Raw genomic sequence first — 72,089 nt, forward strand, 5'->3', positions numbered from 1 at the left:
TTATAATAAACATGATTGCCTAACATATTTTACATGTAACTTCGCCATATCCTCAATATCATTTTTAGTGTAGGCACAAACAGTTTCGGATTTCTATATTTTGTTGAAACCCTTGTACATAGGTACCCAAGTTTCATATCCAAACAACGACACTGGAATTTCCATTAATTTACAAAACTTAATTTGTATCTCTTTTAATCTTCTCCTTTTTAAAGTGTTTAAAATTTGTCCATACATTTCTTGGAATTTGCCCAATTTTCTAACAATATGCTTGCAAAAGTATATATTTGTAATACCTCTCCTAAATACTGAGAATGACTTAACTTGCTCTACGATTTGATTAGCTATTAAAATTTTAGTTCTTACTGGACAGTTAACTTTAAATGTCATTACTTTCGTTTTATTGCTGTTTTCTTGTTATATGGTTTAACATTTCCTCATAGTTTATATAATTTTCTCTGTACATCATTTTAACCTTATTGAATAACTGCAATTAGGTTGAACCGTGAGTAATGTCATTAATTTCAGGGGGTTATTCTTTGAGATATTTCAAACAAAAAAGTTGAATACAATTTTGCTCGTTTTCACTTTCTTTCCGAGATAAAAATTGTTTTGTATTAAACATTTCTCAGCGTGTTGAGGGAAAATCATTGATTTAACTCCCAATATGCTCAGTCAATTCAAGAGAGCAGAGTATTATGACAATGAATGATCGAAAGAATTTTAGTTTGTCCTTTAAATGTGCATAAATTTGCTTCGAACAAATGTAAATTTTCGTTTTGAAAAGAAATTTTAAAATGTTACAGGTAAATCCAGTGATGGGGCTGCCTGAGAAGAACAGCGTAGTACACATGGCAGGATCACAAGACAATTATATTTTATCAGAGCTCGAGGGCAAACCTGTACTTGACAAAATAGATCAATATAGGAAGAACTGGAGACCACATGTGGAAAGACTGGAGAGGAATAGATTACAATTTGATTTCTAAATATCAACCAACAAGAAACGGACCCAAGGTCGTTCGCTTAGAATAATTCTAGATGAACAATGAGACTACAGCAGGTCACTGGACCTAAATCCTTGATTATTTTATGACGATGATGATGATAATGATGATAGTACATATATCCTGTTTTAAGTACGTGCAAAGCCAATAAATATTGCATACCGCTTTCGTGAAGTGGATATTCTGCAATTCTCAATACAGAAGATGAACTAACAGTAGGCCTATATGAGAGTATCCGTCACCATCATGTAAAAAGACAACCATTTATTGATTAATGTAAAATTATTGCACAATGGAAATGAGATATTTTCGATCTCGCATTTCTATGCCGTCCACACAAAGAAACGTTTGTAAATATTAAAAATAAGACATAGGGTCTCTTATTTTACTTTTACTGTGGAAGAATGGTAATGGCATGTTACGACTGCTCCAGTGATGTTTCATGAAAGACGTGGGATCAAATTGTGAAACGAACTGAATTCACATCCTAGTGGCCATTAGCGCAGCTCATGTCGTGCATTTAAATCCCGCTTTGGATGATTATCTAGTTGGATTTTTCCAAGTTCTTCCCAAATATGGACAAACCGAATATCAGTTAAGGCGAGTAATAGGTAATTCCATGCAAAATCGTCTGATTATTATTCTCGCTAAATACTGTCTCGTTTTCAATAATTTCACCGGCGTTACATAGTTGATAAAATGTCGTTAAACAACCGATTAACATATATACACTAACATACAGAAATAAGATTAAGGATGTAATCAATTAAGTCAGCACTTTTTTTCGGCATATTTTTCTTGTATTTTTCACCACGGAACCAAGAAATATTCCAATTTCGTACAGCTAATATACTGTGAGGCTTCTTCCAGTTCAACTAGCCTACATTGTCTCTCCACTACTACATATTCCAATTTGAGGCTCTCGCCGTCCTCTAATGAACATTGTGCATCCCATAACATTGTGTAGTCATCACGTAAATGCTATTGATAGAGACTGTTAACAGTGATCTAAAGCTGTTGTTGAAAATGACTATAAAGCCATTGAAATACGCGCTCCTGTAGGCCTGTATGTGGCATGTACTGTATATCTAAAATGCAGGTAGTAGGCTATTGATAATACGAAGGAGGAAAATTCGGCCGGTATAGCTCAGTTGATTAAGAACACTCAGCGCTCCAAGCTGAGGGTCCTGCGTTCGAATCCCAGAGGCGGAACGAATTTTTCTCCACTGCACTACTAGCTAATAATTCTTCTTATTAGAATTGTTGAACCTCCAATGATCAACTTCAACCCTGGCAAGTATGTTAAAACATGACTCCTGCAACAGACGTAACAAGGAAAAAGCGTAACAGGAAAGGAGAAAATACTGAAGAAATGTGGAAAATTTTCTCATACTCTGGGTACTGGTATGTAGTTTAGTAAATGCCTTTATTATAACTAATATATTATTTTGTTAACCCGAATTGAGTCAATTTATAGTAATACGGATTTAATTTTTAATTATTCTGGAAGATACATTAAGATGTGAAAAGAAATAAGGGTTAAATATTATGTTTTTAATCTCATCCGTCCTGTTGTAGCGTATACTATACATAATTATATTTTAATTTTTTTGCAGTATCTTGGATACTTTTGTATTTTTGAATAATTAAATTTGATAGAAATGAAGAGTATCACTTTTGCAACATTTCTATACCAGATTTATAAGTTATAGGCCTAATTAAAATTTTGGGGCACGAAGAGTCAAAATTGCCCCAAAATTTGATTTTTTGTGAAGACATGATTTGGGATTTTTGGAACTCCAGAATGATTATGTATATATATTTTTTTCAATTTAAAAACAAATATAAATTTGGGAGTGAAGAGGTTAATATGCTTTGTTTCTGAATTCCGTTCAGGTCTTGAATTTCCGGTGCATTAGGCAGTCTGTTTCAGTAAATTTTACATGGAGTTCCACTACCTTTTCCTCTAGAAAAAGAAACAGTGAATAGTGTTCAAAATTTGCCCACTGCTATGAAGCTCTGTACAACAATTCACACTGAAGAAGCAATATAATTCAATAAATTTGTGTGTATTTATCTTCACTGTTATGAAAAGCATATAGGCCTATTAATGCAAAGAGCATGACACAGCGCATGTCAGTTACTGTAATATTAATTTCAAACTAAACTACATTATTTATTAATGGAGAAAAATTCGTTCCGACACCGAGAATAATCGAATCCAGAATGGCGTGCTGAGTGCTCTTACCATCTGAGCTATTCCTAGACCCATCCACAGTGCCGCCGAACCCTTTTCCTTTGTATCCATTTTTCTCCATTAATAAGTATCTACGTGATTGACTACATAAAGTCATTGATTACACATTATTCAATAGAGGACGGCGAGGTCCTCATATAAGAATATTATACAAACTACATTAGTTAATATTATTTTATAAATGTAATAAAAGGAATTCGATACTTCATCTTCACATGCACCATAAATTACAACAGTCTTGTAAAATTATGGACACTGTTCTTAATTTCGTCAACGGGACGGAAGTCTCTGTGAAACATTTTACGAGTATTTTCATTTTGAGCAGCTACAAGATTCCAAGATAGACAAGTTACTGAATAATTTGTTGTTTTAGATTTTCTATTACTCTACATCCATAATTGGCTTTACTGTAAATACATTTACAGAAAAAAAAGTCATACCTCTTGAGTCGCTCATAATCCCAGAAAAGGTCCCTTACTCTCTGCATCATGGAAATGTCAAAAAATAATTTGAACAAAAGCGATCTGACAACCACATACGTTTGTGAGAGGATTTCAAATCTTAGATTTAGCGTTTTTTTGTGAAACTTTTCACCTACAAAAAAATGTGTCCAGCACTGTTCATGTGAATTCTTGTAAACTAATTAATCGATTTTAATAGCCCACCGCTGTGGAGTAACGGTTGAATATCTCTGACCGTAAAAAGAGAGGGCCTGGGTTCAAATCCTAGTTGGAAAAATTTACGTGGTTGTTTTTTTTTTTCAAGGTTCTTCTTGAAGCAGAATTTCTGGGTAACTGCATGCATTGGACCTCTGACTCATTTCGCCATCAATAATTGAAACATAATTGTCATCATTACATAGCCCGGGTAAGTTCATCGTGCAGCGTGCTGTATTCGTATAAGAGCAATAAGCTTCAGGCTGCAGTGCAAGTTCTTGGGCTCCTCCTTCATAAAAAAAAATCTATTTTAATAGCAATGGACACTTTTGAACGTGATGTTTTGTAACTCCGTACATGTTTAAGCAGAATTTAATACCAAACATATTTAATTGATGTTAAGATTAATACGGGAGAAAGGAACTGACCACCCTACCATATTATCTCCTAGGTTAGTTGCCTCATAAGTGGTGCCTTCTTGGTATCACTTGTGAGGCTCAGACTTGTCTTCGGACGGTTGATAAACAACAAGATTAATACCGTAGGCTATATAAGCGATTATAATACGCACCTTTTTTTTGACAAAATGTCATCTTGAAAACTGTGGTGAGTACTATTAAATATATTCGATGGCGCATTATATTCTCATGCAAACACCCAGACTTGAACAAATTTAAATTAACTCTCTATTTATACTAAGAGATATGTTGGGAAACAGTTGATGAAAACTGCCATTGCGGGATAGTGTTTTCTCGTCTTTTGCGCAATTTTCAGTCGTAATTTCATGTCCATTGTTGACAACAATAATTATTAATACGAATATTACTTTTGACTACAGTAATGACCAGACTTAGGATCCGAGACAACTTAAGAATAAAGTGAAGTTACAGTGCAACAGAGTATAGGTGGAGTGAGATGGCGCGTTGTGTTTTGTTTGCCTGTGCGTCAGTGTACAATCCGGTTCGTGATCAGAGGTACAGTATTCTTCCGTCCTTCCCTACGAAACAAACTCAGGCCATCACAGTCCACTTTCAATTCATAGTGAACAGTTTTTTCGAACTAGTTGCAAGTATGTACATGTTGTTCAATGTAACGCTAACGCCTTCTACGTCGCCGAGGGACATGGAAACTTGTGAGGTATGTATCCAACTTCATTTTCCACCGTCACTAGATTGTACTATTAACAGTAGAATATAACGCAGCACATTGACGTCGTTGTTTACATTCACATAATGTCTGTCTACTATGTTCAAGGAACTCTATAGTCAAGTTGTGCGTACCATGGTTGCTAAAGTATCCCGGATCCTAAGCCTAGTAATGACTTATGACACTTTCTTATTCTGAAATTTTGTGTATACAACTTTTAACAATCACACATCTTTAAATAAAACAAAAGAATTTACCAATAATTATTGCTGAAAGAGTGGTATCACGTCAGTCATTGTCATTCAATAATGTTCCGACATCAACCCTGACACTGTAAGTGAGGTTGAATGCGATGTATAGCTAGAAGTAAGGATACTTTTGTAACATCTTGATAATATGATTGCAGTCTCGAGTGGTTCTTAGCACAGGTGCGTATTATATTCCCAAAGTATTTTTTTTTTAATTTTAGTATGAAAAAATTGGGGTGCGTATTATATTCGAGTAAATGCGATACTTTAATTTTGAAAGTCAATAAAAGTAAAATTTTGCATCCCACAACTCTTCACAATTAAACGAAATTCCTACATAAAGAAAACTGAAAAAAACATAGACATCAAGTTTCAGGCAGACAATTGTTCCTTCACCGTTTTCATCCCACAGCAAGCCACAAATAACAGGATCATTTGAGGCTAGAATTCGTAAAACTGTCTTTGTTGAGATGTGTGATGACAATGGAAATGACAGTAGGCCTAATGACATAACTCGTAATGGTAACAATGATAGAAAAGATTTCAATATTGAAGAGATAGGAAACTAAAGCCCGGTCTAGACACAACAGCTTTCTAAAAATCGGTCAGTTTTACAGTCCACAAGCTCCTTCTTACTTGCAACGTTTTGCATGTGCAAGTAAAACCCCAAGAAAGCTGTTGCGTCTGGACCGGACTTAAGAATTCAAAAGTACAGACTTAGAAACAAAATTGGGCCACCTAATTTTACTAAGTTCCAGATACAACTTATTGCGCATGTGCAGTAAACAAGGGCGCCTAATGTATGCTACTTGTGAACAGTTTTGCGAAGCTTGTTGCCTATATAGAGAAGGACTGCTACCAAGACTCGGCCCATTTCATAATTCCGTATCTGTACGAACTGGAATTACTGGGAAGTATTTTCGATAGTACCTTCTTGAAAGATTTCACAAGCACCTTATACTTGCACATTATACGGAGTAAGGTAAATTGGGTCCCCTGAAATACGAGTACAACATACATTAATATCTGTAAATCTAGTGAATAACCAGGACAATATAAGCTACACCACACCAATAGATGGCACGAGTATCATAACGCTCACATTTCAAAGTCGAAATCTTGAGGAGATGGGCAAAAAGTATTCCGGTAAGACATGGCAATTTCCCACTTCCAAATTGTGATTGCGTCTGACTGCAATATTGCTTTCTCGGAGAAACGAGGAAACACTGTGACCAGAATGACCCTGTGTTGAGGAATTCATTGCAACCGAACCGGAAGCCATGCGCATGCGTCGTGATGACACGTCCCGTCCGCTCTCCGCAACACGTCCGCGCATAATGAGGAATAACACAAACCGACTGCCACACCCTCTAGCGAATTAATTTGGAAAACTACTACTGCTGCGTGAAATAGCTGGGACGTGATGGCTGCAGTTTTTGTTCCCATGTCTTTCTTTTCTTTTGTGTGTCATACATACAGGGTGAGACCCGAAAGTGCATTATGTAGAGAGAACATACTTGTACATGATTTCAGACTTCTACGCTATTCAAACTAATGCAAGCTTTTGAGTGCTTGCAGTGTGTCACAGATGTAGAGAAATCCAACGTTTGGGAGCTATGTATCTGCTGTGTCATCTAATAAGTCAATAGTAGCACAGTAACATTTTTTTTTTCAAATCTTTGGGAGAATAATTATTTTCTTTAAATGAGGATTTTAATGTGATACGTTCATGCATTTGATATTCAAGAATCAGGTCACACTATCTGTTAATACGGTGACATCATTACAGTAAGCCTTGGATGACTGAAATTGTAATGTTTAATACAAAGTAATGTTCGATTGCATCCAGCCGTGATAAACAAAGGGGAAACGAATGTGACGTCATAATTAATTTATTACTGTATTATTCGTACATAAACGCGAGGAGTAATACATATAAATAGTTAATTTAAGGAGGAACATTCAGCTTAATTATGAAAATTACGTAAACCCACTTTTTTCATTTTCTCAAATTTCTCTTATTGAACTAAGATGAAAATTTATGAGGCTATTATTCACATCTGCATTTACAAGAACCAGTATTTGGATTTAAATGAAATCCATAGGCTATTTTAAGTTTTCCAAATTTTGACAATGTTTCTTTTGTACAACTAATCACCGTTCCCTTTTAGCCCCCATAATTTTTTTAATACTTTTAATCTCTATTATCTGGCCTATTTCAGAATGTTGAGGCAACAACGTGAATCAATGACATTAAATTATTTGCAGTGTAAGCAGTATCATTTTTTTTTATTTTTCCTGAAGATTTTCACTCAAAAATATTTAAAAATATGTTTTCTATTAAAAATAAGACAAATGTATTAATTCACATTGTACAACATGACATATCCAATAACCATGCAAAATTTCATGCAATTACCTTCATTAGTTTTTGAGTTATGAGGGAAATAGTATGAAATTTTTAGGTTTCGAAGAAAGAGCGATAAACTTACCACTGTACACTCCTGGTGCATATTTTTGGTCATAACTCGGAAACTAATAGATATATTTAGAAAATCCTTTTACAGACAAAAAGGGGAAATTCTATACTACACATTTTGGACAAATTAAAAACATTTTTTTTTATGTTCCCCCTTAATATAGTCATTTCTAAAGTACTTAATTGTGGTGTAATTCACAAATGAATCCAATTCTCTGCAATGACATATTATTAAATCCATTACAATTATTTCAAACAACTCATTGGCGTCATATGATGTGTGAATCGTTTCACTTATCAGTAATTGCTTGTTGTCTCGATATTAGGTCTCGTGAAATGAGGAAGCAAGCAATTAGGAAGTAATTAACGAGAAGGCTTCGCCTTGTTAAATAGATGTGAGGAATATGTAGACAGACATGAAAAGAAATAGACCTATAAAAATTTTATTCCACAGAGCCTCTTGGAAGCAGAATCGTCATTGGCTATCTTCAAGAATTATAGCTGATTGCCCTTTTGAGAATCGAAAATGTAGGTTTATGAGATGAAAGAGAAAAATAAAGGAAATAAATAAAAAAGAAAGAAGAAAGAAAAAATGTTAGGAAGGCTACATGGGTAAACACCAAGAATGCAAACTGAAAAGAAAGGTAGAAGTTCTTTTCTTTATAAAATGTTTCCAGTTTATCTTTTTCGAACTTCTCAACCCGACATTAGTCAAACACACCGTAAAATTCAATTACTTTTAATAAGTACGACAGCAATTCATCCGTATTAACATACGACTGATAAGCGAAATATCTCTGATTAAGGCTCTGGCTGATATGTACATTATTATCAGGCAGTACATCTCACTTGACGATATGTGTCAGAGGAAGAAGAATTGTTTGCATACTCGTACATCTGAAGTCTGATTAATGTAACATGTTACTAGTCAGCGATGTATGCAATGGAAGGGGAAAGGAACTGGCCACGCTACCCCATTATCTTCTGGCTTAGTTTCCTCATGAGTGATGTTATATTGGTGTCACTTGTGAGGTTCAAACCAGTCTTCGGACAGTTGACTAAACAACAACAAACAATAATACTAAGTGTAAGAACATTGGTGTGTTGAGTGTGACTCCTACCCGAGATATGAGCCCCAGGTGTACACTTTGGTCTCCATGTACACATAACGTTAAAATAAACAACGAGCATAAAAACTGCCTCTGGTAGTAAGTCGAAAGAAAAGTTCAAACATCCTGTACCTACTCAAGTGAAGGGAAGGGTACAAATTACATGTTGTGTAGAACACATCCGCGTACAAACCATGCCCAACTGAGAGGGGAGAATGGGAAGAAACAACAAGAGAGCCGATATCATTTCATTTGAATTGCTTAAAGACGACTTATCAACTGCAGCGGTTATGTAGCGGGTATATGAAGTGGAAGTCTATGCCAGCGCTGTGCCCCGGACATGACGACAACATCTATGGGCGTTCATGGTGCCCTCAATTAAAAAGTAAATTATAATTTCATTGTACAAATTCATGGTAAGGGAAAAAAACTATTAATCGTTTCTGGTTCTTACGTTTTAATGAACTCTTGTTCGTAGGACTAAATGTTTGCTGACACCGAACTCGGCTCAAGAAGTAGTCTGTTTCATTAAAATTTTAAAATAGCTTGTTCCGAATAATACACATTTAAAAAATGTAATGTTGGTTTTTAAAAATACAGTTGAACGAGCTTTCCCGGAATATCTTTTTGGAACAATATTAAATTTATTAAAATAATAAAACAATAAGACATCAAGACACATGATTCCTTAGTAGCTATCGAAAATAAGAGAAAAGTGAAATGTTGTTGTTGCTAAAGTAGTTCGTTGATCAGTACATTGCGAGAGATCGATTAGTACTCTTTCTTAATAAGTACTTTTGAATGAATTGGTTATAAATTACCTAATGACAATAACTTACAATTTCATTCTTATTACTAAGTAGGGCGACGGATATTGCTTTGTAGAATAAAAGCACAAAGCTATCTGCTTGCTTTGTAACGTGAGAGTTTGTTTATAAGATCTTTGGACGATAACTTAGCACATTTCATAAATTTATCTATAGTGGTTATCCTATAAACTTCGAAATAAGAAAACAACAAATGAAAGAACTTACATCAAAAGTGTCATTGTTCAAAATCCGTTCATAAATGAAACAATGCTATTAATACATCTTACAAAATCTGTAATGTAGGCCTATTAGTTACGAAAATAAATTAAATAGAGGAGAGATCACTCAAGAAATTAAAATCTCTTTTCGATGGCTGAAATGAAAACTTCTGATTGAGGCTCTGGCTGATATGTACACTGACATTCAAAGATATCTGACTCTACTAATCGACAGTGATCGATAATTTGTTGGTGTAAGTGTGGATTCTTTAGTTATTACTTTTACGAATAGATGGCGAACATAATAGTCATTGTTGCCAATCCTACATAAATATACCCATATTATAGAATTTAATATTCTTCCGCCTCTGCTGATTGTAAAACAACACTGATATTGTCAATTATGAGAATAATTTATGCTTCATCTACATCATCATTTTCCCCAACGAGTTAGAAAGAGAATATAGAGCGGCCGTTACGCCACCATGTTTGAAGAAAATTGAACGACCGTCCGCCTTTAGCTTAAGCGCCCAAAACAAACTGGGCGTGGCGATAAGTAAAGTTGAAATCGTTAAGCTGTCAAAATTTCGTTTGCATAAATCAGTTAAACTGAAGTGGAAAAACCTAGTATTTCGTCAAATACGTGCTAGTAACTTAATCTAAAATAAAGAACTTATGTACGCTAAATTTAAAACACTTGACCTATTCCTAGAAGGAAAGCTTAAAAGAATAACCTAAGCAAAATTGTCATGTATGTATGACAAGAAATCCTAGCAAATATACTGAGGAAAATGTTAATATTCCTAGGTTCTTTTAAATGCGACCTGCAACATTGCCTATAAATTGAACGAGTATGATTCGGATGATTTTATTAAATTGTTTTCCCAGTCTCTACAGGTTGCAAAACTATTTATTATACCATAAGATATAGAATGAAAGTAGGTCCTAACTGTAGTAAACGAAACTTTACCTCCAAGCTTGTAACTTAGGTAAAACATGACCAAACACGCTTTCAGTTTTTTTTTTTTTGTTACAGTAGTGTATAATTATCAAAATGTGAACGTGAGGCCAACAGCCGGCTGGACTGTATGAGCCCTTCAAGGGCTGTGGCAACACAGATTATTATTATTATCATTATTATTATTATTATTATTATTATTATTATTATTATTATTATTAGTGTATAATTGATCACCACGTGCAATAATGGGGTAAATAGTTACGAAATACATTCATACTTACCCCATTATTGCACGTGGGTGCTCAATTATGTTTTCATGTCCTTCCAGTCAAAATACTAACAAAAATACGGTCTACTCCAGAGTTCTGCGCTATTTTCGATGCGAGTGTCGAAATACAATTTTAATATTTTATTGCTATTAGTTTTTCACTGGGTTTGAAACGGAATTATAGTGGTTTTATCCGTATTTCATTTAACTTCATTACTAGTGAACCATTTATTTGCTTTATCGTTTGTCTTCGAAATAGGCTTACTTTTTATGAGCTATAGCTCATCGTCTTCTTCTATAAGCAGTAAGGACACAAGGAGCCGAAATAAACCATGCCAGTGTCAAAATACAATTTTAATATTTTATTGCTATTAGTTTTTCACTGGGTCTGAAACGGAATTGTAGTGGTTTTATCCATATTTAGTTTAAGTTCATTACTAGTGAACCATTTATTTGGTTTATCCTTTGTCTTCGAAATAGACCTACTTTTTATAAGCTATAGCACATCGTCTTCTTCTATAAGCAGTAAGGAAGGACGCAAGAAGTGTCGTGAACACAAAAAGCTATGCTCGGAGGGACACAATTTGTCTCGTTTCATATTTATTAACCACTGTTTCAACTGTTACTTTTTTTTTTTCAAAGGGAATCTGCAAGAAAAGAAAAATACTGTACACACCGCATGGTATGCAAGGCTTTGTTATAAATTTATTCCTAAAAAATGCTGATAATTAACAAAACTATGAACTTAACTTCATAAAATTCACCTGAAATAAGATATATCAGTTGTATTTTTCCTTTTGACATTGCAGTTTGATATGCAGCACACACAACAGGCATTTTTTTTTTCGTAGCTCTTACCTCCGTATACACAACATTGTAAGCAGACGAATTTTTACAACGGTAGACGCTTATTACATGTCTGCCGTGTTTTGCGGTGGCGCCGCAAAGAGCGCTGTACAGGACAACTTGGCCGCTCTATATTCTCTAACTCGTTATATATATATATATATATATATATATTGGTCGACCAGCAAACTTGCTATACAGACCACTGTTAAATTATGGAATATCACATACAGAATATCATGCTGAGGTTGGCTCTAAAGGCTCCTCTAAGTAATTTAAATTAGTTAATTAATCATTTTTGTGAATTATGAGAATAAAAATATGATAATGATTTTCTGTGTTAAATTTATGAAGAGTTGTCAGTATTGCTAAGAAATATGTCTTGAGGAAGTTCCCTTTTAAGTCTAGATGGCTGTCAAGATCTTGCTCCAATGTTGCTCGTATGTCACAGCTCCAGGAACGTCAGGAATTTTGTTGAAGAAGGATTTTGATATTGAATGGATGTACTGTTCTAGTGGAAGAATTCCCAATTCTTGATGCAGTTGTTGATTTCTTACAAACCAGGGGACATTTGTTGCTGTTCGCAGGAACTTGTTCTGGAGAACTTGTAGGCGATGCATGTGAGTCTTATTTGCTGTCCCCCACACTGGCGCTGCATAAGTTAAAAGAGGTCGTACAAGCGAGGTGTAGAGTAGCATTGAACAATCCAATCCAATTTGTGAAGGTCTATTAACCAAGGGGTATAATTTTCGAATTCTGGAAGAGGTTAGTGTAAAAATGCAAGTTATATGGGCATTCCATATAAGTTTCGTGTCTAATAATAGTCCAAAATATTTTACAGCTTCTTGACTAGACAGCCATGTAACTTGTTCGTTTAGAAGAATCAAAGGTGGTGGATTATGAATAGGCCTTAAAGAGAAGATTTTAGCTTCTGTCTTGGTAATGTTGAGTAGTAATCTCCAGTCAGAGAACCATTTAGACAGCTTCTGTAAAGATGTATGAAGAGTGCTGATTGCAGTATTTAGGTTACTATGAGAATAAAAGAGAACTGTATCATCAGCATACATAGCTATGTGTGACGGTTGTAAACATGGAATGTCATATGTGAAGAGATTGAAGAGAAGTGGTGACAGTATGGATCCTTGTGGTACTACGGCTAAAATTGGACGAAGCGTTGATTTAATGTCATCTATACGTACTGAGAACTGACGCTCAGTTAAAAAACTTTTCACGATGCGTGTGAGATAGTCAGGAAAGCCAATTCTATATAATTTTAGCATTAACCCATCATGCCAAATAGTATCAAATGCTTGGGCAATATCCAGAAACACAGCGGCAGTATACTGTTTTTCTTCAAAGTCTTTTATAATGAATTCAGTGACTCTTTGCAATTGGTGTGTTGTAGAATGTTTCGGACGAAAGCCAAACTGAAAATCTGGTATTATCTTGCTTTGGAACGTAAATTTACAAATTCGATGATGAATAACCTTTACAAACAATTTCGATAGCGTGGGCAGTAAGCTAATGGGTCGATAACTAGATGGCAAGTGCTTAGGTTTGTTAGGCTCATGAAAAACAATGATTTCAGCAAGCTTCCAGGCTCTAGGAAAGTACCCAATTAAAAGGGCAACATTGGAAATTATCGTCAAATAAGTGAGAGCTTTGTTGGTAAGCTTCTTTAGTACAATGTTGGGTATAAGATCATGACCTGGAGATTCTAACTCGTTGATTTTCTCCAACACATTTTTATATCGCACCAATAATGATGCCATCTATTGAGAACTAGCGGAACTATTTCAAAGTCTGTCAATTTGTTTTATATCTTTGGTTCTGACTTATCCCGTAGTTAGAAACTTCGCTTATCCAATAACAAAATCGTAGGTCAAATATCTTTGAACTTTAGTGTACATCTGTTAGCAGTAGAGACTGGAATCTTAGCTACTATTCTTTCAAATTAAGTGAATATAATACGGAATGTGTGCAATGAACCAAATGACTTGAGTCGTGGTGCGCGATGCTGTACGATATATACATTGTGAACAGTCTACTTCCGCATCAAGGACAACCATGGTACACACATAAAAGAGTGATTTCGATAGTAGGGCAGTGTTGTGTACTACAAAAGAATAAACATAGTCTTTGCTGTGAACTTTTAAATTAAAATGTTACTGTATCAGAGGCAATAGTCTTAACATATTTAAGCACATATTACAATAATATTTTACGTAAAATTTTAACTTACAATGTTACCGTATCAGAGGAACTACCCTTAACATGTTTAAGCCAAATTGTAATAATTTGATATACAATTTTAACTTAAAAGTAGGTTATTTTACGACGCTGTATCAACATCTCAGGTTATTTAGCGTCTGAATGAGATGAAGGTGATAATGCTGGTGAAATGACTCCGGAATCCAGCACCGAAAGTTATCCAGCATTTGCTCAAATTGGGTTGAGGAAAAACCCCGGAAAACCTCAACTAGGTAACTTGTTCCGACCGGGATTCGAACCCGGGCCACCTGGTTTCGCGGCCAGACGCGCTAACCGTTACTCCACAGGTGTGAACTTTAACTTAAAATGTTACTATAACAGAGGTACTTCTTTTAACATGTTTAAGCCTATATTACAATAATCTCTGATGTAAAATTTTAACTTAAAACACCGGTACAACTGTAACACAGGTACCGCTCTGAATGAAATGTTTAAACCTATATTACAATAATCTTTATTCGCTTTGCCCGTGTACCCGGGCAAAGTGAATATTCCTATACCATTTTCACCTTTATTTTTAATTTCTATTCACTGATAATAAAATTAAATCAACACATAAACACGATGTTAATGAGGCATATGAGACTATAAGAAATGTTATTACAGCCCTTTACAGCACGTTAGATTAGTACAAAATACAAATTTGAACAAGTCGACGTTTCACTGGCACTGAAGACTTGAATTTCTTCTGCTTTTCCTCCTGCCCATAAGTTACTTCTCTTTCAACGTTTTAATCGGTATAGGTGTAAGAGCTTCAGAGCGCTGACATTTTCTTCGTTTAACTGGTATCTTTCAAGCATCCACTTTTGGCACTGGTCTAAATCAAAAGAAATGACTTGGGTTCTCCTGCTGACGATGTTGAGGGTTTTGGTGTAACCGGAACTGAAAATCTGAGTGTAATTGATGTATTGAATATTTCGTCAATCTCTGAAAATGCCGACATCACAGAGTGAGCAGTAACTGTTTCTTCAGCCGCTGAAGAAGCTAGCACCGCAGAATTTGTTAAATCTAAGCCAGCTGTTGTTTCGCTGATTTCTGTCTCTGGCGATCTGTAAGTTCATCTGGAGCAAAATCTTCATCAAGAAACACATTATGGTTGTAAGGCCACATAGCAGAACCACTGATTGGAAGATTTTATTTCTTCAAGTGCTTTCTTCATGGCTTCTTCAGACCATTTGGCTTGCTCCGTCTTCCTCTTGAAAAATTAAACCATCTGAAAACACATTACGACCTTTTTAAGTAAAACTTAAGATCAGTGTTGCTCATTTATAATTTAATTAGTCTGACTTAATGACTCCACTATGTAAAATGATCTAACACGCTTTATTACAATAGGAAAATACATACAAAAATACAGCTGACACTTATAGTCAAATAAAGGTGGCAGGGCAAAGCGGAAAAGTTATCCACTTTGCCCGCAGACGGCACTTCGCTTTTCATTTACAGTTATACAAACATAAACGTCAATAATCTTCTTCGTAAGTACGGCATTTTAGAACTAATTCTATCGCCTATATATTACAGTACTGTATGTTGTGCATATGCTTCTCTTACCTTGAAATATTTTAAGAAAACAGTCAATTTTCTTCAAACACACGCTGACTTCTTCTCTTACTAGCTAGAATGATGACAAGTCAGTTCCAGCAGCAAAATCTGGTTGGGATTCTTCCCCAACATAGCAGAAAGCGCTACCTGTTGGCGTTTCTAAGAAAAAGGCATTATTCTCTTTGCCCGGCTTATTCGTTGTGCCCGGGTCTCCCCTAACTACTAGGCCTGCTACCCTTGTGTTCAAATGTACATACTTTGCAACAATTTTTAAAGTGCTTGTTCTCAACTTTGTTGAATTGGCCTGCACTATCATTTCATAAAAAATCTCTGCTAAATTCGTTCGCTGGCACTGAATCAGTCTCCTAGTTGAAGGTACGTCGTCAGACTCTCTTCTTTCTATCAATTTCAAATGGTTTATACAGTGCATCTAGAGACAGAGTGGACAGCAGTGGCTGCGGCGGCCTTGGGCTGGGCGAGAGTCGCAGCATCTACTGTCAGAAACAGCTGGCAAGTCACGCGCAGCGGAACTGACATTCACATACTATATTACATACTTGGGTTACCTGCAATAGGTGTTGAAAATGATCACCTTGAGTGCGAACACATTCACTATATCTTCGAAAAAGATTTTTGGTTTACTTCAAAGAGTTCTTGTTGATTAATTACCTGTATTTCTGTCGTGATATTGTTCTTCAATTCTTCTAATGTGTGCGGATTTGTCGCGTACACTTTATCCTTCAAAGTTCCCCATAAATAAAAATCGCATGGAGACAGGTCCGGGGAGCGTGCAGGTCACAATTCTCGACTAATTATTCTGTCACCAACCAACTTCGCAATTCACGCATAGATTGATTAGCAGTGTGCGCTGTAGCTGAAACCAGTCATTCAACTTTTCATCGTCTGTTAGTTGCGGAAAGATATTTCTTAAAATTCAATTTATATAAACTTCTGAATTAACAGTTGTATAAAAAAAAATATAGTCCGTTAATTCTATTCGCATTTATTGCGCAACACACACCAACTTTTTGATCATGGTGAGGAACTTCATGAATAATATGGCGATTTTCGTAGCCCAATATCTATTGTTCTGAGTAGAAATGTAACCATAAAGTTGAAAACACTCTTCATATCTGTGAAGAAGGTTAAAAGTGGGTCCACGTAGCCATCAGGGCGGACTCAAGAAACCAATTGCAAAAATTTACTCTACTTATAGGGACCTGTTGTTTGTAAAGCATGAACTACAATCACCTTGAATGACTTAAGTTTCAGAAGTTTCGTTGCCACAGCAGCTGACGACTTAGAAATGTCAGTCTCTTGCGCTAAACGTTTCCGTGATTTTTGGGGTGTGTGCTCTAACCTGGCCCCTATTTCATCCAGCTTCTCTTCAGACAACACAAGGTAAAGATCCTGCTCGCCTGAATTTATTCACAAGGTTATGAACAGTCGATCTGCTAGGAATTCTAACATCTAGAAACTTACGATGGAAGTTTGTCCGACACTGTCTTGCAGAAGAGTATTTCACATACGTATCATACAGAAAAATACGCTGTTCTAAGGTGTACTCAACTATAATAATGAATAACTTATCACAAGCAACACAATTATACTTCTGATGCGCACAACTTATCACAAACAAAATTATTATAATAAAATAATAATAATAATAATAATAATAATAATAATAATAATAATAATATAATAAAATTATTATAATTATTATTCAAATCAACGTTACAGGGAGTTATACCTGAAAGCTTGATTTGCATAATACACGTCATTGTTCGTTAACAGAAAACCACAATTTAAGTCACACAGAGTTATTGTGCACTCAATGTTGGTTGCTTGACGGTTGTCAGCCCACTTTGAGGTTTGTGGATATAGAGGGAAAAATTGGATCGGTGGCTGGCAGAGATCCCGGGTAGCTCAGTTGGTAGAGCATTGGTACGTTTAACCAAAGGTCCCGGGTTCGATACCCGGCTCCGCAACAATTTTTCCCTCGAAATTATTCAAATCAACTTTACAGGGAGTTATAGGCCTACCTGAAAGCTTGATTTGCACAGATTTGACTTCTCCGTGCCGCACACGCTCATGCAGACAACACTGATTGGTTGTTAAAAACCAAGGCCTAACACGGCATAGTTTATGTAGTGTGAAGTGAAATGGACGGCATTGGAACTCTTCAGACGAACGACAAATGTACCTCAATCTGAAAGAATGCTCTATTTGTATCAGTCGCAGACATTGACAAGATTTTCGACGGTTTGACCGACATTATGTATGACGATGTTCAGAAATTGGTCATTGCATAGACATCACTTACATAACTTGTCCACCACGGAAAGTAAGTCGCGGCTGTATCTCCTCGATACCCAACCGAGGTGCGGAGTACGAATATTTATGATCAGGTTGAAACGAACAATAGCGTACCAACAATGATATTGAAGGATGGCATTTGCGCTTGTAGAAAATTATAGTCTAACATTGCGTCTCAACGTGGAAGTTCCTAGAGAATATCAAAAAGACGAATAAGAAAATCAGCTAATTGTCACTCAGTTGGCAAAAGGACACAGGCATGAAAAAACTCATCCTGAAGAAGTGTCTTTGATTTTTTTTTATTTTAGTAGGTTATTTTACTGTGCATTATCAACATCTTAGGTTATTTAGTGTCAATGAGATGAAGGTGATAATGCCGGTGAAATGAGTCCGGGGTCCAGCACCGAAAGTTACCCAACATTTGCTCATATTGGGTTGAGGGAAAACCCCGGAAAAACCTTAACCAGATAACTTGCCCCGACCGGGAATCGAACTCGGACCACCTGGTTTCACATGTAGAAAATTATAGTCTAACATTGCGTCTCAGAGTGGAAGTTCCTAGAGAACATCAAAAAGACGAATAAGAAAATCAGCTAATTATCACTCAGTTGGCAAACGGATACAGGCATGAAAAAACATCCTGAAAAAGTATCTTTTTTTATTTTAGTAGGTTATTTTACGGCGCATTATCAACATCTTAGGTTATTTAGCGTCTGAATGAGATGAAGGTGATAATGCTAGTGAAATGAGTCCGGGGTCCAGCACCGAAAGTTACCCAGCATTTGCTCATATTGGGTTGAGGTAATTTACCCCGACCTTGAATCGAACCCGGGCCACTTGGTTTCACGGCTAGACGCGCTAACCGTTACTCCATAGGTGTGGACAGTGCCTTTTAAATCAAGCAATCAAGCATAAGTGAATAACATCATTGATAGATATGAAGATTATAAGCAGCAAGACTAGACTACCTGCGTGCAGTAAGCTACAAAATACAGTTGTACTGTGAAGGTGACTGTGTACCCGAATGATTACGTAATTTAACCAAATATTATTGCCGAAAAAAGTGTTAACAAAGGCTCAACGTTGCTCAAAACAGTGTTGATGAAAAAGGTTTGTTGCCCAATTATTATATTTTGGTGAAAAAGATATGTTGCCAAATTATCTGTAAGAAAAACTGTTTGTCACGTTATTATCGATAAAATAAAGGTTGCCGAAGTGTCAGTTCACGAAAGACGATTGACAAAATGCCCTGACAGCGTCGTACGTGACCCAATACCTTAAAGAATTGGACAGCGTTGGTCTAAGGAACATAGTAGACATAGTAGCAGCGGTCATGATCTCTAATAGCACAAGGTCAAATTCTGTGGCTTAGCTGTAACGCCCATGTCCTTCGACATATTTCGTTTATATTTTGAAGATGTATATCAACTTATTTTGTACCTAAAAATTATCTCCGATTGTTTATTTATTTTCAAGGTCATCAAGGATCCTTCGAAGCTGTGAAGGTGGTAAGGAGGACCACAGATCCTAACTGATAGCAATACATTTATTCTCATTTGTCCAGGGACAAATCTGTTTCAGGATATACTGTACATTTTTCAGGATCTTCATGTTTACAAAGCATTACGTTGAGAAGTGTCCATTGATATTAAAATTGATTAATTAGTTCAAAACTTATTACGAGTGTTCGCATGAATAGCTCTGCGGCCCCGGGACAGGACTAAGCCGAATCCTCGCATAAAATACATACCAAATTTTCATTTTCCTGAAACATTCCCCACCTGAAAATTATTATTTTCTAAATTGAAGTAGGTAAAATTAAATAACTTTCTTCACATTACAAATAATATAATGTTACCTTGTTGCAATTGAATAAAGTAGATTTTTATTCACAAATTAAAAAATACGTAAAAGAAACAATTCTATTTTTTAATTCTTATAAATCTTAATATATAAAAGTGAATGTGTGTGTATGTATGTATGTATGTATGTATGTATGTATGTATGTATGTATGTATGCATGTATGTATGTATGTATGTATGTACGTGTACATGTTTGTCTGTTCTCTATACAAATCTACGCGCTTTGACCGATATTTGTCAAAGTTTGCACATTTAACCTTCAGAACCAGAAGAAAAACACAGGCTACATCAAAATGTGAAAATTTACGTTAAATTAATTAAAAAAATAAATACGACCAAACATTCATGTACAATATTAAAATGCAATCTTTGTAGTCAATTGTTTTTTATTATTGTCTGTTGTATCACGGCCGACTTGATGCTCCCTTCGCTTCTCCTTTACCGGCCTTGACAATTCATTTTGATCCTGTGTTAAATCTGTAATCGAGAAAATATGAAATTCCCGCCAGATAGCACTGACTACCAAGGTTTACTGAGGAATGTATGTATGGTTTCTTGTACGATTATAATTAGTAATATTGCGCTTCTTTCTACTGGTATGTGAGTTTATTGTGATATGATTCAAAATGACTTATTGTTGTGTACCATTGTGTACTTCAAATAGAAAAAAAAAGTGGAGAAGCAATATCATTCCACGAATTTCCGAGTGACAGGGAAAGATGATTATATTTCGTGACCAGAATATTGTACGAAATGGAAATATAAAAATTGGAGTTGTATCCTCCGAAGAGGCGAAAAAAATTCAAATATTTTATTTTATTTTAGTAGGTTATTTTACGACGCTTTATCAACATCTTAGGCAATTTAGCGTCTGAATGAGATGAAGGTGATAATGCCAGTGAAATGAGTCCAGGGTCCAACACCGAAAGTTATCCAGCATTTGCTCATTTTGGGTTGAGGGAAACCCTCGGAAAAAACCTCAACCAGGTAACTTGCCCCGACCGGGAATCGAACCCGGACCACCTGGTTTCGCGGCTAAACGCGCTAATCTTTACTCCACAGGTGTGGACAAAAATTCAAATATCTTGGAGCAACAGTAACAAATATAAATGCACTCGGCAGAAAATTAAACGCAGAATAAATATGAGAAATACCACTTAATATTCGGTTGAGAAGCTTTTATCATCTAGTCTGCTGTCAAAAAATTGGAAAATTAGAATCTATAAAAACAGTTATATTACCGGTTGTTCTGTATGGTTATGAAACTTGGACTCTCATTTTGAGAGAGGAACAGTGGTTAAGAGTGTTTGAGAATAAGGTTCTTAGGAAAATATTTGCGCTAAGAGCGATGGAATTAGAGGAAAATGGAGGAAGTTACATAATGCAGAACTGCACGCATTGTATTCTTCACCTGACATAATTTGGAACATTAAATCCATACGTTTGATATGGGCAGTGCATGTAGCACGTATGGGCGAATCCAGAAATGCATATAGAGTGTTAGTTGGGAGGCCGGAAGGAAAAAGACGTAGATGGGAAGATAATATTAAAGTGGATTTGAGGAAGATGGGATATGATGATAGAGACTGGATTAATCTTGCTTAGGATAGGGATCAATGGCGGGCTTATGTGAGGGCGGCAATGAACCTCCGGGTTCCTTAAAAGCCATAAGTAAGTACGTAAGTAAGTAAGTAAATAAGTAAGGGAAAGATGCGAAAATGCCTTAGAGTTATTTCACGCCAAGACTTTGTTCTTAAAGCAACTCCCCATCTTCAGTCATTTGTAGTTTACATTTCAGGGAAGAAGATTATTCTAATAATGGGAACCAGCTAATGATGACATTCAACAATGCAGAGAAGACATCAAGAAACTAAATAAAATTGTACATCTGCAATGGATACCTTCTCACTGCGGTATTGCCGGGAATGAAGCAGCAGACTTTCTAGCAAAGAAAGGAACAACTATCCCCCTTTCATATTCTAACATGCTGCCATTCCACAGAGCTTCTACAAATATAAGCAGTCGAGTGAGACAATGTTTCCATAAGAGTTTGGAGACCAAATTAAAGATAAACACTGGAAGGACGCACTAAACTCTACTCTCCCCGAATGGCCCAGAAGAGAAGCTGTTGCTACGTTCCGCACCGCAGTAGGTCATGACTGTCTGGCTAATCACCTCCACCGCCTGGGTGTATTATCCAGCCCCCACTGCATGCTCTGTGGATGTTCCGACACCATGGACTCAAACCACATTAAGACTTGTCCAGCACTTTCATCTGTCAGCTTTGTGGATAGGTAGGTACTGGGAGGCCAGAGAAAGAATGCAGCAGTGATGACATCCACTCCTTCACAGTTTCACTTGGACATTGTTCACTTTATTTCGTTTTCTTTCCTTTTAGTTTTTATCGCCATTGTACGGCCAATGACTCTAGTCAAGTGCCACTGCATTGAATAAAAAAAATGGGAATTTTAGACTATTAAAACCAAATGCTGTGCCAACAATATTCCCTCATTATCCTAGGTATAAAGTGACAGATATCAGAAGACCATGACGAACAGTTACTAAGACTGATCTCCCTCCACCCAAGAAACGTAAATCTTTTAGTAATATGGGTTTTTCACTATTTGAACAAGATTTTCCGAGTGGCTCAGCATCAGTTAATCACATTCCCTTCCTGCCAGTTGAAAATGACCATAAAGCGACGCAAACAGACGTTGTCAACTTTGTGGAGCTAAAAAGAAATAATTAACAGATTTCATGTGAAAATTAAACAACTTAATCAGGTCTTACAAGAGAAGCAAGATGAGATAACGAAAACAACCGAAAAACTCCAACTAATTGAAAGAGATCCGTTACATAAAGAACTGGAAAATGTAAGGAAAAAGGCCGATGAAGGCAGTATTCATGCAAAATTGGTTCTAGATCAGCTGCTTAATCATCTAAAGAGAATACTAAACAAGAATATATTAGAAAATTTGTATTAAGAAATTGAGCCGTTACTGTGTAGATGTCTTCTCTTGCAATGCCAATTTGTGATGAAGACGGCCAAAAACGACTTGCTAATATCATTACTGTGAAATTTGTTAGGCCACTTCTAGATAACATTGCAGCAGCTTTAACTGAAAAGCTTGTTCCTTCGAAGAATGCGGCTTATAATCCACTGAGTCGCAAAATCTTGAAACTATGATTCTTGAATCTGCAATATCATATGGAATGTATCAGTGCAGTGAGTGAAATTTTAAAACTCAGTACCGTAATTTCCCATAACTATGGTCCAGGCACCCAACTATGGTCCAAAACGCATTATGTACTACTTAGTCCCCCAAGAGTTCGGTGTTTGCCATTTAAGGCGCCACTGTGATGGAATTATGTTCTCCATAGATGCTTCTATCTACCATTACACGTGGCAATGATATGGATGCTTAACAAGGTCAGTGTGCATCGTTCTATTGAATATGTGTGAAGACACGAAATCATTCAGTTTGTGATTGTCTGTTTTATTAAGCTCTCCTCTGTAGAACTGGTACGTTATAGATATATGATTCTTTGTAAAATTAAACCTGGCTATATAGTGTTTACTTTCATGTAATAATTACACTGGCAGAGGTTAAGGACTCTGCGTGAAAAATGTTAAGTTCAAGGCTACAAGTCAGTCCTCAACTATGTACCACAATTTTTCATGGACCATAGTTGTATTTCATTTTGAAATATTTGTTTCAATAAAATGCGATCAATGTGATTATTTACTTCTGCAAATACGGTATCTCAGTATATTCCAAAACACCATTTAACATTATAGTTAAGTAAACAAAGAAACAGGCTGTTCCAGCATCAATGGTACTAGCAAGAATGATGGTCCGGTAAAACGAAAACTTCAGGGTAGAAGGAAAACAACCGTCCCTGTGAATGAATATGAGCGATGAAATAGAATTGGATACAGATTATGATTCAATTTCTGAATTACAAGAGAAGTGGAGATTCAAAGGATCGAAATAAGCCTAATGAATGTAGTTCTCAGTACGATAAATAAACATTATCAGTGAATTTATTTGCATAATATTTTGCTAAGAATGTGTTAGTTTATTTTGATACCGTACTTTTGTTCTTTGATATACACTCACTTGCAAAAAAACCGGGCCAACTACATTTTCTTTAAAATTTTTGAAAATTGTAGGATTTTTTAAATAATTGTAGGTGTGCTGAGGTTCATTTATTCATTTATTTTGTGATACGTAACACTGTAATACTGAATACGTAATAGCCAACAATGATTTGAAAAGAAGACTCGTTCTTCTTGTAATATTGTGTGTAAACGTCTCGGACTCATTTAGAGCTAAGCGGAAGATGTCTACAGACTGGTAAGCTCTTTTGAGGCAGTATTGGATTACTTCATTGTATACAAATGTCACTAAGTCCTACCGATTCAGCAAAAGTGGTTGCATTGATAGAAGATGGGAATAGTCAGCGTTATGTGGCTGCAGTTCTTGGGATTTCTCGATCGACCGTACAACGAGTGTACCATCGCTTTAGAGAGACAGGAGGTTATTCCAGGAGACCCGGTTCAGGGATAAAACGAGTAACTTCGGCTCGTAACGACCATTTTACTGTCCTAAACACATTAAGAAATCGCCATTACACAGCTATTGAAACCAGAAGAGCCTTCAAGAAAATAAGACAAGTTATCGTGAGTGAAAGAACTGTAAGAGGACGTCTGGATGATTGTGGGCTGATTCCAGAAGACCAGCTAAAGGCCCAGAATTGCCCTAGCAACATCATGTTGAACGATTACGCTTTGCTCACAATCATGCTAATTGGAACCTGGGGGAGTGGCGACGAGTGCTCTTCACAGATAAATCGAGATCTAGTTTACAGATGGACGTGAAAGAGTATGGAGAAGAGAAGGAGAACGTTTTTCTTCATGTTCCTTCAGTTGACGTGTCAGTTTCTAAGGTGGATCAGTAATGGTATGGGGTGGCATTTCGTATTAAGCTCACACAGAACTTGTTTTCATTAATGGAGGTGCTTTGACTGCTCCAAGACACATCGAAGAAGGTCTAATTTAACATATGGTACCATATGCCCCACTTATTGGTGAAACGTTCCTGTTAATGCATCACAATGCATGCCCTCATGCTACAAGAATCGTGGATGAGTTCCTTCACAACGTTGGATTGAATAGGATGGCATGGCAAGCAAAAAGTCCTGATATAAACCCTATTGAACATGTGTGGGAAATGCTAGGGAAGCAACTTACAGCAGCTCCGAAATGTTCTAAGTAAAGAATGGAATAGAATCGACCACACTGATATCCAGAATCTGATCGAAGGGTTGAATCGGCGAATGGTAACAGTCATACAGTCACGGGGAGGTAATACCCAATATTACCAACATCTGGATGGCCACAAAATCAGTTGAACATTTGGAAGAAATAGATATAATTTGTAAGTTTTTACACCTTTTAATTATATCCATTGTTTGGCGTTGAAAATAATAGCGCAAATGATAATGAATAAGTTTTTTTTTTCTGGGAAGCAATGTTTTCTTCATTTTTATAAAGGATTTTCTGATTCTCACCTCATAAAAATTGAGAAACTTTAGGTGGCCGGGTTTTTTTTTTGTCGGTGAGTGTAGTTATTCATTATTTCGGAAAAATGACTTTCAGATTTCACTTGTTTATTGAGTGTTTATGTAATGTGTACTAATAACAAGAATCCATGTACTTTTCATTTATTTTTAATATTTCTGTGCTGGATTATGTTTCTACCCTTAAATTAGAAACTCAATGTATTGATTTACGAATAATTACAGCTCCAGCTATAGTCCATTCATGCTTTCAAGCATGAATATATGAGTTAATCATAGTTGGGCAACTCAGAATACAACTATGTACCAATGCTTATTATTTTTTAACACTTGTAATTAAATAATTTAAAACACATATGTCAATATTTATTTAATATACACTTACAAGAGTCCGAAGCCAAAATTTCACTTAATCTGGATGAATAGTACTGAATATACAAAGAAAAATGTGACAAATGTGGACCATAGTTAGGGGAAACTAAGGTACAAGTTATTGTAAATAATTACCCAAGTGTTTACTTTGAAATATTGCAGTTTAGCCTAGGGGTGCTACCCAGTGAATGAACTACAAAATTACGCCTCTGTCACCATGTTACTTAAACTGAACAGGGTTACCTTCCCTGCTTTTAACATAATTAACAGAACTAAACATAAAAATACTTATTATTTTCTTATTTATTATTTATAATTGTTATTATTATTATTATTATTATTATTATTATTATTATTATTTAATCATTTATTTTAATTCATATTGAGTATTTCTTCTGTGGACACCAAACCTTGGCAGACAGCGCCTCGTGGTGGAATTGAGAAATTATCCAATTTCAACTTAGGATTACTATTGTCAAGGCCGTATACAAAAAAGCGAAGGTAGCATCAAGTCGGCCATGGTTGTACTCAACATCGACTTTCGAGGCCATGGAAATTATAACAAGAAATTAAATAACATTGTTGATACACATCATGAAGGCTAAAACTAGATAATTCATGCAATAAGTATCTATACGCAGTCCAGGACCGTAATAGGAATTTCTCGATGTAGTTGTAGATAGTGCGAGGCTGTGTTTTTATCAAACTGAATTCTTGAATTCTTTGAAACCACAAGGATTGCTACCATATAATTTAATACTTAATACTGAATCACCAATAGTGCTATTGCGAAATAATTGACCCACCAAAATTATGAAATGGAACAAGAATTGGTGTGAAAAATCTCATTCAAAACGTAGTAACAGAAATGGCAATATTATAATCCGTGGCGCTACAGCCCGTGAAGGGCCTAGACCGACCAGCCGGCTGCTGGCCTCACGCCCACATGCCGAGGCAGAGGTGGACGATCATCCAACTAGAATGGAGGTATCGTGTGGTTAGCACGATGATCCCCCCAGCCGTTATAGCTGGTATTTTCAATCTGATTTCGCTACCTATCGTAGCTCCCCAAGTGCATCACGATGCTGGGTGGGCACCGGTCCCATACACTGGCCGAAATTTCATGAGAAAATTTCTTCCCCCACGAGGACTCGAACCAGCGCGCATTCCGTAACGCGAGTCCTAGGAGGATGCCTTTAGACCGCGACGCCACGGCGCGGGACGGCAATATTAACTGGCAAAACAAAAGGAAAAGATATTTTTATCCCACGCATTCCTATGATACCCATTAACACGCCTTTCCATTTTAAGTAACAGCAATTTCAGTGCGACTAGCATGTGTAATGGCCATAATAAAATTAAGCTCGAGGACAGTCGCACAAAGTTGCAGGCATTAACTTAAAAACTGCGTGCTTTTCACATTCTCAACTATATTTTATACAAAGAAGAAAAAAAAAAAGATTTCACACGCATCAGAAAGCAATTTATTCAACGATACTTTTGTCATATTGCTAATGTACGAGCAGTATATCAATGTCCGTAAGCCCACTGAAAATAACACTGTATTAATTCTAAAATATACGTCTCTCGAAATATTGTTGTTCATATGCGAAAATTTACTACTGCAACATTCTATCGGTAAAATCACGTTGCTTAATTTCTAAAATACCGGCATACGTCTCTCATAATATTAGTCTTTATGTTAAAAATGACTTATTGCGAGTTTATACTGCATCTGTAATCTGTATATAAAATAATAATATAATTAATATGTTCTGAATTTGTGAGATATAGTTTCTCAAATCATATCAAAAAAAACTTGCTATTATATAAGAGGGCGTACAGCGCTCATGGGATAAAAAACCTTCCAATATAAATTAAATTATATACGTATATATTGATTCCTTGGTCCGATTGATAGAGAGATAAATTTTGGCTCACGATGACACCCCAACGGGTTCAGACTGGGAACCCTGTTTGTCGTCGGCTGTCTCTGAAGTTCAAGTGAAAGCATACATAGGCATGAATTTACGTGAAATGTATGTCAGCATAGCGCAGATCAATATACAAGTCTTATAATTATTTTATCTCTGCCTCTGTGCAAGGTCACATTATTTTGTGGTGGGTGGGAAAGGACACGGCAGAAAGGTTTTAATGCTTTTTAATAAGTTGACTCGCACGACTAAGATAAGCCACTTGAAATTTAAGAGTCACTGACCGGCAGAGAGAAAAAGTAAGATCTGTAGAACATTGAATAAACGCTAAGTGGGCGTATAGTGACCGAGGGTTGTGTTTTTGTTAGCTAAACTTCAAGGCAATGCTAACTCATTTAAAGTTTATGTATTTGTAGCCTGTACATATTTTCGTTTGGGTTTATTTTATTTATAGTTTGATTTTTATATTATTTTGTTTGTATTTTTGGTGATGTGGAAGAGAAGGCCTAACGACCTTAACTATGCCAGAATAAATAAATAAATTCATATATAAGTTTTATGTAATATTCCTATTGAATTTTCTATTTTCAAGAAATTAGTTCAATTACTTACAATGTGTCTCAGTGAAACTTACAGCAGAGTTCCTACAGTTCAGTTTCTATCTGATTCTTTTCCAATACACTTCGGGCTAAAGCAAGGAGATGCACTATCACCTTTATTTTTAACTTCGCTATGGAATATGTATTAGGAAAGTTCAGGATAACATAGAGAGTGTGGAATTGAACGGGTTATATCAGCTTCTTATCTATGCGGATGACCTGGATATGTTAGGAGAACATTCACAAACGATTAGAGAAAACACAGAAATTTTACTTAAACCAAGTAAAACGATAGGTTTGAAAGTAAATCCCGAAATGACAAAGTATACAATTACGTCTTGTGACCAAAATATTCTAAATGGAAATATTATAAAAATTTGGATGATTTATCCTTTCAAGACGTGGAAAAATTCAAATCCCTTGGAGCAAAAGTAACAAATATAAATGACACTCGGGAGGAAATTAAATACAGAATAAATATGGGAAATGCCTGTTATTATTCGGTTAAGAAGCTTTTGCCATCTAGTCTCCTGTCAAGAAATCTGAACGTTACAATTTATAAAACAGTTATATTTATCCGTTGTTCTGTATGGTTGTGAAACTTGGACTCTCACTTCGAGAGAGGAACAGAGATTAAGAGTGTTTGATAACAAGGCTCTTAGGAAAATATTTGGTACTAAGAGGAATGAAGCTACAGGAGAATGGAGAAAGTTGCACAACGCAGAACTGCACGCATTGTATTCTTCACCTGATATAATTAGGAATATTAAATCCAGACTTTTGAGATGGGCAGGGTATGTAGCACGTATGGACGAATCTAGAAATGCATACAGAGTGCTAGTTGGGAGGTCGGGGGGGGGAAGGTCTTTGGGGTGGCCGAGACGTAGATGGGAGGATAATATTATAATGGATTTGAGGGAGGTGGGATATGACAATAGAGACTGGATTAATCTTGCACAGGATAGGGACCGATGGCGGGCTTATGTGAGGGCGCCAATGAATCTTCGAGTTTCTTAAAAACCATTTGTAAGTAAGTATATACATACATACATGCATACATACATACATACATACATACATACATACATACATACATACATACATACATACATGCATACATACATACATACATACATGGAATGGAATGGAATGGAATTTAAGTGAGATGGGCACGGATGGCCCAGCACTGCGACCTGTTGAGATCTATTGCGCTAACCCTCGATATGGAATGAGTTGGGTGCCATAGATCCCCTACGTGCACCAACTCAACCACATGACTCCCTAACGACCCACCACGACAGCCAACAGAAATTCATATACCATTCCTGCTTCGGCAACTTCCCCCAAAGGCCCCCCTGTCGGTCCGAGGCGAAACTTCTCCCCCGAGTAGGTGCTCGTTGCAGAAACCATCCAACGTTGTGTTGCTACGTTCCACGGAGGCCGGTCGAGAGAGCCAGTAGTTTTGGGAGGCCGTCTTAAAGTGATCTGAAAACCAGAAATGGGATGATGAGGAAAGGATAATGGGGGAGGAAAGGAAGTGGCGAAGATGAGTGGGGTTCCAATCGCCTGATAAAGTTACCTGATATTCATCCATAGGAGTGAGGAAAAAAAAACCGAAAAAATCTCACCCGGGCAAGTCCTGGCCGGGAATCGAACCGGGGACCGCTGGGTTCAGAGCTAGACTCGCTAACCCCTCAACCACAACGGTGGACTACATACATACATACATACATACATACATACATACATACATACATACATACATACAAATGAAAAAGCTTTTGAACGTAAGGCACGTGATGAAATATTTTCCTTTGTTGCTTGATCTACAATTGTTTTAAATTGAGTTAATCTTTTCAGGCATTTGGCTAAAAAGTTCATTAATTCATGTAAATGATTCTATGTAAAGATTCATTTTTATGGACGAGGAAACCTTAGTAAAGGAATTCGTTTTGATTGTCTAAAGTTGAGTTTCTGGGATTTCCGAAAAGCCTAAAACTAGTTTAATAAAAAAAAAAAAACAAAAAGGACGACCCGGGCAATGCTGGGTGCTTTCAGCTAGTTAACTATAAAATCAAAACTTTACATGCTTTTTTATTAGCAAAAGAGTTAACGACACTTTATAAGTAGGCCTAGCACATGTATTGTTGTTGCGATTATGTAATAAATTGTAAACTATACAGCCTGGATAACAATGGATTGACACAAGAATGCAGTATCATCGATCTCGTATATACCTACACAGTTTCAATTCGGCATAGGGCAAAAAAAAGCATTCATTGAAATGAACTAGTGAAAGTTTTAAATGAGAAGGGCAATAATTTAATTTTATATATATATAGGGTTTAAAAACAATTTTCAAAAGAAGGGTGGTATGCAAAAGTAGGTATGTATACCAGACAACTTGTAACTGATTCGAATACTGAAATACTGGTGAAACGAAATGTTGTGCATAATCATGAATGCATACATTCTAATATTTTGAGCCGGAATGTAATTAGAAACGCAAAGCAGTTGAGGATATTTCACGGAAGTCCATGGATTATACATAACGAAATACCGTAAGTGCAAGTTAATACAAATTCAAATGTATTTTCAAATTCAAATTTATTTATTTAGTACACTAGGATTGTACTATATTAGGCATTGCAGCCAGAAAGAGCAGAAGCTCGTGCTCGAGCGCAGATCAGTTTAGTTATACAAAATTGAAGAGTGTTCATTCAGCACAATAATATCAATATATAGTAAAATACAGACCATGTAATAACACATATAAATATAGAAAATATAAAGTACACGAGTATTCGATTACAATTTTAAACTCAATTATCTTAAGAAAAAACAAAACAATTAAATAGTTAATCTAATTTTATTTTCTAAATCTATGTGTTCAATGTACTTAGTTCAGGGTCAGTTCTAATTAATGCATTATATATTCTGAGTCCAAAAATTCAGCAGTTGTGTGGCATTTCGCGGTATTTAGAAAGAAACTGTACTTTTGTCTCGGATGGTACTCATGAGGATAAAATTTATATTTATTGTAACTTTTACGATATCATTGCTGTGTACACACCATATAATGATGCCCTTAGTCACAGAAAACTGAGTTTTTATGAGGATTTAAGGAAATATCTGATAATAGTCCAGATAGTCATGAATTTTTAATCTTAGGTGATTTCAATGGACGAGTAGGAAGAAGGTATGGAGATGAAGTCATATAATAAGGTAAAACTCAAACTCTTTGCATATGTTTATTCAGACACTTATTCTAGACAATAAGATAATAATTTTTGTCACGAAAATTAGCTTATATGTAAGTACATACCTTCTTATAATATATACACACTCTGTATTAGAAAAAAAATACTGTACTAACCACTTTGCACCATCCAAATACAAACTGCGCGCCTGCCTCTGCAGTGTAAATGATCTTATCGGAGACATGCAACTTTCGCTCTGTTGTGAGGGTCCCCTACCAGATGTCTGCATCTGTCAATACTTGGATAGTGTACTTTGGAGTGTTATAAACTCGTCTATATAAGAATTTAGCATTAAAGATAGGGTGTGAAAATTGATTTTTGGCCGGCTAGCTTTGAAATTACACACTGTGCGCCGTCTCTACAAATACTTTCAAGTTTAGACCATTCAAGTTTATCGCCGTGAACATTACAATTTTCGACACACTTTTTCACTGCTTCAAACATATCTATTTCATTTGTTGTTGATAATTCACAGAGTCCTAAAGTTCCTTAAACACATGGAAATTGTCGTTTATGCACCTCACAAACACAAGTAACTGAACATTATCTGTCATGTCGCAACTCTTATCTATGGCGATTGAGAAGTATCTGGAAACATCAGTTAAGTGCATAGTTTATCTGTCTTCATTCATCGCCCGCCATTTCTGCAATGCGCCTAATAGTTATATTTCGTGAAAGTGAAATATTTTCCGCCATTCGTGTTATGTTGGTATCACCAGTGTTTATTATAAATATATTGCTTTCTGTGATCAGCTCACCGTCTGAGAATTGTTTTTTCTTCTTAGCGGGAAGAAGTGGTATTTCGTAAAAAAAAAAAAAAAAAAAAAAAGTAATTCATTATCATGTTTTTCATTTATTCACTATTTTTTAACAGATACGTTTTACATACAATTAAGTCCTTCCTCTTTCTTTCAGTTGTAGTCAGTTCTTGAAGCAGAGCCAAAAAGATATGACTTGTTGAATGAATCATGTGTTTGTTTGAAATCCCTTTTCAGGTTATAGTTTTTAGGCATTGCTACTGTTGTTGAACAGATCAAACAAATCGGTTTCGAAGCATTTTCATTGTAAAATGAAACTGCTCTTCCCATTCTTCATTGAATATTCGAACAAAAAAGAGTAATCAGAATAACAGTAGGTGCCAAATCTAAGGAATCGTGTAGAAGTATTTTTAAAAAAGTACAAATAATGCCCATGATTTGTCAGTATATTTTTTCACTAATATTCTTCCTCATATGCAATTGTGAAAACTTTGTAACTAATTCAACAGTTCATAGCATAAATACGCGTCAAAAAATAACATTCATACTCCATCGGCAAGTCTATCGTGCTATCAAAAAGGAGTGCATTATATGGCAGTAACGATTTTTAATAGTCTCCCTATGGATGTAAAAAATTAAACTCAAAACATAAGATTATTTAGGGCCAAATTAAAGAAGTGCTAATTTCTCACGCCTTTTATTCTGTAGGTGAATTAATGACATTCAACAACCCTTCATGAATATTTCTGTGTTGTATTAAGTACTGATACTAAAACCCTAGATCATACATACCCAGATTGCTCCGCTTTATAGGTTTTGACGGTAACAACTTTTGTCAGGTTTACTATGCTGCCTTCTAGTTGCTACATAAGGAGTCACGTCATAACTCCCAATTGAATTGCATTAGCGACTGTACTGCCATCTCGTATTCGATTACCGTGGACGGTGGCGATCCTGGCGGTTGTTCTCTTCAAAGTGCTGTCGATTTTAACATAGGAATGAGCTATCTGTTACATATAATGATCTAGGCTAAAACTTTGTGTTGTACTAGTAGACTAAAATGTAAAACACTTCTGCACAATACATTTCAACTAGACTGTGACTATAATATTAAGATTTTGTAGTACTAATTAAGATTTTTTTTTTTTTTTTTTTTCGTTTGACATGTTCCATATTCTAGCTGTGAAGCAATATACGAATACAATGGAATGTAAATAAATACAATCCAACATCAACTTCACTTTCACTTTTTATCTTTGGCGAACCATGCTTGTTAAAGCCATCTTAATTCACACTACACAACTACAGTATTAAGATGCTCTTGTAGTGTTAAAAACTTCCAGCACTGCGCAACACAAGATGCACATACAGTGCACCAACCTCACGAAGAAAAAGAAAAATTAACCATATACCGATAGTTATTTATAACTGAAATAGCTTGAGTGCACCCTCTGTTACAATGGAATCAAATTAATTGTACTTGAGAAAACCTTTTTCTATGACTCGGACAGTTTACTTTGTAATGACAAATAGAATCACATCAGATTTTTAGCTATCTGCGGGCTAATCAAAAAGTCTTGATGGGCCATTACTCGGCCCGGGAACCTAGGGTTGGTCACCCCTCCCCTATGCCATGCAGCCATCGTAGGATTTTTGTTTTATTGTTACTAGGTGAATGATAATGTGGTAACCTATGTTTTATTGCTACATAGTATCCATGAAATAGATTCAGAGAGAAATAATAAACATGTTTGTAAAAGTAATAATTCTTAATCTAAACGGAAAATTAAATAGGCCTTCTTTATGAATAACATATTTGAAATGTGAAGTATTTCTCAATTTAAACAAATACGATTCTGTGAACAAAATATTTCGTTTCCACGGCACGAATTATTACTCTATTACGCAAAACCAAGAAAATCAGTTCATGAGAGTCATGATTTCAAAAACGTGATCTACCCGTAAGTGTACAGGTCTCATTATTAGTTTTCTTGTCCCCTCTTGTTTAATTTAATAAGTATGTCTCTCTTGCTGAAGTAATAACGAAGATGGCAGAGCGAGAGTGCGATGGGAAATCAGCACCTTCAACTGTCGTGTTAGACGACCTGTTAATGGAGCTCATTATAATGAACTTGAGCAAATCATTACTGCAGTTTTGTGCATTGTAATTTGTGGCGTTTTATAGCTTGCAATCATATAAGCCCTTTTGCAGACATACAGTGACTCGTTAAGACGATCACACTTATAACAAATCACAGGGTTTGTTCTTTCCTTTCTTGAATTCCATCCCCATCTTCCCATGATGTGTAAAGGTGATTGGGTTCAAATTCACTTACTATATAATGAGTACTAAAACTGCCAGCTTGGGATATAGCATGAGAAGATCTTTTGAGTTGCTTAGCAATGTATAAAGCGTCTCATCTTTAAATTCGCTTGTCACCATTTCTTTTAGCGCTATTATCTTCTACCGGCACGCTGTTATCAAATATATCTACAAAATTGAATGCCGTATTCTCTGGAATTAATATACCGAGTGACACAAAAGTCGCTTGCGAAATGGAGAAAATATAATTTGAAATGACAAATATGTAAGATAAAGACAAAGGCAACAAAGACCACGATAGGATAGCAACAAGCACCATGTCCATGTTAGCATGTCCAACAGTGGAACGAGCGGGCCGTTGTTCTAATCTTGGTTGAAACAATTTACCTGGTTGAGTTTTTTCCGAGGTTATTCCTCAACCAATTGAAGCAGAATTGCTTGGTAACTTTCGGCGTGCATGCATACCATTCTATCCCGGGTAGTGCAATGGGCTCACCCGAGCGGCCTGCGAGCGAGGACAGTCCCAGTCCGTGCTCTCCCATGAAGGGGGACTAGTAAGGACCATGGTCCATGCCGTGGTTCTTATCGTGATCCTTGTGGTGTCCCATGTCGTGATCCTTACCTTGATCCTCGTCATGGACCTTGTCGTAGTCCATACCAAGGTCCTAATCGATATCCTTGTCGTGATTCTTGTCGTGGTCAATGTCGTAGTCTATATCGTGATCCTAATCGTGGTGCTTGTCTTTGTCGATGTAAAGAGTACTATCATGGTGTATGTTGCGGTTCTTATCGTTCTTATCGTGGTCCTTGTCGTTACACTTGTAGTGTTCCTTGTCGTTGTCCTTGTTTTTGTCGTCGTTCTTGTTGTTTTGTCGTGGTCCATATAGCAGTCCTTGTTGTGTTTGTTATGGCCCTACATTTATCATTTCAAATTAATATTGTCTTCTCCATTTGGTAAGCAACTTTTGCTTCACGCGATAGTTAATTATTAATAACGGAGAAAAATTCGCTCCGGCGCCGGGTATCGAACTGCTATTAATAAATAATAATCGCAAAAGATAGGATCAAAAATTAATAATGTCGTCACATATTTCACACGGTAGGTCATATACTACACATCTAACTGCCTGATAACATCATTAACTATAAATTTTCAATAATGTTCTTAAATATTAAATTTCTTAAAAAAGAATTTCTTTTCTATGTCTAATTCTTTATTTTATTTATCTGACCATTTGATTTAAAATATAGTTTCCAAATTATACAGAAAATCACAGAATATATACTGATTTTACAATATAAGCTATACACCTATAATATGAATACATGGATTCAGAAGAAACCTTCCATAATAACATAAATTTCCTTTAATACGTAAAATAAATTACAAAATTGTGCCGTGCATTGTAAATTAGCAATTTTAAAGAAAATGATTAAAAATCAACAAATACCAACAATGATATATATTGATATAATGTATACAATAAATCAGACAGCAAGAGCAAAGAAGGGTAGATAAAAAAAATGATATTCATTTATGTATAGCGGCCCAAATTGAAAAACAGGACAATTTGAAACTGGATTTATTGTATAAAAGAATGCGAAGAAGTGTGATGGAGTTTATACTAATTAATGAAATATTTGCAAGTCATGTCTGAAGGGCCGATTCAGAAATATCACTATACTATCCGCTCACGCACCAACGAAAAAAAAAAAACGAAAAAGAGGAGTTCTATGACATTTTAGAAACAATTTGCAGGCAAATTAAAAAAATAAGGAATTCTTCCTGCTGCGGGAGACTTCAGTGCTAAGTTGGGAAATAAGTGTCTAGAAAACACACACTTGATGATAATGGTAGGGATAATTAAATTTTATTGGGTCAGCTTGCATACGGAAACAATTTAAGAATAAAAAGTACATGTTCCCCACCCCCAAAAGAATTTATATTGGAACTTGGAAATCTCCCGATTTAGAAACCTTAAATCAAACTGATCAGGAAGAGGAAAAGGAATTGGCTGGGTCACTGGCTGAGAAGAAACTGCCTTCTGAAGGATGCACTAGAAGTAATGGTGAACGGGAGAGAGTTCGGGCAGAAGAAGAATCAGATAATAGACAACATTAAGATATATGGATCATATGAAGATATAAAGGGGAAGGCTAGTAAGGACCTTACTGATAATGAAGTATCGCACGCCCATGGTTTTTCATTAGATCCTACTCTAGACAATCTCTCTCCCGTTGCTTTTGCTGATGACATTGCTTTGATTTCAAGTAGTGAAAATGGAATTACATCTCTGATTAGTTTAGCAGAAAGTAACCTTTCTACTCTTGGTTTGGCTATTAACCCTAGCAAGTGCAATTTAATAGCGATTAAAAGTGGTGTCCTATCCCAGTTTAATGTCATGTCCGCTAATGGTTCGCTCAATCAATCCATTTCTAATCCTAATGACCGCATTAAATACCTTGGTATTAATTTTAATGATGAAATCGTTTTTGATGAATGTGCGGTTTTTACCACATTCAGTAAAAATATCTCTAAACTCTGTCTCTCCCCTTTATTAAAACCTGATCAGAAGGTCACGATTATGAATAAATATCTCTGGCCCACTCTTACTTATCCCTTACAGTGTGCTCCACTCTACCAAATCAAAACCAAATTTCTTAATGATTTAGATAAAGTTACCAGAGGAGCATGCAAAGAGCTTATTGGTCTTCCTCATGACTGCCCAGACGGAATGCTTTACTCCCCTAAAAAATATCGTGGTCTTTCGTTAATTAAAGCATCTTGGGAAGCTTATGTGCAACACATAAATATCTGTAATACTCTTCTTCGTGTTGACGACTCCCATCTCCACAATGTTAGGGACCTTGTAAGTGAAAAAGTTTCTGCTCTGTCAAAATTGAATATCACAGCTATTGATGCTATCAACTGGTCAGGTCGTAAAATTCGCAAACAGTTAAGAAATGACGCATTCCAAACTTGGACAAACCATACCTTGCGTGGTAAAGGGGTTATTGTTTATGGTGATCTCCCCAAGGCTAACTCATGGGTAAGCAATCGAAAGGGCCTGTCTTCCTCAGAATGAACCAATGCTTTGAAAATGTCAAGCAATATTTCGGCGGTTCGCGTAATACCGGGCAGAACCCTAAGCACAACCCGCTGCCGTCATCCAGACTGTAGCGAGCTTGAAACACTTGGACATGTGCTTGGACAATGCCCCAAAGGCGAGCTGCTGATCAATGCTAGACATCATCGTGTACGACATGCTTTGGCGATATCGTTAAAAACTTTAAATTGGGAGATTCATGAGGAAGTACATTGTGTATCATCAGATGGTTCTTTTAGACGGGCAGACATTATTGCTAACAACGGACGCTTAAAACGGGCTCTTGTTCTTGACCCTACTATCCGTTTCGAAAGAAACCTAAATCAGGCCACCGAAGTTGATATTGAGAAGAAGTCCATATATGAACCTTGTCTGCCGTATCTTTCTCAAAAGTACAACGTCCCTCTTAAACAATGGTCCGTCATTGGTTTGCTGTTTGGCAGTAGAGGTTCAATCACAAAATTCACGTGGAATTATTTTAAGGAACTTCACATTCCTTTTGATTATGTAATGTCTATTCTTATAAATATTATCAAGGATTCTCTTCAAATATTACATCATCATCTCTATTTCAATAAATCAACTTATATTTGCCTTCAACAATTAACATTCTTTTTTCTTTAATGTATCACATCACACTATATTGTACATGTTTATTGTATTCAGGACCCTTGTGGTCACTCAAAATTCTTTGAGCTGATGTCTATAATTTAGAAATTTATTTTATAAAGAATAGGGCATTCTAGGTTTACGGTGAAAGACTGCCCTTGGGCAGAACACTATGAATTAATGAATGAACTCAAATAGACCATATACTCGTATCAGTAAATGCGTGACATACTTGTGCTGTTTCTTTTTGGCACACAACCATTTATTTCCATTTTCTCTTTTTTTTTTCTTTCTATCCTCGTTATCTTTCCACTTTGTTTTAGTTCCTCTTACTTCTCATAGATGGCTTATATATTTTCCCTTTGTTCTAGTTCTTCTTACTCTTCATAGATGGCTTACTTCCTCTCTATTTTCTGTCTTACCTTCTCCTTTAGTTTAGTTGTTTTTCTTTTCTTCCATTTATCACGTGATTGCGTTTTGATTTATGATTAGTGGGGGACCAGTTAATATGTTTACGGGGGCCAGTTATTATTTTGTAATAGCGTCAGTTGATTGGTTAAGACCGGGGGCGCATAAAATATTTTTCGAGGACGCATTAAATATTTTTGTAGTAGCTTCAGTCGGCGTCGGACCTTTGTTGAGGAAGGTTGTGTAGAGAGTTGAGTCAATAGTGAGCCTTCGAGTAGGAAGAGTGTTGACGAGTGAAGTCTGGGACTACGACTCGTTAAGGAAAGAAGTGTAGCAGAGGGGTTTACTATGTGGAAGTAAGCCGGGTCTACAAACAGTTAGTATCATTGAGGAAGGACGTGTCGTATACGGGAGCCGACTGTGTGAGAGTGACGCCAGATCTGGAAATAGTTAGAATGTGGGAACCGTGGTTATCAGTTGCTAATTATCGTGATTGGGTCGCGAGGACGAAAATTTAGATACTGCGAGTATTGTAGTTGTATAAACATCGAACTGGGTTCGAGAGTCTTTCAGGGAAGAGTGCAGCCAACTGGGACTAAATAACGGCGATATTAGATTTGTGTTCTGGTGCTAGCTGTGATGTGACTTTTGTACCAACTGGATACTTGAAGCAGTGTGGGTTATGTGTGAGTTTTTTCTACGAGTAAGATGGCAACAGTGTGCAGTCTTTACGAATGTAAGGTAACAAACTATTTCCTTTATTGATGTTATTTTTCAGTTACGAACATTTTACTGTGAAGAAGCAGCAGCGGTATTGTTTGGTGTGTATATTCTCAATAAATGTTTTATTGAGAGAGTGTGTGTTGTTACTCAACTACCTTGACAAGCAGATTTCCATCCCGATCATAATGTTTCATGGCAGGGTTTTTCTGTACTTTATTACAACCAACAAGACTAGGTAGGCCGAGCACGGTTCAGTGTTAGCAGAGTAGCGTGGTTATGATCGGCGTTTGGAATCTCAGAGCCAAGGTACTTGAGTTTGTGCTGTCCTGTTGTATTTTATGTTTCATGATGGATACTGAACTGGTGGAGTGGCGCGCGCTCCGTAAAGACGAGTTGTTGTATGAGCTGAGAGCACGTGGGGAGGAGGTCGACTCAAACGCGGATGTTACTACTCTCCTAGCCAAAGCTAGGGAACTTGGTTTCGTATCCCAGCAGACTCCGCGGAAATATCCTCAATACTGTATCGTTAATGAACTGTTCAAATGTGTAGAAATCGTAGAGTTTTTTTTGGAAGTGTTGGAAGAGTTGAAGGCGGATTTTCAGAAAGAGCGTTTCAGAAGAATATGGAATAGGGTGCTACATTGGGAATTACGACTCAAAGATATTCTCGAGGTTAAGTTAGAAGCCGTGGATAGAGAAAAATTCGAGAAGGAAATGCAGAGGTTGGGTGTAGTGAAAACTGAGCTAGCGGGTTTGAAAAAGGGTAGGATCCAGGAGAGTCAGGTTTCACCTCAGGATACTAAAGGTCAAACCTCGGTAAATAGTTCAAGCGTGGACAGTAAGAAGGACTATCTCAGTTTGATGTTTTCTAAAATGCACCGTTTTAAAGAAGGGGATGGTCTTCTCTGTGAATAGTATACAGTCGGTGATGCGCTTTTTGAGGGTACTGGTGCAACTTAAGGATATATGTAGAGTTTTTCGCATGGATGAGGTCTCATTATTGCATCGGATCTTCCCTTTTGCCAACGGTGTGCTGGCTAACAGATTTTTGACAGCCATCGGAGAGGAAATGTCTTTGTTAGAATTCTACAAGAGTATTTTGAAGGAGTTCATACCCGATAGGAATCGCCATGTTTTCTTTGGCGAATATTTCTACCGGAAACAAAGTGACAGGGAAACTCTGCTAGAATATGTGGAAGAGTTGAAGTTGATTGAAAAGGTTTTTCTGGCATGGCTTTCGGAGAGACAAATAGCGGATGCTGTGTTGTCAGAGGCTCGAGATCCCGAGGTCAGAGCTCAGTACCTGGCCGCTGAACGGCCGCAGAATTTTAAACAGATGAGTTATGTGTGCGGAGTCAGGCGCTATTAGATAGTGGTGTTTTGGTGGGGGCCACACCAAGTAAATCAGCCGGTCCTATACGAGTCGAAAGATGTTTTGTGTGTAACAGAGTAGGTCATTTGGCGCGTGAATGTAATCAACGGGGTCACGTGGAGCAAAATCAGAGCAAGAGTGAAGAAGTCGTTCGGGTTGTGTCTCGTGAGATAAGTGTCCCTCGCGGTCAGTGCCCCGTTGCTAGGGCTCAGTTAGGCGGAGAGTTAGTGGAGGTGTTGTTGGACACAGGCAGTGTCGTTTCTTTGGATAGTTTAGAATTAGCGTGGAAGAAGGGATGGGAGATTATCCCCGGGAACGTGGTGTTGTTCTCGGCTGCTTCCCAGTCTCTTTCGGTCAGTGGTCGTGTCAGTTTGAGGACAGGTAGTTTGCGAATTTAGTTTCTGGGTTGTCGAAGGCTTGTTTAACCCCGCCATCTTTGGCGCTGATTTCATGGCGGAGACGGGGCTTATTGTAGACATCCCTCAGGAGGAATTTTATTTTGCACATGCTTCGGAGGTCAAATTCCCCATTGCTAATCGATGTAAGGTACCCAAATTGCTTCCAATTGGGGCATCAATGGACCTTGTTGCTCATAGGGATGAAGAAGAAAGTCAGGAAGTAGATTCGAGTTCTTTGGGGGAAAGAACGGGTCTGCGTTGGTCAGCCGGAACTGAGTGGTCCTCCGATTCTACTTCCGGAGTTGAGTGAAGTTCCCTTGTCGTTTTCAGGAGTTACGAAGTCTCTACACCACGATCCCGATCCAGGAATCAGTTTGGAGCGTTTTCGGGAGGAACATGATAGGATACCTTGCGAGTTGGGAAAGGGTATAACTTGTTATACCGCTAAAAGTTATCGGGAACCGAAGCCAGGGGTTACCAGGAGATTTGTGGCCGCCGTGTCAGTTCCCCGTTTAAGGTTGGGTTTTGTGGCGCCCAAGAAGACCTTCTCCGCGCCCACGTTTCTCTGCTTAGGGAAGTGCGGGGTGCGCAGCACCAACCACATGGTCAGGGGTTTTTCCCCATGAATGTAATACCCGTGTGGTCGCCGGGTTAAGAATTGCGCCACTGCAGCCCATGCATGAAGTAGGAGTCTTCTAAAATGGGCACCTTTTCTACCAAATGGAATGTTTAAAAAGGGGAAAAGGTTAGGTTAGGTTGTGTGTGTGAGGTCTGGTCAGTTTTCCGTTCCTGTGTTTTATTGTGGCGAAAGGCGAACCGACACTGCAGACGGAGTTTGTGGTGACTTTTGTTAAAATTAGCCTAGTAGAAGTAGTCTACATTGCTGTATGATGTGTGGACGGTATTTAGAATACCGCAGTTTGACTTAAATTGTGGAGAAGGAGTGTGTACCTATTGGGAATATGTGTAACCAGTTGAGACTAATATACTGAAGTATATGGTGAAAACGAAGTGCCGACATAGTTCGAAAGACTATTACACCAGAATTGATATATTGTCAAAGCAAGTTTGAAGACATTACCTTGTGGATGGTATAGTTCATTTGTTTTCCCTCATCTTGGGATTTAATGTTTCATATTCACTTTGATGAGTTGTTGTAAATTTCGTTGTTTTTGGTTGTGTATTATTAAGTGTGTATTTCATTCTAGGTTGGTTTTTCGGTACCATCACAGCTCGGGCTATTTGTTTTAAGGGGGAGGGCCGTTTACCCGCGAAATTATCTTTACCATTTTCTTCTCACTACTTGTATGTTCTTTTTCTCTCTCTCTTTTCTTTTCTTTCTTTTTTCTATGGCCTTTTTCTCTGTAGTTTCTTCTCTTCCTTATTTCTTTTATTTTCTTTTCTTGTCCTGTTTTTCCTTCCGCTCTGTCTCTTTTAGGGTGTTCCTCCTTATGTGGGGATCTTGTGCTCCGATTACTTTTGGTGGGATTTCTTTTCCTATCGCGCCATTCGTGGAAGCAAGCTGTGATTACTACCCAGAGGTCTGTGGATCGAAGGAAATTGGTTGGTTGGAGTGACTGCGACGGACTGCAGTCATTCCGAAGGGCCAAGTGGGTCGCGGGAGAGCATAGAGGAATACAGGCTCGGCCCGTGGACGCTTGGTGCCTAGACGATTTATGGTCGACCGTCTGGATTTTGCAACAGTGGTGGCAGTGCTGGTTGTGCACTGGGATGATGCAGTTTTACAGGCATGTGATGGGACGTGCCAGGAGGGGGCGTTCCCCTCTGGGAACTCTTTCTCTCCACACTGTATCATTGGAACGAAGGTTGGCGCTGTTCTGGAACCGCGCCAGTTTTGGGGGGGGGTCTGTGCCGTTTGTTTTTAGCACACAACCATTTATTTCCATTTTCTCTTTTTTTTTTCTTTCTATCCTCGTTATCTTTCCACTTTGTTTTAGTTCCTCTTACTTCTCATAGATGGCTTATATCTTTTCCCTTTGTTCTAGTTCTTCTTACTCTTCATAGATGGCTTACTTCCTTTCTATTTTCTGTCTTACCTTCTCCTCTAGTTTAGTTGTTTTCTTTTCTTCCATTTATCACGTGATTGCGTTTTGATTTATGATTGGTCGGGGACCAGTTAATATGTTTACGGGGGCCAGTTATTATTTTGTAATAGCGTCAGTTGATTGGTTAAGACCGGGGGCGCATAAAATATTTTTCAAGGACGCATTAAATATTTTTGTAGTAGCTTCAGTCGGCGTCGGACCTTCGTTGAGGAAGGTTGTGTAGAGAGTTGAGTCAATAGTGAGCCTTCGAGTAGGAAGAGTGTTGACGAGTGAAGTCTGGGACTACTACTCGTTGAGGAAAGAAGTGTAGCAGAGGGGTTTACTATGTGGAAGTAAGCCGGGTCTACAAACAGTTAGTATCATTGAGGAAGGACGTGTCGTATACGGGAGCCGACTGTGTGAGAGTGACGCCAGATCTGGAAATAGTTAGAATGTGGGAACCGTGGTTATCAGTTGCTAATTATCGTGATTGGGTCGCGAGGACGAAAATTTAGATACTGCGAGTGTTGTAGTTGTATAAACATCGAACTGGGTTCGAGAGTCTTTCAGGGAAGAGTGCAGCCAACTGGGACTAAATAACGGCGATATTAGATTTGTGTTCTGGTGCTAGCTGTGATGTGACTTTTGTACCAACTGGAAACTTGAAGCAGTGTGGGTTATGTGTGAGTTTTTTCTACGAGTAAGATGGCAACAGTGTGCAGTCTTTACGAATGTAAGGTAACAAACTATTTCCTTTATTGATGTTATTTTTCAGTTACGAACATTTTACTGTGAAGAAGCAGCAGCGTTATTGTTTGGTGTGTATATTCTCAATAAATGTTTTTTTGAGAGAGTGTGTGTTGTTACTCAACTACCTTGACAAGCAGATTTCCATCCCGATCATAACGTTTCATGGCAGGATTTTTCTGTACTTTATTAGAACCAACAAGACTAGATAGGCCGAGCACGTTTCACACTAATTCAATAAATTATGTAAAAAGCTACAGAGGACCCAATTGTCAATCCAGTCACTATCTGGGTAAGGCTATAATAAGATAGAAATTAATTAAGAATAGCATTTCAAAGAGAGGCAACATAAAATCTTGGGATAGAAAGAAATTAAAAATAGATGAGGTAACAATAAACTATAATAGGCTTATAATAGAAGAAGAGGGAGAAATACAGGAGATGTGGGATAAAATGGAAAAGGTACTGAACGAGGCTGTCAACAAATTCGCAAGGGAGCATATAAAAACAATAAATTTTGAGTGGTTCGACAGAGTTTAAAGAGGCCATTAATGACAAAAATAAAGCAAGAGAAAAGATGATACAGAGAGAAACGAGAAGTCATGTAGAAAGATACAAACAAATGAGAAAGAGAGCAAATAAAATTTGTAACAAGAATTTTTAGTAGGTTATTTTACGTCGCTGTATCAACATCTTAGATTGTTTAGCGTCTGAATGAGATGAAGGTGATAATGCCGGTGAAATGAGTACGGGGTCTAGCACCGATAGTTACCCAGTATTTGCTCATATTGGGTTGAGGAAAAACCGCGGAAAAAACCTTAACCAGGTAACTTGCTCCGACCACCTGGTTTCGCGGCCAGACGCGCTAACCGTTACTCCACAGGTGTGGACTGCAACAAAAAAGAAGAAAAATATGTATAGAACGAAGCTTGAAGAGATTGAAACACTAAATCGACAAAGCGAGACTAGATAATTCTACAAAGCAATGGAGAAAATAAGAAAAGGTTCCTACAAAGAATTGATACATTAGGACAAGATATGGTAAACTACTCGGAGATGAGACTGAAATATTTAACAGATGAGTTGAATACTATAAAGAACTGCTCAATAAAGAAGCATTTGAAATACCGTAGGATGGACCGTTGATAACATGAAAAACAATAGAGCTCCTGGAGAGGTTGGTATTATCGCAGAAATGATCAAAACCAGCAATGAAACATTTAAAAAGGCAATACATAACCTGATATGTAAGATTTTTAGAATGAAATAATACCTGACAGTTGGAAATTGGGGATAATATGTCCAAGCTTCAAAAAAGGGAACCAGCAAAGATGTGACAATTACAGATGTATAACACTGCTTAATGCCACATATAAAACCTCACATATTCTTAATGAAAGACCTAAGACATATGCAGAGGGCATTCTAGAAGATGCGGGTTTCTCCCGGGTAGAAATAGACTACCACTATTATGTTTGTGATATGACATATGGTGAATAAATTTTATGATCATAGAATTGATCTCCACATGTTATTTGTGGATTTCAAACAATGTTTTCATTGTGTCAATAGAAATATAAACAGCTCAAGATATTGGAAAAAACGGAATACTAGAAAAGATTAATGCATAGGTACAAATAACTGTGGAGGAACTATAGAAAGAATTACAATAGGTAAGAAATTAAGTGAACCTTTCAAATTTAATGCAGGTGTAAAAATAAGGAGCGGATTGTCTGCAGTTTTATTAACACGGATGTTCATGATACAATGTAAATGTTTGACTCGAAAGGTACTAGCCTATATTTGATAAATCTGCACAGGTATGCGCTTATGCTATGACATAATAATGATTGTGAGTGGAAGTGAAAGGGAATTTAAACTACAGTATTATATTCAGAGGTGGAAATGTATACTAAGAAAACTGGCCTTATAGTAAATGAAAACAATTTATCTCCTTCAGAAAATAGAAGAACCCTCGCAACCTGGTGTTGAATGGTATTACGTTTGAAGGTGCCTCTTGTTTCAAGTATCTTGGCACATTGATTAGATCCGATAATAAGATGAATGATACAATCGTAGAAAGAATAAAGGCTGGAAATAAAGCCTTCTGTGCAAACATAAGTTATACAGAGTGGGCGAAAAGTCGCTTTCCCCAAACACTTCCTTACATTTAATTATATTCAATTTACATTTCATTACACATTCCTTTACAGAAATTGTTCAAAATGGAGGCCCCTTTTCTCGATACACAATTCACATCTATTCGTTTATTCAAGTTATGGCATCTGTATAAGTGTATAAATATGAACCCGAAGAATGAATATTGGGGAAAGCGACTTTTAAACCCACCTCGTAAATTTTTAATAACAGATTAATATCAGGTAGTACGAAGCTTAAAGTTTATAAGATCCTGGTACAATCAGTTGTTATATATGATTCAGAGGTTTGAACTCTAAATTTAAATTGTGAGAGTGTTCTTAGGTCCTTTGAACGAAGAATCCTTAGAAAGATATTCGGACCTATCAAACAAGATGAGCACAGATGGAGAATACAAAATAATCAGGAATTAAAATTATTTAATAGAGAACTAGGATGCTGTTAGATTTATTAAATCACAAAGATTGGGACGGCTGGGATACCTTGAAAGAATGGAAGATAACCATATGCCAAAAAGAATGTTCAGAGGAAGACTTCACTCAAGAAGAAGAAAAGGCAGTCCAACAACAAGATGGTTGGGCTGTATAGAGGCAGATCTTACTGCAATTACGATTAAAAACTGGAAATTTAAGGCTGGAAACAGAAATGATTGTAGGAGGTCAAGGCTAACACAGGGCTGTAGAGCCAGGGAAGAAGAAGCAGAAGATAAAATATATTATTGTTTTATATAAAATAATTCCGTAAAATTGTTTCTAAAAATTTCCACATGGTATTTAATGAGTGACAAATATTTCATCTTCCAGTTCTTTTCCTATTTTGTATTTCACTCAACAAAAATTTTGAAATTGTTCCCCTAGAACCGAACAAGAGACCTGTAACAAATTTTTTAATACTGTCTTTGTTGACGAAAAACTGGAACTTTCTTGACTGATGAAAACCATACTTCGTCATACCATAGATAATAAACAGGATAAAAAATCAATTTTAAGTTGAAATATAGGCGTATATCACGCTATTCAACATGAAATAAAGTTAGCTTATAAGTGAGAATTTTTTTTGTTTGAGATTGCATGGCAGAATAATATGAAGAACAGTTTCAATATTTCAATACTTTTTTTTCTAGAGATGATAAACATTAATCTCCATCGTTCCAGAAACCGTTAAAATATTTATCAGAACACGAACCCAATAACGTTTGGGTCTCTAAATTGGCCACTACTCATTCGTCCTTGTCTAATCCGTCCGTGCTTAGTACATACTATATGTGCATGATATTTCTTTCAAATTAGTTACTAACGATTACATTAATTGCATGTCAGTCCAAGTTAGCACTTAAAGTGGAAATATGAACATAGGTAAGACGATCTACAGTAAAATAAAATAACAATAATAATAATAATAATAATAATAATAATAATAATAATAATAATAATAATAACAATAATAATAATAATAATAATAATTCCGGCAATGCCGCATAAATGAAGAAAACAATAATAGGCCTTACCTCGAAACCCGCCATTACGGAAAAGTTTTGGCGAACCCCTTGAAATATTTTGCGAACCCCCTGAGAACCATTCACAGCAAAAAAATATTCCAGTCTATCAAGAAAATAGTCCATTATCTTCCTCAAAGTTATAAGACTGATCTGTTCCATCTGGTATCTACAATGGACTGTTTTCGTGATAGACCAGGACATTGTTTGGCTGTGAATGTTTCTCATTTTCAGCATTTGTGTAAAGTTTTGTTAGTCATAGTGTTTTGTTTAGTTTTATGGCCTAGTCAACATGATTTTACATACTTATTTGTCTCAAGTGTGAAGTCCAAGAAACAAGTTTAATAAATAGTTCAGAGATATGAAACTGATGAATGGATAAAATTTCTACATATTCATACGTAAAATTTAATGGAGATTCGGAATATGAAAATTTTAATGTAGGGTGCCATTAAAAAAAATAAAATTTACTGTCACATCCTGCATATCTGAATAACTAACTTTTTTGGACCAATGGTATGATATTGTATGGCTAATCTCCAACAACTTTTGTATATAACTTTTTTTTTTGTAAAATTAAAATTTCAGAAGTTATTAGAAATATTTCATACTTATTGTTCAGCCTGTATAATAAAAGGTACAGGAAAAGAACGAGCTCAGTTCACTTTAGCAAATAATTCAGGAGAACAGTTTAAAGTCTGTCTCTAGCATATACTTTCCATTGAATGCCGAATCTCAAATCTGTCACACCACTTAGACTGTTCACATTATCACAGTGTTTCAGTCATAGGATAAAACTACATGGAATCCTACTACACAGAACACGCATAACATTTTTTAAGAAAAGTAGACAAAGCTGGATCTTTTCATGTACTCTTCCTTAGTATTTGTCTTAATTTCATTTCAATAAATATAAAAATAATAATTTCACTTTCCACTATTGAATCTAAAATTTTGACTTTTTATTATATTTGACAATCTCTCTTGAGACAGAGATAACAGGATTTTGTTTATAATGTGATTAATGAAACAACTGAATTTATATTAGTTGTAGTAATTAAGTTGCTATAAACAAATTAGTGGAAAACAAATATTTTCCATTTTCTATCATAATTTTTGTATCATTGTAAATAAAAATATTTCAAACGTAGAAATTAGTATTAACTAGAAAGCTCCGACATTGGGACTCACTTTGATAGACTGTAAAAAATAAATATAATTAATATATACAATATGGAGAGAAAAGCATGATTTTTTGAGGTACATGATTGTAACTGGAGGTCTACAAATGTATCAAGGGCAAAACTGTGTTTGTACCATATTTTTCACTACCGGGAGTAAATTTTCGCGATTTATTTCTGAAATTCTAATTAATAAAGTTCGCTTGAGCTATTTTACTGAGCGCATATTCACAAATACAAAGGAAATGTCATGGCAACAACGATTGATATGTTTCATTGTTAAGTTGTACTTTCTTTCTGCGGAGGAAATATTAATGATATCCATACCTCTGATTGAGGATTTGCCTGATATGTACACTTAGCGGCAAAAAGAATGGGACGGCCAACAATTTCTAAGTTCCAGAGACATACACTGCGCATGCTCGTCTCGTCAACGCCGTAGTTCACTAGGTAACACATAATTAAACCATTTAAATTTGCTGTATTTTGTTTAAGAGGCTAAAATATGTAATAAAATCGAATGGCGGGTTGATTCTAGATACATCAGGGCCCTTGAAGAGTGAAATAGTAATAAAATTGATAAATACAAAATCGACCGGAGCGAATATGAACAGGAAAACCATGTATTATGCCTAACTGACATAAACAGTTGCAGTAGCGTAAGTTGTTACGGCATTGGTATATTGAACAAGGTAGTAGTAGTAGCTCAAGGTTCGAATCTCCCGCAATCTTTTTTTTATTACAAATTTGCCATCATATGTGTCTCGCAAAGCTATAATTATGTGGCGATATATCTTAGAATATGCCCAAACTCTAATAATAATAAACCTCCCTCTCTCTTTCAGGCAATACTGCTATCTGTTAATATAACGTTATGTCTCGTCATTACGCTTGAAGATGGCACAGAAACAATAACTCCTTGCCCTGGTTCGCATAGGTTATTCTGCGTATGCTACTCTCCGACAGGACTTCGATTGGAGAAATGTCATTTTCTCCGACCAGGTAATTGCCTCCAGTAACATTCTGTGTATGCTACTCTCCGACAGGACTTTGATTGGAGAAATGTCATTTTCTCCGACGAGGTAATTGTCTCCAATAGCAATGATAGTGCTGCCCTAGTTTATTGTATGAATGACCACCGATACGCTTCGCGTGAGGGTCGCGTATTGGGGGTGGATGTCATACGATGGGGCAGGACTTCTGGAACGCATCCACGGTCTGTTTACGGCAGAAGTCTACGAACACGTTTTGGCAAATGTAATGAACCCTTTCGCCCGAAAACGATATCCAGAAGGAACACTTTTCTTCCAGCAGGATAATCATCCGATATACACCGCCAACCGGATTCAAAGATGGTTAACGAGGAGGCGTCATGTCGACCCAGTCGACTGGCCTCCAAATTCACCAGATATGAATCCGTTTCAAAATTTGTGGGCTGCGGTCAAAAGGATCCTACGCTCTAATTGGGCAGAACAACCACCCGTTCGGAAACCTGAGGAATTGTGGGACAGAGTTCTAGATGCAAGGGAGAAGATGGCCAAGAATTTAGACCTGTTCCATAATCTTCTGGACTCCATGACGCGCAGAATGAGGACAGATGTTGACGCAGGTTGTTTGTGGACGAGATGCTAGTCCCCACCACAGCCTTGTTTTGTTAATATATTAACAAATTGTTTGTTTTTGTTAATTTAATTATTCATTTGTGTTTGATATACGTCCGTTTTTTTAGGATGTGAAACAAGTATTTTTGTTTATACAGACCAGGTCTCACCTATTAATAGCCAACGGGTGATGGACAATAATATTTTTACAAGGCAGGCATAACGAAGTTTGTTAACAAATGCCATTTCACATTTAAACTAATAAATTAAGTAAAAGTTAAAATAAAAAATATATATATAAGTATATATATAATTTTACCGTACCAGGAGGCGAACTCACAACCTCTGGCACGGATGTCAGACTTCTTACCACAGGGCCACACACTGCTCGTAAGGTTTATTACATTATAGATGGATGACTATCAATGAAGAGACACCTCAGCAATGCCTTGCACTGGGTTACGTTTACACGAGTGAACCGCGCGATAGAACTTAGCATTTCTATCGGCCAAGAGTCGCTTCATTCTTTTTGCCGCTAAGTGTACATGTATTATCAAGCAGTACATCTCACTTGACGATATGTATCAGAGGAAGAACAATAAGTACTGTTTGTGTACATCTGAAGTCTGACTCGTGTAATATGTAGCTAGTCGGCGATGTATGCAATGGAGAGGGAAAGAAACTTGCCACTCTACCCCATTATCTCCTGGTTTAGTTGTCTGATGAATGCCTTATTGATGTCACTTATGAGATTCAAACCTATCTTTGGACAGTTGACTAAACAACAACAATGATATCCAGAAGTGCAAAGAAATTAATAATTATAAATTGTTGAGACCTGAGAAGTTGGAATGGAATGTAAGTTACTACATTCAATGTTAGAAAATTAAGGCGATTATGGAAAGTTATATTCAAAATGTATGGACATAAATTTTTAAAAACTATCGAAACAGAAACCGATTTTTCAGGCGTTTGTATTGTAAATTAAATTATACAATTTTTTGTGGGCACGACCACCAAGTGCACTCTGTAGATCCAACAGTGAGTCGGGACTAATAGGTTAATAATCACTAATATAGAACATTGAATATGTTTCATATTTGCTTCGAGTTTAAGATCACAGTCGTTGGAAGCCAAATATATCACGTAGTGTTTGAAATTTTGGATAATCCTTGTAAAATATCGTTCGTTAAGATGAGCCCCAAAGGTGTCTGTCGATGCTCCAGGTGCTCGCGTCCAGAACTAATTGCTCCCCGATAACTCGGCACAAAAATGAAGACGGAAACGACGCGCAAGCCACCCACACCTGTCGATACATCCGATTGCCACAGAGCGTTAACAGACGAAGAAAAAAACAGAAGCTATAATACAACTGCGCACATTCTCATTATGCAACAGAACTGCTGAGTTCGTTTTTTTTTTTTAAGAGCGTGACTTTGTAAAAATAAATTGGTACGGTATTCCTTCAGCGCAATGAACTTATTTTCGGAATTACTTTTCTCCCATATTATCCTAAAAGCAGAAACTAATTTTGAACTGAAATTATTTGGGATCACGTTTCTTCCATAGAAACAATACATATAAACTATGTGAGCCTAATTATTTTGTTGAATTTTAATGCTCACGTTACAAATTTATGGAGAACATGTCTTAATTAAGGCATTAGTCAAATGTCTTAATGTTGGGATTATGCATAATGTCTTTTGTATGCAATCCACAAAATTTACATTCATCCTTTTATTTGACTGCATATTAAATGATTTCATTCAGGTATGTGTTTTTTAATAATGGTTCAATACAATAAACTGTAAACGGTGATATTATCCACAACATCATAATGAAATTAATTTATGAAAAAAGCGTAAAATGTGTGACAAAGTACGACTAAAGGTACGTATCACCTTGAATTCTATATTTGACACGAATTAAGTAGATAAAATTCATTACTTCCAGACACAAAACCACAGAAAAATATTCAGAATTATTTCTTACACCTACATCCGAAAATTAAAGGGAGAAATCTAGGTGTGGTTGTCGAGTAACGGCCGTGGGTTTTACGTGAATATGTCTGGCTTAAATCGACAGATCTAGACGATTGGCACCAAAATCAGTGCGCAGCACATCGGAGTAGCGAGATGTAAAAAGTAAATCCATGGCGCTACAGCCCATGAAGGGCCAAGACCGAGCAATCGGCTGCTGGCCTCACGTCCACATGCCGAAGCAGAGGTGGGCGATCATCCAACCAGAATAGAGGTATCGTGTGGTTTGCACGATGGTTCCCCCAGCCGTTATAGCTGGTTTGCGAAACCGGATTTGCGTTACCTATTTGTAGCTCCCCAAGTGCATCACGATGCTGGCTGGCACCGCCCCCATACACTGGCCGAAATTTCATGAGAAAATTTCTTCCCCCATGAGGAATTGAACCATCGCGCATTCCGTAACGTGAGTCCCAGGCAGGATGCCTTAGACCACGACGCCACGGTGCGGGACAGTAGCGAGATACATTGTCTGGAAATTTTCGTCCACGCTCAAAATGGCCGCGTGACTCCATCTGCGCCTAGCGCACGTGCGGCGCCAAAATAGGCCATGCTCGTATCGTAGTCATATACCTGATCGAATGAGACTATATTTATTTCAATCGTGTTGTTACTCACGAAGTTATAGTGTCGGGATGGATTCACACTGCAAACGTTACATCGCCGTTTCCGTCCTGGTACCCCATGTGTCGATGTGACATTAAAGACGTATTCAACTTCAAAATTCGTTCGATTAAAACAATTTGTAGCTATCACCCAATTAAAAACTTGATTTTCTAGAGAAGAGAGACTATCTTAATGTGATTGAAGAAATTCCGGAAAACCTTGTACATAAATAAGTTAGTAACACTGGGTAACAACCAGAATGTTACGAGAACGAAATAAACCAATTGTCAACAATTCTGTATAGCTAATTATAAATATAATAATAAAAGTGCCTGCTGTGGTCTGATAGTCTTGATACAACCTATGTCTGATTTTATTTATTTCACACAAAATTTACTGCATTATAGGGTGCAGAAGTCAAAATACTAACCCTTAGAAGTGAGAAGGAGGGAGTTTTATGGCATCTTGCAGGATTTTGGCCACTCCTATTCGATATGCTTTTCCAATATTTTAGTTGAAAGTGAAATTTTCCTAGAAGAACACTAGTTTTGATCTCGGTTTCGTGTTACCTTTTCTTGGTGTTTTATATATTTGGCAATAGCAGCACAAACATTATTAATTATCTTTAGAAACGAGTTTATACTACAGAAAAATTAATGACATTGAAAATAGTGCTGAACATTTTCTTTGTAACTTTTTTGAAAATGTTACTTTTATCTTCTAAAAGCGAAATATATCTTCATTAAAAGAAACCTTATCATTTCTCTTTTGATTTAAAATCCGAGCATTGTCTCGGGCTGGTAACTATGCTTCCAAGACTCATCACTTGTTATTCCCCAGACTAGCGTATCGTTCCCTTCATCCTGACTATTCGGATCAAGTCGCCAATCTTTTAAGACATTTTACTCTGTAACAATCTCCGCTCCAATCAACTCTGTGTTCGATAGTCTACTTACCCACCCTTAATTTCTGCATCCAATTTTATTATAGATAGTTTGACGTAATAGGCAATGCTTACCATTCACGGGCAACAATTCTTATGAATATCCTTCGATGTCAGATATTTTTCCCTGAAAAGTCGCACAATGGAGCACTGCTCGCCAATGCTACAGTCGTGCAGAGGTGTCGCCATCTTGCAACTGTTGCTTCTTTCTTTCGCTTATGTTGTTTGTGAGCACATCGATCACCATGACACCTGACTAGTACAACCACCTAGAGGTGATAGCTTAGGTGTCTCATTATGTAGGTAGTTACTTCGATTTGTAACGTACTCTTTCTCCTGTGTGCTACAGTAAAACAAAACTATACATTTAAAACAGTTAGTTATCAACAAATTGAAACGTTATTTCTCTTAAAGTATGAATACTTATTTAGCATCATCAGACATCGAAAGATTGAACCTCACATAACTACAATATTTCATCGCTGGGGCAGGACCTATAAAACATTTTTTTCTACCTCTAATTGATTTAAGTGGCTAAAATTAGAGGTCTTGGAAATTAAGATTAAAATGTTGGTTTGAATTCTTGTACAAAACAGGCGGTCATAAACGTTAAAAAATAAATAAATGTAAAAAATAAATAAAGTATTGATATGAAACGAATGAACTTCATCATCCTTTGACACAGATGCATGTTTTAGAGTTGAAATGAGAGTGTATGAACCAAGTAACAAATTTGAGTGAGGAAATTTTGAAAACACTTAATTGAGAATGTAAAAAAATCATAAAATATCACTTTAATATCTGACTTTAAGAAATAAATAAAAAGTTTGTATTTCATACAAAAATGACGATATGAAATTTTCCTAATTTGGAATTGTTCTTTAAGTTACGTTACACGTATCATACAAATTTCAAGTAAATATCTTTAATAGTGTCAGAATTTTTGCATGTTGAACAATGAAAAAGGTAAAAAAAAAAATTGTTCTGTAGGAATGAGAGAAGTTTCTACTGTTAAATGTCCAAAGAGCTCGAATGACCACTTAAAAATAATAACAGATCATGTTTCGCGTCGTATCATGATGCGGGTTTCTTTAATGATATTTATATAGACTAGATGGACCGTTTTTATATAAAAAAAATAAAATTTCTTATTTGGTTCTTTATTTTTATTTCATACAGGTTCTGCCTCTTAATAAATGCATAGATCTAAGAAATTTAAATGAATTAGTTGTGGATTAACTTATTAATATAATCTGTACAATGAGGTATTCCCTTTTCGCCTGCCACCAACAGACTATTGTTTCTTCACCATTTCAAATATTTTCGATGTAGATGCAGAAAACAACGGGTAACAGTTGCAATGTAACGCAACAAAGTGAGATCTACTCAGGCAGTTTCTTTTTCTCTTGTACGAAGGAGGGACCCGAAGGCTTGCACAGCAGCCAGGGGCTTATTGTGCTGACCACTCTATTCTGTGAATGATTGGGTAGCCGAACGACCGCGCTATTGTACAAACATGCGAACTTAACCCGGGCTATTATATGAATGATGATGATGATGATGATGATTATGATTATGATGATGATGATGATGATGATGATGATGATGATGATGATGATGATGATGATGATGATGATGATGATGATGATGATGATGATGATGACAAAATGGGTCCGAGGTTCAACGCCGAAAGTTACCCAGCAATTCTGATTCAAATTTATTGAGGGGAAACCCCGAAAAAAACCCAACCAAGTAACTTCTTCCAACCAGGATTTGAACCTGGGCCCGATCGTTTCACAGCCAGAAGGGCTAACCATTACTTCACAGGCCATTACTTGTTCGTCCCTTTTCTGATCCACTGCTGCGAAACGAAATTCACTTAAATATTTTTTCCTCTAATAATCAGCAATTTTAGTAAAGAAAATTACGTAGACAATGCTGTTGTTGGATTACACGTTTCACACGAAAAACTCCCACATCTGTGACGCTGCATGACACCAAAATCATTAGCGTTGCTAATTTAGCCCTTCTTGATCTAGATCTAGCCTTTTGTACTTCACCTTTGGCTATCAATTTCTTGAAAAAGCCCCTTCGGGCGTTCTATCTATTTAGGATAAAATCTGGTGTTAAATCCAGAATTTTTTGCAATTCACCGCCCTACTCCTTAACATTCTTAGAGTAGGCCTAATGTGAATTTTTATGGCTCCATAACTTGTATTTTTTAATAGTAATTACCACATTCGTCTTTGTATAATAGGTGTACTGTTAGAATGCAGAATGGAGGGGAGCAATATTTTTAAATCCACTGATTAGCCAATAGGCGCCACGTGCCAGACTCCAACAATGTAAATTAAATTAAAAGCAAATCGTAAATCGAGATTCGTACGATAATTTCATTTATTAGTTTGCTATCAGCCGTCCATTCTCACACTTCTTGTCTCTAATGGGGACACAGAACGAATGTTCAGGGTAATGAATGTAATGAAAAACAAACCAAGAATGCAACTTCCTTTGCTATCTGCAATTTTCTCAATACGGTATGGGTTAAAAAGAAGTGACAGCAATTGTTACATATATAAGTTGCCAGATAACGCTATTGACAGCATAGGAACAAGTGTTGTATATCAAAGTGGCGATAAAGAACGTGAAGCTGTACCCTCAAGACAGATTGAAACAGTAGAAGAAGAGAAAGAAAACGACTGGATGGCAATATAATCATAGGAGGAATGATACGCTTATGGAAACATCAATTGGAAGTATATTGTGACAGCGACGTGAGATTCGAACTCACGACCAGCGTCCCGCAAGAGAGAAGATCGCGCGGAGCACTTTGGGATGGCGCGCGGCGGAGAGGGGAGAGGGAAAAGGGCCAACGCGGCGAGAGAGTGGAGAGAGAGTGCGCGCGCATCTGGTGCTGGTAGAGAGGAGAGGGCTCTGGATTTTTCTGGAGTGCCATCTCTAGAGACGCGTGGAACTTTCGAGGCTACGTCGCTGTGGTTATAAATTAAGGACGCGAAGGAACGACAGCAGAGTTTTCAGTTATTCAGTCAGTGAGTAAGCCAGAGCAAGCAAGCCAGACTTGTGTGCCGGAGTTCGACTCGAGTGTGCGTCCGCAACTGCGTCAGCATCCGAAGGCCTGAGTTCGAGTGCAGTGGACCGCAGTTGGAGGGACCTGAGTTCGAGTGCAGTGGACCGCAGTTGGAGGGACCTGAGTTCGAGTACAGTGAACTGTCTCTGAAGGTCTGTGGTTCGAGATACTGTGAACTCGAGTGACTGAGATAGAAGAACTGTGAACTGAGAACTGATAGTTCTGATTTGTAAATAGTGCTTTGTAAATATTAGTTAAGATTAACAGTTCATTGTTGTTCGTAATAGTCCAAGTAAATTGTCATTGTCATCAGTGGAGTGCTATAACGAATACTGTGTTGAGTGAAAATCCAATTGTTGACGAGAGCGTTTAAGGCGAATTGTAGAAAGGAATTATTGTTGTGACGAATAAATTACATTGTTGTTACTAATAAAATTTACAATATTATTATTATTATTATTATTATTATTATTATTTTATTATTATTATTATTATTATTATTATTATTATTATTATTATTATTATTATTATTATTATTATTATTATTATTATTATTGGTGGTGGTGGTAGTGTTGCTGCGAAGGCATGTCGATGACAGAAAATATAGCCCCCTTGAAGTGAAATTATGTCATTTTTGGTATCAGTCTAGCCTGTTCTGTAGTTCCGCAGTTGGCAACACTGAAAATAATTCTTATAGGTTTAATCCCTGATCACATAATATATATGTGATCTGGGATGTAATGTATCGAAAGGCATTTGCATAGCATCTTTTGTAACGTTCCCATCAATTCCTTCATAATGCTTAATTTAATTATCATTTTATTGCCTGTTTTCTTAAATTTTAGTATTGTACCTTTAATTTTAGCACCTATCAAACCGAAATCTATCTATTTATGATGGCCGCTCTTCCTATGCTAATCCGTTTAAAAATTATAACTTTGTAACTCTTTCCTCTTTTTTTCGAATACCTCGGAATCTGACTATCATCATCTGCCGGTCTGTATTTCCAGACGTCAAATCTCACCAACACATTTACCAACGCGGTTATTTTCAGAACTGTCTATCCAGTACGATCTCGCAGACTTGCAATATCAACAAGACTTCCGACCTGATGAAATTCGAAGCAAAAATATCCGAAGGTATTAAATACAGCAATAGAACTGCCTACAGGCCTCCTCCACACGACGATATCCACGGACTGACGTACAGTAGAGCTTACCTGTTACCAAACATGCAGTTATATTCGGGTGATTTTAATGTCTGATGATACCAAATGTAAAGAGAAAATATTGCGATTGGAAAAAGCATTTCCCAACCTGGTATCGTAATTTTGTGGTGTTACACCGATGTTACGCCAACTTATTCTTACAAAATTCAATCATTCTTCCAGTGTATTATCGAACCCTGAACCACAGACAATGATGATACTGAATCGGTATGTTGCATCAGCTATTGATAGAACACTCTGGAAAGATCTCCACGAAACTTTTGACACTATTTCATCAGAATTGTACTTTGATCTAATCCTTGAGTGACTTTGAGAGTTAGTCTATAAATATCCGTGTAAAGGGTAAAATAATGTCTTTCTGTATCATTGCTTGTGTGAAGTACGTCTGTGATCCTGTGACAGACGTATCAGGATTATATACCAGAATAAACCATCTTACATTTATTTACTCAACTTAGAAATTCTACTCTACGTTATTTCGTCTCCTTGGGTCCAAGGACCCCACCCACAATCCCGAAGATAGTAAAAGAGTATCCACTACACCACATATACTCTTTTCTGGTGGCAGCGAGTTGGGAAATGAATTAGAAAGGAGACGACATATTTTCGACACATCTTTACTCTTCAACTATCACCAACGTTGGACCATCGTGGTGATTCAACTTGGCAGTCCAGGTTTGGCGACGCTTGGGCGACTTCTTCCGCTGGCTGGCAGCAGGCAACCATCCTGTGGGATCCGGCATCGTGACTGGCCTAGTGACCCGGAAGGCGAGCAGGCAGAGACCTGATCAACCTCTGCACATCACTCCCGCTTCTCTGGACGGTGGCTCAACTTTCGCGTGGCGTCGAGGCGCAGACCAGTCCCCTTGATTTTCTTCCATTTATTCTGGTAAGTCCTAACCAACCTAATCTTCTGGCATAAAGGCGGATAGTGATAATTTATTGACCATGAAAATTCTTTATCGATAGGACAAGCAATGAAACTCGTCACCACTAAATTAACAGGAGACCCGGTCGAATTGGCCGTATTTATTTAGATAGAAAGTGATTTGTCGGTTATCTATGTGGAAAAACATAAACTGTTTTTAAATTTGTACAATCTAAAACAAGAGGTGACGCAAAACTCACAATTTTACACAGAATAATAGAATGGGAGGAGTTAAAGAAATCCTCAAAGAATTAAGTGTTGCTATTTACAGGGTCTAGCAGACGCAGGGTTAAAATGATAGTCCGCACTATACGTGAGAAGGAACGTCTCACACAGTTAATTGAAATTGCTTTGGATGAAGGAAGTTCAGTATAATCGAGTCAAAAGTCAAGGATAGAGAAACACGATTTAGGGGGTTCAACATCGTTCGGGCCGTGAAGGTTACACGAGCTCTGATAAGAGTTATAAAGAAAAAGATAAAGAAGGAACCCGGGGTGAACGCATTAGAAACGATCCAGTGCTTTTCATATCAGCTATTGGGGGCATATCGTGAAGCATTGTAGGAATAGTCCTAAATGTGGATATTGCCTAGGAGCTATGACTCCAGTTTTTGTTAAGGGCGGGCCCGCCAGAAAGGAAAGGTAGGGATTTAGGAATCCCGCCTCTAAGGAAAGGTAGGAATTTCTCAAGGGTATAGGAATCCTGCCATTAGCCGGGAAGGCAAATTTTTAAGGGACTCCTCAAAGGAATGGGAGTAATGCTGGGAAAGCAAATTTTCAAGGGACTCCTTTAGGGATTGGAGTAATAGTCTGGGAAAGACGTTAATAGTTCGGGAAAGACGTTAATAGTATGGGAAATACATTAATAGTCTGGGAAAGACGTTAGATGCGATGAAGCAGTCGTCATCGTATTCTTTAGAAGATCTAGGAGACTATAACAAAGTTAATGAGAATCTTTTTGTGATTTGTATGACGAGCCCTCAGTTAAAGGAAGGTATAGAGACAATCATTATAGATACAGGTGTCAAGATTTCGCTTGTTAAAGAAAATGTTCTAGCCATTAGATATGTGAAAGAGATGAGTTTATGTCATATCGTAAATGTTGATATTTATTATGATTTTCTTTATTGAAGTTTTGATTGGGATATGTAAAAGTAATATCGTTATTGGGACATTTAAATATGGATATTAATGATGCGATATCTGAAGTTTATGTAGTGATTTATTTACATATGAGTGTAGAAGTTTTGTTAGTTCAAAATTGGATTATACAACATAAAAGTTAAATAACAATACCAAGAATGCGTATCAGGTTGACACCGTGTACTGAACAAATTATATGAATTACAACTAAAGAGCAGGATACAGGGTATCTATCCAAAAGAATTAGGTGAAGGTGTATATTGTGCTGAAGTGTTAGTTAAATGAATAAATTAAAATAACATTTGCATGAATGAAGAAGAAAGGGAATTAACCAAACACTTTTCCGTAATTAACGTTACACCCAAGTTTGAAAACACATGAATTGCATTTAATAATTTGTAGAAAACAAATGCTATTGTCAAAATTAAGGTTAAGTCAAATTCAGGAAGGACAGGAGAAACTTCATGATTCGTGTTATGAATTTCATGATATTTTAGATTACCAGAAGGCACGTTAAATTAAATAAAGGGCATGCAGCTTCGTATTTCTATTACGAATATACATAAAGGAAGAGAAAATCACATTAACATTTATAAGTTGGAAGTAGATAAGCACAATAACACAGATGAAAGATGAAAAACAAGAGTTATTGAAGATAGTTCAAATCCACAGAATTTTACCATTTTAATGGTCCCTAAGAAATCAGATGCGACAGGCGTTAAGAAGTAGAGAATTCGTGTCGACTTTCGTAAATTAAATAAAGCAACCATTGGCGATAGTTACCCTTTGTCGCATAAAGAAGCCGTATTGGATAAGTAGAGAGGAGTAGATATTTTCAGCCTTAGATTGCTGTAATGGTTATTGGTAAATTCCACTGAGTTTAGAAGATAGAGAAAATATTGAATTTAGTATGAGTTCAGATAATTATGAATTCACTCATTTGCATTAAAGGCAATGTTTCAAATATTATTTGATAATGAACTAGCAGTTATATTAGGATTACAGTCATTTGTGTATTTAGAGTGTAGGCTATTATTGTTTTTGCAGAAGGACGATATACAAAAGTCGAAGAGATACTTTTAACTATAGGCTAGTATGGGCATACAAACATTTTGAATCTTACTTGGTAGAGAGTTTACAGCCGTGACTGATCACAAATAAATTTAATGGATATTCTATATAAAGAATCCTAGTTCACGTTTATAGAGATGGCGTGTACTACTTAAAGAATATATTAATTTAAGATAGAATAGATATAAAATAGAAAACTGGAATTCATAATTGCAATGATGACATATTAAGTAGGTACCCAGTAATAACAAGTTCTACGACAGACATAGATGAGGAAAGAAAACCGAAATTGCTTAAAGAAATGCACTACAGAACGTCACCAAGGAGTTTAAAGAACTTGAGAAGGATTGAAATTATACACTGATTGGTCAAATATGTACGAGCACGTTAAACAGTATGTATATTACGCAAGATCACAAATGTCTAATATTGAAGTAAAAAGTAAGGTAAAAACAAAATGATAGTTAGGTTACGCAAAAAGAGTCACAGAAGAAAATTTATTTGGATATCGTAGGAAACTTACCAATTATTATTTACACAGGTTATAATATATTCTAACATGTCAGAAAACTTGAGCAATTATCTATTATAGTTGCTATTCGAGAGCAATCTGCGACAACAGTAGCAAAAGCTTTTGTAGGTTTGTACTAATATTATTTCGAGCACCTTGATCAATTTATGAGTGAAGTGTTCTCAAATTGTTTCGAACTTTTGCAAATTGATGAGTTTAACACAGTAACCTATCATCCAGACAGTAATGGAGCTCTAGAAAGAATGCACAAAGTAGTTGTGGAATTTGTACGCTATTTTGTAGATCGCACGCGTGAAGTATATGCAGTATGTCATTCTCACAGTTCATATAGAAATTTACAGTTTATGAATTATTGTTTCGAAGAATATATAATGTTCTCAGTTTATTACAAAGAACCTTAATCATTTTGTAATTATAATGATGTCATGAAGGAGATAAGACAGGAATTTGAAGGTAGTAGGAGGAAGCCAGAAGACATCTATAAGAATCAAGCAGATAAGAACGGCTAGACATAATCAGAGGTTAAAAGAACAAAAAATATAAGAAGGGAGAAAAGATTCTCATTCACTAAGAAAAAAGGAGTAAGAGAAGCATTATGGGAAGGCCCATATGCGTGTGAGTAGGTCAAGGGACCTAATGTTGTAGTTGAGATAAGGAGGAATAAGGAACTTACGGTTCACAGTAACAGGACTAAACCGTATGTTAATTAAGGAGGTCAAGGGACCTTATAAAGGTAAATAAGGGGCTACGGTGCTTAGTAATAGGAGACTAGACCGTATGCTATATGGGGCTGAACAATGAAAATGCACTGGTCGCTGATCGTTTTCTATGTGGGCATTATAAGTTTAAGCATCGCTGATCGTTTTCTATGTGGGCATTATAAGTTTAAGCATTGCTGATCTTTTTCTATGTGGGCATTATAAGTTTAAGGATCACTGATAGTTTCAGGATCGCTGATTGTCTTCTATGCAGACACTACAAGTTTAAGGATCGTTGATCGTTTTCTATGCGGGCATTATAAGTTTAAGGTTCGGCGATTGTCTTCTATGCGAACACTAAAAGTTAAAGGATCTCTGATAGTTTCAGGATCGCAGGTCGTGTTTCAGTCGTTTACTATAAGTGGAAGCATCGCTGGTTGTCGATCGTTTTCGCATGTCGTAAGTTTAAGGGTCGCTGATCGTTTTCTTCTTCGTACACTATAGGTCTAAGCTACAGGATCTAGCCATAGGAGAGGATGTGGTCAGGATAGAGATGATGGATTCACCAACAAGAATATATTTCGACAATATAGGTACTATCCAGTTCTATCCAGCGCAATGGAGTTTAATAACTTATGTAGATTTGCAACCTACTAAAGAACTGTGGCAAAATACAAAAGATGTAATGATAAGATTCAGGAAAATTTGTGAGGAAATAAAAACGGAAACATGGTATCCGCGAACGGACTGTGAAGCTAGTACTAACTATTTTAGGTCTAAAGTCAGAGCAGTAGATAGAGTAAAAGGTGTTTTGACAGATTTAATTGGAAAAACAGAAGAGTTCACTCGTTTTCGAAGAGGTGTTTTAAATTTTGTAGGAGGGGCTTTAAAATTCTTATTTGGTACCTTAACACAGGATGATGCAAGGAAATATAACGAGCACATTCAAATCCTAGAAAGAGAACAAAGAGAATTTTTGCATTTAACAAAGCAGCAACTGACTATAACGAAATTTGTATTAGTAGGCATGAATGCTACTTTACGCAATATTAATCGTAATGAAGCAAATTTAAAGAAAAGTATGCTAGCGCTAGGAAAACAGTTAAGGAATATCATTCAAAAGATACGAAAGGAACTAGAAGTGATAATGATATTAAATATGTACATACTTTCAATTCAGAGAGGTATTGAAGAGTGTCAACAGGCGTTTCATCAATTGATAGATGTCTACCTGCATTCTCAAGATGACATTCTCCAACCCCAAATATTAATAATAGCTAGATTTACCGAATTATTGCAACAACAGAAAGTGCCAGAAGTTTTGGTTTTTCCCATCCTAAGTACCTTGGAAATTTTGACCCAGATTAAACCTGTAATATATACCCAAAATCAATGTATGTTATAAGAAACTCAAGATCAATATTTAGTGTATGTTATAAGAAACCTTTATTGCAAGATAATATGTGTGCATTGTATAAAGCTTTATCTTTCCCTCAAAATTGACATGGTAACCAAACAAGTTTCACCATAGTGAGGAGAAAAGAATGCATGATTGTGGACTCTTTAAAACAAAAATTTGGAAGAAGTTAATCTAGAAGATCTTATGTGTCGTGAACAAGAAAGTGTTTATTTTTATGTGTGTGCAGAAATCATATCAATTAACAATTCTGTTGACAATAGTGATTGTGAAGCAACTCTATTACATCGAAATACAAAGGTTACAACTAACGATTATGTGAACATCGTGTGCTTAAATTTAAGAAGGACGCGACAAACTGAGTCTTGCATTACAATGTAAAAGTTTGACTATACACGGTGTATTATATGGTATATCATACGAGTATGTACCAAGGTAAGAGTACACAACAAGATGTGATTCTAACTGCTAAATAATATTAATGGTTATTGGTTATTAGAGGAGATGCTAATATTAATTTTGATTGTTGTTTGTTTTTTTTAGTAAACTGGATTATATTACGGGAAAATTGCCAGTTATCAAACTTCATAATTTTGTATCTTCCTTTGATCTTTTGGTAATGGCTAGTGTTAAAATGGATGAGGTGGAATACTCAAAATTTAATACTTTTTAATTAGATACTTCGAAATTCACTAGTCTTATTGTTTTCCTTGCTCTGATTATTATATGGATAATGTGTTTGTTATGAGTGCTGTCGAATAGGAACATAATAGTTAATAAGAAAATGTAAACCTAGAACCTGTTGAGAGCACACAAGAAAAATCTTATGTATCAGAAATTGTCCATAGAGTATCATCATTGTACAAAATGAAGGTGGAAGTATCGAGACGTAAGTACGCTTTACCTTCACTTACCGCAGAAACGGAAAGTGAAGAAACCTCTCTAAAACCTTTGTGACGTTCAGAAAGAAATAAGAAAAACGAAGGTACGCCTTTAAATTGGAAACAGCAAAGAAAAAGTTTACAGCTGTAGCATTAAACTTTTTAAAATAGGGGGAAGGTGTGGTGTTACACCGATGTTACGCCAACTTATTCTTACAAAATTCAATCATTCTTCCAGTGTATTATCGAACCCTGAACCACAGACAATGATGATACTGAGTCGGTATGTTGCATCAGCTATTGATAGAACACTCTGGAAAGATCTCCACGAAACTTTTGACACTATTTCATCAGAATTGTACTTTGATCTAATCCTTGAGTGACTTTGAGAGTTAGTCTATAAATATCCGTGTAAAGGGTAAAATAATGTCTTTCTGTATCATTGCTTGTGTGAAGTACGTCTGTGATCCTGTGACAGACGTATCAGGATTATATACCAGAATAAACCATCTTACATTTATTTACTCAACTTAGAAATTCTACTCTACGTTATTTCGTCTCCTTGGGTCCAAGGACCCCACCCACAATCCCGAAGATAGTAAAAGAGTATCCACTACACCACAATTTACTAATCACGTAAAATATGGGAGCAGTTTGTATATATTATTTTATTTATTTTGTTTGTTTATTTTATTTAGTATTTAATATATTTTATTCAAAACTATACTGTCATGGTAACTAAGTGCACTGTAATGGATCTGTTTCAGTATAGTTTTATCTTATGAAAAATTATTTCCCTAGCAACAAGGTTTCTGTGTGGGAATTCTAATTTTCAAGGTCTAACAACAATAGCTGTAAATACAACAAAAAACACGATCGTGCAAAAATTTCTTTAGAGTACTTCAGAAAAACTTTTGACGAAGTAAAAAGAAATCTAATATGGAAAATGTTGGTTAAAATAATTTATCTCAGCGACTTTTGAGAGTGTAAGAGTGTATTTATACGAAAAACAAATTGAAGACTTGAATTGACAAACATCCCAAATCCACTGCAGTAAATTATTGAGGAGAGCAAGGATTGATATATTTGTAGGATTAAAAAGTACAGGCTTGAATTCGGACTTGGGATATTCTTTTTTCGCAGGATGGTAGTCTATGTAAAACACAATATAAGTATTATATCAGGTAAAAAGTCAAATTCGGTAAATTTTGAACTTTTGATTTTTCAATTCAGGTCTTCAATTTAAGGTAGGAAAATGGTCAGAAAACATAATTTAGTACAGATTAACTTTGCAGCACGACAGGGACGTTCAACCTCACCAACAAGCAAGTTCCAATCTCCGTTTGACGCTCCCTGCTCTCTTCGCCGCCCTAACTTGCGGGCAATGCTGCCACATTATCAAACATATCGCACTTGACAAACGACCGGCTCCTAGCAGTAAAAGCAAGTTGATAACGTTACCATGACGGCTGACAAGCTGTCACATATCGAAAGAAACGTTAACTTAATTCTACTATAGTTGGCTCCAAGAAGTATATTTAGTGCATGTAAAAGTAGCCTTTTCTCTTGAACATGAATAAGGGCAAAATTGTACCTACGTCGGGAATCGCCATTACTCCATTCTGAATTCTTGATGGCAGATACCGACTATACCTACATAACCATTATGGAGGTCTATATAAGGATAACAGTAATATTTAGATTAAAATCTCGCTGGTCTATAACCTTCTATGTTCAGTGAGACACACCAGTGCACAAAAGCGATATGCACAAATGGGAAAAGGGTATCAATAAGGCCGAGGAAAGTTCAGAACAAACAATGACATAGATTTTTTTCAGTGCTTAGCATTGGAAACCAACCACGAACCATGTATTATGTACGCTTTGTGATATGTATGTATTCAGTAGATCCAAAAAGAAATAATAGTATTACCAACATAACTGTCTTGTTTTCATAACTAATGGCCAAGCTACACATGTTTATCAGTTTCGACGAAATGATACATAAAATTACTTCGTATCACTTCATTGCCAGACAAATTATTTATTAGCGTTCCATACGAAGTAGAAACGATAAATAAAGTAAATACAGGATGTCCCATGAGAAATGTAAAATACAGTAATTCAGGATAATGTCTGGGTTAACCTACATCGATTTAACTTTATAACTTATACCTATGTCCGAAGTCTAATGGTTGATGAGAAATTAAATGGAGAAATACTGGAACATCTAGCGGTTACGTGTACTAAGTTATACTTGATGTGTGTTTTTTTTTCTTAGCTATTTAACGAGCCTGCAACAACTACTAGGTTATTTAGCGTCGATACTTCATGTGTTATGCCAGATTTTTCTGTAAATGGCACCATCTGAGCACCGCAATGCCATCGCAACACACACAATTGCATACACGTTCACTTGTCATTTAATTCGTGTATTCGCTTAATGAATATGCAGACATACTTTCTTGTTTATGGATTTTGTTATGGTAATGCATTGACTGCTGTTGAGGAACATAGACGACGTTTTCCCAATCGAAGGGTTCCATCTAGCTGTGTGCTTTCTCTTGTTTACCGGATGTTATCTGAAACTGGAAAGCTACCAAGTGTTTCAATGAAGTCGGAAATAGAACCTGTATCGGCGCCTGATATGAATTTACAATTCATAGAATCCTTAAAAAGGGCAACTTTAGTAATTTCTCTTGAGTAATTATTTTATTTTGTTACTGATTTTGTACTTAATCATGAAATAAACTTATTGGAACAATACAAGAAGCAGCATTTTCAATAATGTATCATATCACAATGCTCTAAAACGTATAAATACGTTTATAATTCCTCTCTCTATTTGATAGTTCCCCCATTAATAACTTTCCAACCCTTGCATTCCGCACATAAGTATATCAGGTTAAATCGAAGTAGTTTACCCCAACCACATTATCCTGAAGTATTTTACATTTTTCCTGAGACATCCTGTGCCTATAGCTTTCCCAGAACGTCACAGTTATGGTAGACTGAACCCACATTATAATTAAATGGGATCTTCAGCTGGATGGGATCATTTACTTTCAGTTAAAGCGCAAAATTGTTTGTCGAGATGTATTTACGTACAAAATTTGGTTAAAATTTGCACACGAATGTAAGAATCACTACGAGAGACCATAAACATGAGAATTTCACCGGCTCGTTTCCTCGTGTTGGCACTATCAGTCTCATTAGTCTTCTGGCACGCGTGTGATGGACAGCGCAATTAAGCAGGCCCGCTATCTCAAGGTAGCCACTTAGCATATAATGACTTCAGTTTCATTCATGTTATCAAATAGTAGCGCGGGCCGGCCCAAGCACCACAGATTGTTCATCGTGCTTTAACACTGTTATTTAAGGTTCGGTTCAAATGTACAGACTCGCCATTCACTTTTTAGCTCGTCCGAAGACCCAAATCCCATCAAACATGTATGGACATGGTTGGGAAGCTATTGCAGAATTGCCCTCAGTACAACAGGAATGGGGAATCTTACAACTAAATGACAACTAATCAATTTTCTGCCAAGACGCGTTACTTCGGAATAGACTACCATACATTAAAATATTATGAATTTGTACATCATTTTTTTGTGTTTATACAGAGTGCATAAAAATACGAGAACAAACTATGAGTGCGAATTCATCACACCAAAAAAAAAAAATCATATAAAAATATGTTCATAAATTCCTGGTTTGTGACATGAGTTATTCCAAAACAAAAACACATAGCCATATTTCAATTCAAACGGATTACATTTACAATGACTCTGCATTTCGAATGTCCATTTGAATAAACTAGGTTTTTTTACATGTCCTCACAGATAAAAGTACAAATGATTGAGGTCGGACCAACGTGCTGGCCATGGAATTGGTCCTGCCATACCTATCCATCTCAAATGGATATCCTGCGACGGTTGAGCTCTCAAATGTAACCAAACTGTCATATAAGTCGAACGCACGAAACAGACTACCCACGACTGTAAACAATTTTCTTTGACAACGTATGGCCATCTGCGCTACAATGTACATCAGTAGGTATGCATGTATCGATACCATCATAAGTTAATCATTTGTATCGTAACAAACTTAAGTTGTTGAATTGTACCTCGAAACATGTTGAATGCCATCTTTGGAATAAATCATAAACCATGCATTTCCAGACATATAGGGGAGAGTTGGGTAGTATCAGACATCGGGTAATATCGGACAGTGAGTTTCTTTCATCTTCCACCAGATGTCGCATACAGAAACGTAACCATGTCATTCAGGTATTACCATCTGTTGGTAGATGAAAGAAACGCACTGTCCGATATTACCCGATGTCCGATACTACCCAAAACTCCTATGTTTTTATAACTCGCACTCAAAATTTGTCCCCGTATTTTTTATCCATCCTCTATTAGGCTAATCTTTCAGTAATGAGATTTTTGTTCCAATTTCAATTTATGTCAATGTATTTAAATTAACCCCCTTTCGACATCACAACTATGCTAACAGCTCCCCATCACAGGCACTGGACTTCTATTCCCAGAGGAGTCTGCATGAGCTATGGCGGGAAAATTTATTGCGCAGCAGGTTTTTTCCAAATAATTCATTTTTGCCCCATACTCTCATTCCACCGTTAGTCCATTTAAATAAACTATGTAATTGTCAAGTGTTGTCGGGCTACTTTACGTTACAAATTCGCAAGGCTAGGTTCTCGTACTGTAGCCATTGCTTATGGTAATGTTTATGTAACTGTGTTGTCTATATCTCTGGGTTATGTCTAATCCGGTTAATATTTACAGTATAAGAAGCGACAAAATTCTCTGAAAATAGTGAAGTTTCCTGCTATTTCACTTAATACGAGTTTAAAGATTGTAATTTAACGAATAAACAAACAAAAAATATACCTAGAACATAAATCAACTGCATTTTTAAATACTACAGCATTACTCACTTGAGCGATAGACACACAAAAAGACTACTTCTCGTGAAATAGGCTTCTGATTTTTCATTTCATTTCATTTCATTTCATTTATTGTATTCTGTAGATCTTATATTAGCAATGAAGCTTTAAGATGTGGAACAAGTCTAAATTTTACAAGATTACAATTTTTGGAGAAATATAGTGAGATGAGGCCGAGAATTCGACAACAGATTACCTGACATTTGCATTTACTTCGGAAAAAACCCAACCAGGTAATCAGACCAAACGGAGATGAAGCGAGGTGAGTACGAGGACTCGCCATACACCGCTCGGCATCCGCCCCACGACTGGGGAAAACCTCAGAAGAAACCAATCAATCAAGCCAATCGGGGGATCCAACCCAAGCCCGAGCGCAGCTCCGGATCAGCAGGCAGAGAGTCTACCAACTGAGTTGCATTGGTGGCTCTACTAAAAATATACAGTAGCTACATAGCAATTAGATTATTAAATTTGCAAACCCAAACGATTATTCATCAGTTGAGCTATAAAAACAATACATAACAAGTAAGTTAATTCAAGAATTGAGATAAGCCTATTTAACCACAATTATGTTCTACACGAACTACTGTACACTAACACGGTTTTCTCTATTAATATTCGAATTGGATGTAAAATGTTAATTGTTAGGTATGTTAGACCGTTCTAATGTTACTAGTTTTATGTTTCAGGTAATAATTGACATAGGGATCTTATACAGAGTGTTTCAGTGGGATGTCCCACTATTTAATTAGCTGTAACTCTCCGTGACTTAAATTGTAAGTACATTGAAATAATGCACGAAATCAGAAGTTTCAATGGATACCGGCAGATGGCAGATTAAATCCGATATATCGTTATAATGTTCATTATTATCACATAACCACTCACCTCTCAAGCTATGTAAATTCTCAAAACGCATATGGGCGTCAGAAAATTCTCATTTGTGCAATGGGGCATCACGTCAGTCAGAAAAATTGTGAGTGTGCTGTGCAATATCCGGCTACAGGATCATTGGGCCAATTTTCTTTGAAGAACTGTAAATAATGATGTAAATGAGAACATTTTCACGGATTTCGTGGAGCAGCTAGAAGACATTCGAACTTACGCAGGGATATTTTCAACAGGATGGCGCTACATGCCACACCTCTAATGAATCCATGGCACTAGGATTCCAAGATCTTATGTTTTCCATAAGCTTCACATTTTTTCTTATATTTTATGGTTTACGTTCTTCTTTTGCCCATAAAACTATTTCTTCCTTTTTTTTCTGATCCACGCACGTTCTTTACTTATTTCATAAGATTCTCTTCTTATTTTAAAAGTCCCGAAATATTTATTTACAATGATATCACATAGGCTACATAGATGACACTGTCCACACCTGTGGAGTAACGGTCAGCGCGTCTGGCAGCGAAACAGGTGGCCCGGGTTCGAATACCTGTCGGGGCAAGTTGCCTGGTTGAGGTTTTTCCGGGGTTTTCCCTCAACCCAACACGAGCAAATGCTGGGTAACTTTCGGTGCTGGACCCCGGACTCATTTCACCGGCATTATCACCTTCATTTCATTCAGACGCTAAATAACCTAGATGTTGATACAGCGTAGTAAAATAGCCCAAAAAAATAAATATGTAGATGACACTAATAATTTTTTTGTAAGTTGTATGCCAATATGCTGCATTATCTTGAAAAGCGATATAATTTTATAGAAAATAATCGATATTGAAAGTTACATAGATTTTCATCGAGTCAAGATTTGATTATTTCATATATGAAAATGAAGTTGATATATTGAGACTGCAAAAATTTGTGAACCTTGATGAAGTGTGTGAGGAATTTTGTGAGAATAGGGTTGTTTTATTAGAATGTAATTATTATCAAG

This window comes from Periplaneta americana, chromosome 1 (genome assembly GCF_040183065.1).
Source record: "Periplaneta americana isolate PAMFEO1 chromosome 1, P.americana_PAMFEO1_priV1, whole genome shotgun sequence".
Lineage (NCBI taxonomy): Eukaryota > Metazoa > Arthropoda > Insecta > Blattodea > Blattidae > Periplaneta > Periplaneta americana.